Below are 72,089 nucleotides of genomic sequence, written 5' to 3'. Positions count from 1 at the left end.
TGATGTCCTGTACTCCTGGGTAGAACAGTAGGAAGCAGCCTTGTGATGTCCTGTACTCCTGGGTAGAACAGTAGGAAGCAGCCTTGTGATGTCCTGTACTCCTGGGTAGAACAGTAGGAAGCAGCCTTGTGATGTCCTGTACTCCCTGGGTAGAACAGTAGGAAGCAGCCTTGTGATGTCCTGTACTCCTGGGTAGAACAGTAGGAAGCAGCCTTGTGATGTCCTGTACTCCTGGGTAGAACAGTAGGAAGCAGCCTTGTGATGTCCTGTACTCCTGGGTAGAACAGTAGGAAGCAGCCTTGTGATGTCCTGTACTCCTGGGTAGAACAGTAGGAAGCAGCCTTGTGATGTCCTGTACTCCTGGGTAGAACAGTAGGAAGCAGCCTTGTGATGTCCTGTACTCCTGGGTAGAACAGTAGGAAGCAGCCTTGTGATGTCCTGTACTCCTGGGTAGAACAGTAGGAAGCAGCCTTGTGATGTCCTGTACTCCTGGGTAGAACAGTAGGAAGCAGCCTTGTGATGTCCTGTACTCCTGGGTAGAACAGTAGGAAGCAGCCTTGTGATGTCCTGTACTCCTGGGTAGAACAGTAGGAAGCAGCCTTGTGATGTCCTGTACTCCTGGGTAGAACAGTAGGAAGCAGCCTTGTGATGTCCTGTACTCCTGGGTAGAACAGTAGGAAGCAGCCTTGTGATGTCCTGTACTCCTGGGTAGAACAGTAGGAAGCAGCCTTGTGATGTCCTGTACTCCTGGGTAGAACAGTAGGAAGCAGCCTTGTGATGTCCTGTACTCCTGGGTAGAACAGTAGGAAGCAGCCTTGTGATGTCCTGTACTCCTGGGTAGAACAGTAGGAAGCAGCCTTGTGATGTCCTGTACTCCTGGGTAGAACAGTAGGAAGCAGCCTTGTGATGTCCTGTACTCCTGGGTAGAACAGTAGGAAGCAGCCTTGTGATGTCCTGTACTCCTGGGTAGAACAGTAGGAAGCAGCCTTGTGATGTCCTGTACTCCTGGGTAGAACAGTAGGAAGCAGCCTTGTGATGTCCTGTACTCCTGGGTAGAACAGTAGGAAGCAGCCTTGTGATGTCCTGTACTCCTGGGTAGAACAGTAGGAAGCAGCCTTGTGATGTCCTGTACTCCTGGGTAGAACAGTAGGAAGCAGCCTTGTGATGTCCTGTACTCCTGGGTAGAACAGTAGGAAGCAGCCTTGTGATGTCCTGTACTCCTGGGTAGAACAGTAGGAAGCAGCCTTGTGATGTCCTGTACTCCTGGGTAGAACAGTAGGAAGCAGCCTTGTGATGTCCTGTACTCCTGGGTAGAACAGTAGGAAGCAGCCTTGTGATGTCCTGTACTCCTGGGTAGAACAGTAGGAAGCAGCCTTGTGATGTCCTGTACTCCTGGGTAGAACAGTAGGAAGCAGCCTTGTGATGTCCTGTACTCCTGGGTAGAACAGTAGGAAGCAGCCTTGTGATGTCCTGTACTCCTGGGTAGAACAGTAGGAAGCAGCCTTGTGATGTCCTGTACTCCTGGGTAGAACAGTAGGAAGCAGCCTTGTGATGTCCTGTACTCCTGGGTAGAACAGTAGGAAGCAGCCTTGTGATGTCCTGTACTCGGCCTGGGTAGAACAGTAGGAAGCAGCCTTGTGATGTCCTGTACTCCTGGGTAGAACAGTAGGAAGCAGCCTTGTGATGTCCTGTACTCCTGGGTAGAACAGTAGGAAGCAGCCTTGTGATGTCCTGTACTCCTGGGTAGAACAGTAGGAAGCAGCCTTGTGATGTCCTGTACTCCTGGGTAGAACAGTAGGAAGCAGCCTTGTGATGTCCTGTACTCCTGGGTAGAACAGTAGGAAGCAGCCTTGTGATGTCCTGTACTCCTGGGTAGAACAGTAGGAAGCAGCCTTGTGATGTCCTGTACTCCTGGGTAGAACAGTAGGAAGCAGCCTTGTGATGTCCTGTACTCCTGGGTAGAACAGTAGGAAGCAGCCTTGTGATGTCCTGTACTCCTGGGTAGAACAGTAGGAAGCAGCCTTGTGATGTCCTGTACTCCTGGGTAGAACAGTAGGAAGCAGCCTTGTGATGTCCTGTACTCCTGGGTAGAACAGTAGGAAGCAGCCTTGTGATGTCCTGTACTCCTGGGTAGAACAGTAGGAAGCAGCCTTGTGATGTCCTGTACTCCTGGGTAGAACAGTAGGAAGCAGCCTTGTGATGTCCTGTACTCCTGGGTAGAACAGTAGGAAGCAGCCTTGTGATGTCCTGTACTCCTGGGTAGAACAGTAGGAAGCAGCCTTGTGATGTCCTGTACTCCTGGGTAGAACAGTAGGAAGCAGCCTTGTGATGTCCTGTACTCGTGCCTGGGTAGAACAGTAGGAAGCAGCCTTGTGATGTCCTGTACTCCTGGGTAGAACAGTAGGAAGCAGCCTTGTGATGTCCTGTACTCCTGGGTAGAACAGTAGGAAGCAGCCTTGTGATGTCCTGTACTCCTGGGTAGAACAGTAGGAAGCAGCCTTGTGATGTCCTGTACTCCTGGGTAGAACAGTAGGAAGCAGCCTTGTGATGTCCTGTACTCCTGGGTAGAACAGTAGGAAGCAGCCTTGTGATGTCCTGTACTCCTGGGTAGAACAGTAGGAAGCAGCCTTGTGATGTCCTGTACTCCTGGGTAGAACAGTAGGAAGCAGCCTTGTGATGTCCTGTACTCCTGGGTAGAACAGTAGGAAGCAGCCTTGTGATGTCCTGTACTCCTGGGTAGAACAGTAGGAAGCAGCCTTGTGATGTCCTGTACTCCTGGGTAGAACAGTAGGAAGCAGCCTTGTGATGTCCTGTACTCCTGGGTAGAACAGTAGGAAGCAGCCTTGTGATGTCCTGTACTCCTGGGTAGAACAGTAGGAAGCAGCCTTGTGATGTCCTGTACTCCTGGGTAGAACAGTAGGAAGCAGCCTTGTGATGTCCTGTACTCCTGGGTAGAACAGTAGGAAGCAGCCTTGTGATGTCCTGTACTCGGCTCCTGGGTAGAACAGTAGGAAGCAGCCTTGTGATGTCCTGTACTCCTGGGTAGAACAGTAGGAAGCAGCCTTGTGATGTCCTGTACTCCTGGGTAGAACAGTAGGAAGCAGCCTTGTGATGTCCTGTACTCCTGGGTAGAACAGTAGGAAGCAGCCTTGTGATGTCCTGTACTCCTGGGTAGAACAGTAGGAAGCAGCCTTGTGATGTCCTGTACTCCTGGGTAGAACAGTAGGAAGCAGCCTTGTGATGTCCTGTACTCCTGGGTAGAACAGTAGGAAGCAGCCTTGTGATGTCCTGTACTCCTGGGTAGAACAGTAGGAAGCAGCCTTGTGATGTCCTGTACTCCTGGGTAGAACAGTAGGAAGCAGCCTTGTGATGTCCTGTACTCCTGGGTAGAACAGTAGGAAGCAGCCTTGTGATGTCCTGTACTCCTGGGTAGAACAGTAGGAAGCAGCCTTGTGATGTCCTGTACTCCTGGGTAGAACAGTAGGAAGCAGCCTTGTGATGTCCTGTACTCCTGGGTAGAACAGTAGGAAGCAGCCTTGTGATGTCCTGTACTCGGCTCCTGGGTAGAACAGTAGGAAGCAGCCTTGTGATGTCCTGTACTCCTGGGTAGAACAGTAGGAAGCAGCCTTGTGATGTCCTGTACTCCTGGGTAGAACAGTAGGAAGCAGCCTTGTGATGTCCTGTACTCCTGGGTAGAACAGTAGGAAGCAGCCTTGTGATGTCCTGTACTCCTGGGTAGAACAGTAGGAAGCAGCCTTGTGATGTCCTGTACTCCTGGGTAGAACAGTAGGAAGCAGCCTTGTGATGTCCTGTACTCCTGGGTAGAACAGTAGGAAGCAGCCTTGTGATGTCCTGTACTCCTGGGTAGAACAGTAGGAAGCAGCCTTGTGATGTCCTGTACTCCTGGGTAGAACAGTAGGAAGCAGCCTTGTGATGTCCTGTACTCCTGGGTAGAACAGTAGGAAGCAGCCTTGTGATGTCCTGTACTCCTGGGTAGAACAGTAGGAAGCAGCCTTGTGATGTCCTGTACTCCTGGGTAGAACAGTAGGAAGCAGCCTTGTGATGTCCTGTACTCCTGGGTAGAACAGTAGGAAGCAGCCTTGTGATGTCCTGTACTCCTGGGTAGAACAGTAGGAAGCAGCCTTGTGATGTCCTGTACTCCTGGGTAGAACAGTAGGAAGCAGCCTTGTGATGTCCTGTACTCGTGCTCCTGGGTAGAACAGTAGGAAGCAGCCTTGTGATGTCCTGTACTCCTGGGTAGAACAGTAGGAAGCAGCCTTGTGATGTCCTGTACTCCTGGGTAGAACAGTAGGAAGCAGCCTTGTGATGTCCTGTACTCCTGGGTAGAACAGTAGGAAGCAGCCTTGTGATGTCCTGTACTCCTGGGTAGAACAGTAGGAAGCAGCCTTGTGATGTCCTGTACTCCTGGGTAGAACAGTAGGAAGCAGCCTTGTGATGTCCTGTACTCCTGGGTAGAACAGTAGGAAGCAGCCTTGTGATGTCCTGTACTCCTGGGTAGAACAGTAGGAAGCAGCCTTGTGATGTCCTGTACTCCTGGGTAGAACAGTAGGAAGCAGCCTTGTGATGTCCTGTACTCCTGGGTAGAACAGTAGGAAGCAGCCTTGTGATGTCCTGTACTCGCTCCTGGGTAGAACAGTAGGAAGCAGCCTTGTGATGTCCTGTACTCCTGGGTAGAACAGTAGGAAGCAGCCTTGTGATGTCCTGTACTCCTGGGTAGAACAGTAGGAAGCAGCCTTGTGATGTCCTGTACTCCTGGGTAGAACAGTAGGAAGCAGCCTTGTGATGTCCTGTACTCCTGGGTAGAACAGTAGGAAGCAGCCTTGTGATGTCCTGTACTCCTGGGTAGAACAGTAGGAAGCAGCCTTGTGATGTCCTGTACTCGTGCTCCTGGGTAGAACAGTAGGAAGCAGCCTTGTGATGTCCTGTACTCCTGGGTAGAACAGTAGGAAGCAGCCTTGTGATGTCCTGTACTCCTGGGTAGAACAGTAGGAAGCAGCCTTGTGATGTCCTGTACTCCTGGGTAGAACAGTAGGAAGCAGCCTTGTGATGTCCTGTACTCCTGGGTAGAACAGTAGGAAGCAGCCTTGTGATGTCCTGTACTCCTGGGTAGAACAGTAGGAAGCAGCCTTGTGATGTCCTGTACTCCTGGGTAGAACAGTAGGAAGCAGCCTTGTGATGTCCTGTACTCCTGGGTAGAACAGTAGGAAGCAGCCTTGTGATGTCCTGTACTCCTGGGTAGAACAGTAGGAAGCAGCCTTGTGATGTCCTGTACTCCTGGGTAGAACAGTAGGAAGCAGCCTTGTGATGTCCTGTACTCCTGGGTAGAACAGTAGGAAGCAGCCTTGTGATGTCCTGTACTCCTGGGTAGAACAGTAGGAAGCAGCCTTGTGATGTCCTGTACTCCTGGGTAGAACAGTAGGAAGCAGCCTTGTGATGTCCTGTACTCCTGGGTAGAACAGTAGGAAGCAGCCTTGTGATGTCCTGTACTCCTGGGTAGAACAGTAGGAAGCAGCCTTGTGATGTCCTGTACTCCTGGGTAGAACAGTAGGAAGCAGCCTTGTGATGTCCTGTACTCCTGGGTAGAACAGTAGGAAGCAGCCTTGTGATGTCCTGTACTCCTGGGTAGAACAGTAGGAAGCAGCCTTGTGATGTCCTGTACTCCTGGGTAGAACAGTAGGAAGCAGCCTTGTGATGTCCTGTACTCGTGCTCCTGGGTAGAACAGTAGGAAGCAGCCTTGTGATGTCCTGTACTCCTGGGTAGAACAGTAGGAAGCAGCCTTGTGATGTCCTGTACTCCTGGGTAGAACAGTAGGAAGCAGCCTTGTGATGTCCTGTACTCCTGGGTAGAACAGTAGGAAGCAGCCTTGTGATGTCCTGTACTCCTGGGTAGAACAGTAGGAAGCAGCCTTGTGATGTCCTGTACTCCTGGGTAGAACAGTAGGAAGCAGCCTTGTGATGTCCTGTACTCCTGGGTAGAACAGTAGGAAGCAGCCTTGTGATGTCCTGTACTCCTGGGTAGAACAGTAGGAAGCAGCCTTGTGATGTCCTGTACTCCTGGGTAGAACAGTAGGAAGCAGCCTTGTGATGTCCTGTACTCCTGGGTAGAACAGTAGGAAGCAGCCTTGTGATGTCCTGTACTCCTGGGTAGAACAGTAGGAAGCAGCCTTGTGATGTCCTGTACTCCTGGGTAGAACAGTAGGAAGCAGCCTTGTGATGTCCTGTACTCCTGGGTAGAACAGTAGGAAGCAGCCTTGTGATGTCCTGTACTCCTGGGTAGAACAGTAGGAAGCAGCCTTGTGATGTCCTGTACTCCTGGGTAGAACAGTAGGAAGCAGCCTTGTGATGTCCTGTACTCCTGGGTAGAACAGTAGGAAGCAGCCTTGTGATGTCCTGTACCGTGCTCCTGGGTAGAACAGTAGGAAGCAGCCTTGTGATGTCCTGTACTCCTGGGTAGAACAGTAGGAAGCAGCCTTGTGATGTCCTGTACTCCTGGGTAGAACAGTAGGAAGCAGCCTTGTGATGTCCTGTACTCCTGGGTAGAACAGTAGGAAGCAGCCTTGTGATGTCCTGTGCTCCTGGGTAGAACAGTAGGAAGCAGCCTTGTGATGTCCTGTACTCCTGGGTAGAACAGTAGGAAGCAGCCTTGTGATGTCCTGTACTCCTGGGTAGAACAGTAGGAAGCAGCCTTGTGATGTCCTGTACTCCTGGGTAGAACAGTAGGAAGCAGCCTTGTGATGTCCTGTACTCCTGGGTAGAACAGTAGGAAGCAGCCTTGTGATGTCCTGTATTCCTGGGTAGAACAGTAGGAAGCAGCCTTGTGATGTCCTGTACTCCTGGGTAGAACAGTAGGAAGCAGCCTTGTGATGTCCTGTACTCCTGGGTAGAACAGTAGGAAGCAGCCTTGTGATGTCCTGTACTCCTGGGTAGAACAGTAGGAAGCAGCCTTGTGATGTCCTGTACTCGTGCTCCTGGGTAGAACAGTAGGAAGCAGCCTTGTGATGTCCTGTACTCCTGGGTAGAACAGTAGGAAGCAGCCTTGTGATGTCCTGTACTCCTGGGTAGAACAGTAGGAAGTAGCCTTGTGATGTCCTGTACTCCTGGGTAGAACAGTAGGAAGCAGCCTTGTGATGTCCTGTACTCCTGGGTAGAACAGTAGGAAGCAGCCTTGTGATGTCCTGTACTCCTGGGTAGAACAGTAGGAAGCAGCCTTGTGATGTCCTGTACTCCTGGGTAGAACAGTAGGAAGCAGCCTTGTGATGTCCTGTGCTCCTGGGTAGAACAGTAGGAAGCAGCCTTGTGATGTCCTGTACTCCTGGGTAGAACAGTAGGAAGCAGCCTTGTGATGTCCTGTACTCCTGGGTAGAACAGTAGGAAGCAGCCTTGTGATGTCCTGTGCTCCTGGGTAGAACAGTAGGAAGCAGCCTTGTGATGTCCTGTACTCCTGGGTAGAACAGTAGGAAGCAGCCTTGTGATGTCCTGTACTCCTGGGTAGAACAGTAGGAAGCAGCCTTGTGATGTCCTGTACTCCTGGGTAGAACAGTAGGAAGCAGCCTTGTGATGTCCTGTACTCCTGGGTAGAACAGTAGGAAGCAGCCTTGTGATGTCCTGTACTCGTGCTCCTGGGTAGAACAGTAGGAAGCAGCCTTGTGATGTCCTGTACTCCTGGGTAGAACAGTAGGAAGCAGCCTTGTGATTTCCTGTACTCCTGGGTAGAACAGTAGGAAGCAGCCTTGTGATGTCCTGTACTCCTGGGTAGAACAGTAGGAAGCAGCCTTGTGATGTCCTGTACTCCTGGGTAGAACAGTAGGAAGCAGCCTTGTGATGTCCTGTACTCCTGGGTAGAACAGTAGGAAGCAGCCTTGTGATGTCCTGTATTCCTGGGTAGAACAGTAGGAAGCAGCCTTGTGATGTCCTGTACTCCTGGGTAGAACAGTAGGAAGCAGCCTTGTGATGTCCTGTACTCCTGGGTAGAACAGTAGGAAGCAGCCTTGTGATGTCCTGTACTCCTGGGTAGAACAGTAGGAAGCAGCCTTGTGATGTCCTGTACTCGTGCTCCTGGGTAGAACAGTAGGAAGCAGCCTTGTGATGTCCTGTACTCCTGGGTAGAACAGTAGGAAGCAGCCTTGTGATGTCCTGTGCTCCTGGGTAGAACAGTAGGAAGCAGCCTTGTGATGTCCTGTACTCCTGGGTAGAACAGTAGGAAGCAGCCTTGTGATGTCCTGTACTCCTGGGTAGAACAGTAGGAAGCAGCCTTGTGATGTCCTGTGCTCCTGGGTAGAACAGTAGGAAGCAGCCTTGTGATGTCCTGTACTCCTGGGTAGAACAGTAGGAAGCAGCCTTGTGATGTCCTGTACTCCTGGGTAGAACAGTAGGAAGCAGCCTTGTGATGTCCTGTACTCCTGGGTAGAACAGTAGGAAGCAGCCTTGTGATGTCCTGTACTCCTGGGTAGAACAGTAGGAAGCAGCCTTGTGATGTCCTGTACTCCTGGGTAGAACAGTAGGAAGCAGCCTTGTGATGTCCTGTACTCCTGGGTAGAACAGTAGGAAGCAGCCTTGTGATGTCCTGTATTCCTGGGTAGAACAGTAGGAAGCAGCCTTGTGATGTCCTGTACTCCTGGGTAGAACAGTAGGAAGCAGCCTTGTGATGTCCTGTACTCCTGGGTAGAACAGTAGGAAGCAGCCTTGTGATGTCCTGTACTCCTGGGTAGAACAGTAGGAAGCAGCCTTGTGATGTCCTGTACTCGTGCTCCTGGGTAGAACAGTAGGAAGCAGCCTTGTGATGTCCTGTACTCCTGGGTAGAACAGTAGGAAGCAGCCTTGTGATGTCCTGTACTCCTGGGTAGAACAGTAGGAAGTAGCCTTGTGATGTCCTGTACTCCTGGGTAGAACAGTAGGAAGCAGCCTTGTGATGTCCTGTACTCCTGGGTAGAACAGTAGGAAGCAGCCTTGTGATGTCCTGTACTCCTGGGTAGAACATTAGGAAGCAGCCTTGTGATGTCCTGTACTCCTGGGTAGAACAGTAGGAAGCAGCCTTGTGATGTCCTGTGCTCCTGGGTAGAACAGTAGGAAGCAGCCTTGTGATGTCCTGTACTCCTGGGTAGAACAGTAGGAAGCAGCCTTGTGATGTCCTGTACTCCTGGGTAGAACAGTAGGAAGCAGCCTTGTGATGTCCTGTGCTCCTGGGTAGAACAGTAGGAAGCAGCCTTGTGATGTCCTGTACTCCTGGGTAGAACAGTAGGAAACAGCCTTGTGATGTCCTGTACTCCTGGGTAGAACAGTAGGAAGCAGCCTTGTGATGTCCTGTACTCCTGGGTAGAACAGTAGGAAGCAGCCTTGTGATGTCCTGTACTCCTGGGTAGAACAGTAGGAAGCAGCCTTGTGATGTCCTGTACTCCTGGGTAGAACAGTAGGAAGCAGCCTTGTGATGTCCTGTGCTCCTGGGTAGAACAGTAGGAAGCAGTCTTGTGATGTCCTGTACTCGTGCTCCTGGGTAGAACAGTAGGAAGCAGCCTTGTGATGTCCTGTACTCCTGGGTAGAACAGTAGGAAGCAGCCTTGTGATGTCCTGTACTCCTGGGTAGAACAGTAGGAAGCAGCCTTGTGATGTCCTGTACTCCTGGGTAGAACAGTAGGAAGCAGCCTTGTGATGTCCTGTACTCCTGGGTAGAACAGTAGGAAGCAGCCTTGTGATGTCCTGTACTCCTGGGTAGAACAGTAGGAAGCAGCCTTGTGATGTCCTGTACTCCTGGGTAGAACAGTAGGAAGCAGCCTTGTGATGTCCTGTACTCCTGGGTAGAACAGTAGGAAGCAGCCTTGTGATGTCCTGTACTCCTGGGTAGAACAGTAGGAAGCAGCCTTGTGATGTCCTGTACTCCTGGGTAGAACAGTAGGAAGCAGCCTTGTGATGTCCTGTACTCCTGGGTAGAACAGTAGGAAGCAGCCTTGTGATGTCCTGTACTCCTGGGTAGAACAGTAGGAAGCAGCCTTGTGATGTCCTGTACTCCTGGGTAGAACAGTAGGAAGCAGCCTTGTGATGTCCTGTACTCCTGGGTAGAACAGTAGGAAGCAGCCTTGTGATGTCCTGTACTCCTGGGTAGAACAGTAGGAAGCAGCCTTGTGATGTCCTGTACTCCTGGGTAGAACAGTAGGAAGCAGCCTTGTGATGTCCTGTACTCCTGGGTAGAACAGTAGGAAGCAGCCTTGTGATGTCCTGTACTCCTGGGTAGAACAGTAGGAAGCAGCCTTGTGATGTCCTGTACTCCTGGGTAGAACAGTAGGAAGCAGCCTTGTGATGTCCTGTACTCCTGGGTAGAACAGTAGGAAGCAGCCTTGTGATGTCCTGTACTCCTGGGTAGAACAGTAGGAAGCAGCCTTGTGATGTCCTGTACTCCTGGGTAGAACAGTAGGAAGCAGCCTTGTGATGTCCTGTACTCCTGGGTAGAACAGTAGGAAGCAGCCTTGTGATGTCCTGTACTCCTGGGTAGAACAGTAGGAAGCAGCCTTGTGATGTCCTGTACTCCTGGGTAGAACAGTAGGAAGCAGCCTTGTGATGTCCTGTGCTCCTGGGTAGAACAGTAGGAAGCAGCCTTGTGATGTCCTGTACTCCTGGGTAGAACAGTAGGAAGCAGCCTTGTGATGTCCTGTACTCCTGGGTAGAACAGTAGGAAGCAGCCTTGTGATGTCCTGTACTCCTGGGTAGAACAGTAGGAAGCAGCCTTGTGATGTCCTGTACTCCTGGGTAGAACAGTAGGAAGCAGCCTTGTGATGTCCTGTACTCCTGGGTAGAACAGTAGGAAGCAGCCTTGTGATGTCCTGTACTCCTGGGTAGAACAGTAGGAAGCAGCCTTGTGATGTCCTGTACTCCTGGGTAGAACAGTAGGAAGCAGCCTTGTGATGTCCTGTACTCGTGCTCCTGGGTAGAACAGTAGGAAGCAGCCTTGTGATGTCCTGTACTCCTGGGTAGAACAGTAGGAAGCAGCCTTGTGATGTCCTGTACTCCTGGGTAGAACAGTAGGAAGCAGCCTTGTGATGTCCTGTACTCCTGGGTAGAACAGTAGGAAGCAGCCTTGTGATGTCCTGTACTCCTGGGTAGAACAGTAGGAAGCAGCCTTGTGATGTCCTGTACTCCTGGGTAGAACAGTAGGAAGCAGCCTTGTGATGTCCTGTACTCCTGGGTAGAACAGTAGGAAGCAGCCTTGTGATGTCCTGTACTCCTGGGTAGAACAGTAGGAAGCAGCCTTGTGATGTCCTGTACTCCTGGGTAGAACAGTAGGAAGCAGCCTTGTGATGTCCTGTACTCCTGGGTAGAACAGTAGGAAGCAGCCTTGTGATGTCCTGTACTCCTGGGTAGAACAGTAGGAAGCAGTCTTGTGATGTCCTGTACTCCTGGGTAGAACAGTAGGAAGCAGCCTTGTGATGTCCTGTACTCCTGGGTAGAACAGTAGGAAGCAGCCTTGTGATGTCCTGTACTCCTGGGTAGAACAGTAGGAAGCAGCCTTGTGATGTCCTGTACTCCTGGGTAGAACAGTAGGAAGCAGCCTTGTGATGTCCTGTACTCCTGGGTAGAACAGTAGGAATCAGCCTTGTGATGTCCTGTACTCCTGGGTAGAACAGTAGGAAGCAGCCTTGTGATGTCCTGTACTCCTGGGTAGAACAGTAGGAAGCAGCCTTGTGATGTCCTGTACTCCTGGGTAGAACAGTAGGAAGCAGCCTTGTGATGTCCTGTACTCCTGGGTAGAACAGTAGGAAGCAGCCTTGTGATGTCCTGTACTCCTGGGTAGAACAGTAGGAAGCAGCCTTGTGATGTCCTGTACTCCTGGGTAGAACAGTAGGAAGCAGCCTTGTGATGTCCTGTACTCGTGCTCCTGGGTAGAACAGTAGGAAGCAGCCTTGTGATGTCCTGTACTCCTGGGTAGAACAGTAGGAAGCAGCCTTGTGATGTCCTGTACTCCTGGGTAGAACAGTAGGAAGCAGCCTTGTGATGTCCTGTACTCCTGGGTAGAACAGTAGGAAGCAGCCTTGTGATGTCCTGTACTCCTGGGTAGAACAGTAGGAAGCAGCCTTGTGATGTCCTGTACTCCTGGGTAGAACAGTAGGAAGCAGCCTTGTGATGTCCTGTAATCGTGCTCCTGGGTAGCACAGGGTTTTTTCCTTGGGGACCGAGATGTTTCTCACCATAGAGCTGCCTATGATGACAGCTGGTGATGTTGAATGGGCCGGTCTCTCAGGAAACCTCAAGGTCTGGTGAGGGTGGGAGCTCCGAGGATCTGAACCCGAGGTTGAAGCCACCGGAGAGGAAGACAGAACCGAGGACAAAGACGCTTGACAACAGGTTCTAAGATAAAGATAGCCATTCTGCTTGATAGAGAATAATACATACATGTGGCTTGTATGCTTTATTAAGTCTTTATATAAGTACAAGGTACCTAAACCTAACCCTTTATTAAATCCTTATACAGAGACTGGTGCATTTCACGAAATAGATGGCTGCATGAGGTGGGAAGATTATGTGGATATATTGAAGCAACATCTCAAGATATCATTCAGGAAGTTAAAACTTCTTATGGCTGCAAGCCCGACGCCGGTACACTTATGACAACAGCCAGCTCAAAGTGCAGGGCGCGAAATTCAAAAGATATTTTTTTTAAATATTTAACTTTCACACATTAACAAGTCCAATACAGCATATGAAAGGTACACATCTTGTGAATCCAGCCAATATGTCCGATTTTTAAAATGTTTTACAGGGAAGACACAATATGTAAATCTATTAGCTAACCACGTTAGCAAAAGACACCACTTTTTTTACTCCACCAGTTTTTTACTCCATCAGTAGCTATCACAAATTCGACCAAATAAAGATACAAATAGCCACTAACCAAGAAACAACTTCATCAGATGATAGTCTGATAACATATTTATTGTATAGCATATGTTTTGTTCGAAAAATGTGCATATTTCAGGTATAAATCATAGTTTACATTGCAGCTACAATCAGAAATTGCACCGAAAGCAGCCATAATATTTACAGACACCAACGTCAAATAGCTAATTACTCATCATAAAACATTCTGAAAAATACATAGTGTACAGCAAATGAAAGACAGGCATCTTGTGATTCCAGACAATATTTCCGATTTATTAAGTGTTTTACAGCGAAAACAAAATGTAGCGTTATGTTAGCGTAGCCACAATAGCCAGAAACACTTGGGCGCCGACGACCAGTTCACATGCACGACAGATATATGAAATAGCATCATAAAATGTTTCTTACTTTTGGTGATCTTCCGTCAGAATGTTGGACAAGGGGTCCTTTGTCCAGAACAGTCGTTGTTTGGATCTGGAACGGCAAATTTCCCTCTTGATTTAGCATGGGCCCTTGCCAAGTGGCACGGATCTCTCCAACGTCAACAAAGTCAGAGAACGGAACACGGCAAAACTCCACGGCAAAAAATTTCAATAATCTGATGAAACTATATTGAAAAAACATACTTTACGATGATATGGTCACATGTATCAGATAAAATCAAAGCCGGAGATAGTAGTCGTCCATAACGGCAGCTAAACAGAAGGCAATCCCACTGTCCACCGCGCGCTCCTCAGAGTACCGGAAATGAGGGACACGTCATACAAAGAGCTTGTATTCCAATTCAGACCAAGATAAAGACAAAATTTCTTCTCTCACAGCCTCTTGACATCCAGGGGAAGGTCTATGAAGTGCACGTAGACTCTTACGTATCATGCCCATGTATAGGCAGGAAGAAGAACAGAGCCTCGATTTCAGACTTTCCACTTCCTGGTCAGGAAGTTTGTGCCAAATGAGTTCTGTTTGACTCACAGATATAATTCAAACGGTTTTAGAAACTAGAGAGTGTTTTCTATCCAATAGTAATAATAATATGCATATTGTACGAGCAAGAATTGAGTACGAGGCTGTTTGAAATGGGCACCTTTTATCTGGCTACTCAATACTCCCCCTGCAGCCCAAACAGGTTAAAGCTTGGTCGCAAATGGGTCGTCCAAATGGACAATGACCCCAAGCATACTTCCAAAGTTGTGACAAAATGGCTTAAGGACACCAAAGTCAAGGTATTGGAGTGGCCATCACGAAGCCCTGACCTCAATCCCATAGAAAATGTGTGGGCAGAACTGAAAAAGCGTGTGTGAACAAGGAGGCCTACAAACCTGACTCCGTTACACCAGCTCTGTCAGGAGGAATGGGCCAAAATTCACCCAACTTATTGTGGGAAGCTTGTGGAAGGCTACCGGAAATGTTTGACCCAAATTAAACAATTTAAAGGCAATGCTACCAAATACTAATTGAGTGTATGTAAACTGACCTACTGGGAATGTGATGAAAGAACAAAAAGCTTAAATAAATAATTCTCTCTACTATTATTCTGACATTTCACATTCTTAGTCGAAATCTAATCTAAACACTCTCCAGGAATAAACAGATTTTCATATTAGTGTTGAAAACTAGATGGAGTTGGGGACAGTTAAGGTGTTGTATTCAATATATGGGCTTTCATGTGCTAAATGGAATGTTATTCATATCTGAGTGCACATTGTTTTATTCTGCAGGAGTTGCTTCCTGTACCATGGGACCCCATTCCTTTTACCGAGAGCCGTTTGAGAAAATCTCAACAGACCTTGATACAATTACTGAACCTTCCAGTCTCCATCTTGTCTCTCGTGCCCCCCTCTCTCGCCCCCTCTGGCATCGCTACAGACCTCACGGGGGAATAGCAGTGACTATTCAGAAGAAGATTTGGTCAGTCAGGCATCAAATGTAGGCCTCTTCTCACACATTCGCTGCCGTGGCGGTAGCGCCGAGGGACCTGTATTGTGCCTTTTCACACACTCCTCTCAGCGGACTCAGAAACCCTCAGCCCGGGAAAGAGAGGAGGAGAGAGAGAGACAGAGAGAGAGAGAGAGAGACATGGAGAGGGAGAGAGAGAGACAGAGAGAGAGGGAGAGAGGGGGAGAGAGAGACAGAGGGGGAGACAGAGAGGGAGAGAGAGAGAGACATGAAGAGGGAGAGAGAGAGAGACAGAGAGGGAGAGAGGGGGAGAGAGACAGAGGGAGACAGAGAGAGAGAGAGACATAGAGAGACAGCTCCTGGGCTAAAGGAGTCTCTGTCTCTGCTTCAGGGGGTTTCAGCCTGATGCTTTTTGTCTAGCTCCTGGACCTGGCTCTACCTCGGAGAGATTTCTAGTGTTGACCCTCAATGGACACATGATGTTAATGGACAGGGGAAGTAGAGTGGGTCTGGGGTAGAGGTGGAGTGGAAGGGGACTGGCATAGAGGTGGAGAGGAGTGGTGTGGGGTTGGGAGAGAGGTGGGTTGGGGCTGGGATAGAGGTGTGGTGGAGGCAGACTGGGGTAGAGGTGGGGTGGAGTGGGGCTGGGATAGAGGTGGGTGGAGTGGGGCTGGGATAGAGGTGGGTGGAGTGGGGCTGGGATAGAGGTGGGTGGAGTGGGGCTGGGATAGAGGTGGGTGGAGTGGGGCTGGGGTAGAGGTGGGGTGGAGTGGGGCTGGGATAGAGGTGGAGTGGAGTGGGGCTGGGATAGAGGTGGGTGGAGTGGGGCTGGGATAGAGGTGGGTGGAGTGGGGCTGGGATAGAGGTGGGTGGAGTGGGGCTGGGATAGAGGTGGGGTGGAGTGGGGCTGGGATAGAGGTGGGGTGGAGTGGAGTGGGACTGGGATAGAGGTGGGTGGAGTGGGGCTGGGATAGAGGTGGGTGGAGTGGGACTGGGATAGAGGTGGGTGGAGTGGGACTGGGATAGAGGTGGGGTGGAGGGGAGTGGGATAGAGGTGGGGTGGAGTGGGGCTGGGATAGAGGTGGGTGGAGTGGGGCTGGGATAGAGGTGGGGTGGAGTGGGGCTGGGATAGAGGTGGGGTGGAGTGGGACTGGGATAGAGGTGGGTGGAGTGGGACTGGGATAGAGGTGGGGTGGAGTGGGGCTGGGATAGAGGTGGGGTGGAGTGGGGCTGGGATAGAGGTGGGGTGGAGTGGGACTGGGATAGAGGTGGGGTGGAGTGGGACTGGAATAGAGGTGGGGTGGAGTGGGACTGGGATAGAGGTGGGGTGGGTGGAGTGGGGCTGGGATAGAGGTGGGGTGGAGTGGGACTGGGATAGAGGTGGGGTGGAGTGGGACTGGGATAGAGGTGGGGTGGAGTGGGACTGGGATAGAGGTGGGTGGAGTGGGACTGGAATAGAGGTGGGGTGGAGTGGGGCTGGGATAGAGGTGGGGTGGAGTGGGGCTGGGATAGAGGTGGGTGGAGTGGGGCTGGGATAGAGGTGGGGTCGAGTGGGGCTGGGATAGAGGTGGGTGGAGTGGGGCTGGGATAGCGGTGGGGTGGAGTGGGACTGGGATAGAGGTGGGTGGAGTGGGACTGGGATAGAGGTGGGGTGGAGTGGAGTGGGACTGGGATAGAGGTGGGGTGGAGTGGGACTGGAATAGAGGTGGGGTGGAGTGGGACTGGGATAGAGGTGGGGTGGAGTGGGACTGGGATAGAGGTGGAGTGGAGTGGGACTGGGATAGAGGTGGGGTGGAGTGGGACTGGGATAGAGGTGGGGTGGAGTGGGACTGGGATAGAGGTGGGGTGGAGTGGGACTGGGACAGAGGTGGGGTGGAGTGGGACTGGGATATAGGTGGGTGGAGTGGGACTGGGATAGAGGTGGGTGGAGTGGGACAGGGATAGAGGTGGGGTGGAGTGGGACTGGGATAGAGGTGGGTGGAGTGGGACTGGGATAGAGGTGGGGTGGAGTGGGACTGGGATAGAGGTGGGGTGGAGTGGGGCTGGGATAGAGGTGGGGTGGAGTGGGACTGGGATAGAGGTGGGGTGGAGTGGGGCTGGGTTAGAGGTGGGGTGGAGTGGGACTGGGATAAATGTGGGGTGGAGTGGGACTGGGATAGAGGTGGGGTGGAGTGGGACTGGGATAGAGGTGGGGTGGAGTGGGACTGGGATAGAGGTGGGTTGGAGTGGGGCTGGGATAGAGGTGGCGTGGAATGGAGTGGGACTGGGATAGAGGTGGGTGGAGTGGGGCTGGGATAGAGGTGGGGTGGAGTGGGGCTGGGATAGAGGTGGGTGGAGTGGGGCTGGGATAGAGGTGGGGTGGAGTGGAGTGGGACTGGGATAGAGGTGGGTGGAGTGGGGCTGGGATAGAGGTGGGGTGGAGTGGGACTGGGATAGAGGTGGGGTGGAGTGGGGCTGGGATAGAGGTGGGGTGGAGTGGGGCTGGGATAGAGGTGGGGTGGGAATGGGATAGAGGTGGGGTGGAGTGGGACTGGGATAGAGGTGGGGTGGGACTGGGATAGAGGTGGGGTGGAGTGGGGCTGGGATAGAGGTGGGGTGGGACTGGAATAGAGGTGGGGTGGGGTGGGACTGGGATAGAGGTGGGGTGGAGTGGGACTGGGATAGAGGTGGGGTGGGACTGGGATAGAGGTGGGGTGGAGTGGGACTGGGATAGAGGTGGGGTGGGACTGGGATAGAGGTGGGGTGGGGTGGGACTGGGATAGAGGTGGGGTGGGAATGGGATAGAGGTGGGGTGGAGTGGGTCTGGGATAGAGGTGGGGTGGGACTGGGATAGAGGTGGGGTGGAGTGGGACTGGGATAGAGGTGGGGTGGGGTGGAACTGGGATAGAGGTGGGGTGGGACTGGGATAGAGGTGGGGTGGAGTGGGGCTGGGATAGAGGTGGGGTGGGGTGGAACTGGGATAGAGGTGGGGTGGGACTGGGATAGAGGTGGGGTGGAGTGGGGCTGGGATAGAGGTGGGGTGGAGTGGGACTGGGATAGAGGTGGGGTGGGAATGGGATAGAGGTGGGGTGGAGTGGGACTGGGAGAGAGGTGGGGTGGTCCTGGGATAGAGGTGTGGTGGAGTGGGACTGGGATAGAGGTGGGGTGGAGTGGGACTGGGATAGAGGTGGGGTGGGACTGGGATAGAGGTGGGGTGGGGTGGAGTGGGACTGGGATAGAGGTGTGGTGGAGTGGGACTGGGATAGAGGTGGGGAGGAGTGGGGCTGGGATAGAGGTGGGGTGGAGTGGAGTGGGACTGGGATAGAGGTGGAGTGGAGTGGGACTGGGATAGAGGTGGGGTGGAGTGAGGCTGGGATAGAGGTGGGGTGGAGTGGAGTGGGACTGGGATAGAGGTGGAGTGGAGTGGACTGGGATAGAGGTGGGGTGGAGTGGGACTGGGATAGAGGTGGGGAGGAGTGGGGCTGGGATAGAGGTGGGGTGGAGTGGAGTGGGACTGGGATAGAGGTGGGGTGGAGTGGGACTGGGATAGAGGTGGGGTGGAGTGAGGCTGGGATAGAGGTGGGGTGGAGTGGGACTGGAATAGAGGTGGGGTGGAGTGGGACTGGGATAGAGGTGGGTGGAGTGGGGCTGGGATAGAGGTGGGGTGGAGTGGGGCTGGGATAGAGGTGGGGTGGAGTGGGACTGGGATAGAGGTGGGGTGGAGTGGAGTTGGACTGGGATAGAGGTGGGTGGAGTGGGACTGGGATAGAGGTGGGGTGGAGTGGGGCTGGGATAGAGGTGGGGTGGAGTGGGGCTGGGATAGAGGTGGAGAGGAGTGGGACTGGGATAGAGGTGGGGTGGAGTGGGGGTGGAATAGAGGTGGGGTGGAGTGGGACTGGGATAGAGGTGGGTGGAGTGGAGTGGGGCTGGGATAGAGGTGGGGTGGAGTGGGGCTGGAATAGAGGTGGGGTGGAGTGGGACTGGGATAGAGGTGGGTGGAGTGGGACTGGTATAGAGGTGGGGTGGAGTGGGACTGGGATAGAGGTGGGGTGGAGTGGGGCTGGGATAGAGGTGGGGTGGAGTGGGGTTGGGATAGAGGTGGGGTGGAGTGGGGCTGGGATAGAGGTGGGGTGGAGTGGGACTGGGATAGAGGTTGGGTGGAGTGGGACTGGGATAGAGTTGGGGTGGAGTGGGATAGAGGTGGGGTGGGGTGGAGTGGGCCTGGGATAGAGGTGGGGTGGAGTGGGACTGGGATAGAGGTGGGTGGGTGGAGTGGGACTGGGCTAGAGGTGGGGTGGAGTGGGGCTGGGATAGAGTTGGGGTGGAGTGGGGCTGGGATAGAGGTGGAGAGGAGTGGGACTGGGATAGAGGTGGGGTGGAGTAGGGGTGGAATAGAGGTGGGGTGGAGTGGGACTGGGATAGAGGTGGGTGGAGTGGAGTGGGGCTGGGATAGAGGTGGGGTGGAGTCGGGCTGGAATAGAGGTGGGGTGGAGTGGGACTGGGATAGAGGTGGGTGGAGTGGGACTGGGATAGAGGTGTGGTGGAGTGGGACTGGGATAGAGGTGGGGTGGAGTGGGACTGGGATAGAGGTGGGGTGGAGTGGGGCTGGGATAGAGGTGGGGTGGAGTGGGGCTGGGATAGAGGTGGGGTGGAGTGGGGCTGGGATAGAGGTGGGGTGGAGTGGGACTGGGATAGAGGTGGGGTGGAGTGGGACTGGGATAGAGGTGGGGTGGAGTGGGACTGGGATAGAGGTGGGGTGGAGTGGGGCTGGGATAGAGGTGGGGTGGAGTGGGACTGGGATAGAGGTGGGGTGGAGTGGGAATGGGATAGAGGTGGGGTGGAGTGGGACTGGGATAGAGGTGGGTTGGAGTGGGACTGGGATAGAGGTGGGTGGAGTGGGGCTGGGATAGAGGTGGGGTGGAGTGGGAATGGGATAGAGGTGGGTGGAGTGGGGCTGGGATAGAGGTGGGTGGAGTGGGACTGGGATAGAGGTGGGGTGGAGTGGGACTGGGATAAAGGTTGGTGGAGTGGGGCTGGGATAGAGGTGGGGTGGAGTGGGACTGGGACAGAGGTGGGGTGGAGTGGGACTGGGATAGAGGTTGTTGGAGTGGGGCTGGGATAGAGGTGGGGTGGAGTGGAGTGGGATAGAGGTGGGTGGAGTGGAGTGGGATAGAGGTGGGGTGGAGTGGGACTGGGATAGAGGTGGGGTGGAGTGGGACTGGGATAGAGGTGGGGTGGAGTGGGACTGGGATAGAGGTGGGGTGGAGTGGGACTGGAATAGAGGTGGGTGGAGTGGGGCTGGGATAGAGGTGGGTGGAGAAAGTAAAGACATGTATTTTTTGACCCCCTTTTTCTCCCCAGTTTCTTGATGATGATCTTGTCTCATTGCTACAAGGCACCAACGGGCGGTGAAGGTCAAGTCCTGCGTCCACTGAAACATGACCTGCCAAACCGCTCTTCTTTAAATGGATTGGATCCCTTTTTTCAATTTTTTGCCTAAAACCCAGCCTGTCGCTCAGGACCTAAATCAAGGATATCTCCTGACCCCTCCTGTCTCAGCCTAAAGTATTTATGCTGCAGTAGTTCATGTGTCGGGGGGCTAGGGTCAGTTTGTTATATCTGGAGTACTTCTCCTGTCTTATCCAGTGTCCTGTGTGAATTTAAGTAGGCTCTCTCTAATTCTCTCTTTCTCTCTTTCTTTCTCTCTCTCGGAGGACCTGAGCCCTAGGACCATGCCTCAGGACTACCTGGCATTATGACTCCTTGCTGTCCCCAGTCCACCTGGCCGTGCTGCTGCTCCAGTTTCAACTGTTCTGCCTGCGGCTATGGAACCCTGACCTGTTCACCGGACGTGCTACCTGTCCCAGACCTGCTGTTTTCAACTCTCTAGAGACTGCAGGAGCGGTAGAAATACTCTGAATGATCGGCTATGAAAAGCCAACTGACATTTACTCCTGAGGTGCTGACTTGCTGCACCCTCGACAACTACTGTGATTATTATTATTTGACTCTGCTGGTAATTTATGAACATTTGAACATCTTGGCCATGTTCTGTTATAATCTCCACCCGACACAGCCAGAAGAGGACTGGCCACCCCTCATAGCCTGGTTCCTCTCTAGGTTTCTTCCTAGGTTTTGGCCTTTCTAGGGAGTTTTTCCTAGCCACCGTGCTTCTACACCTGCATTGCTTGCTGTTTGGGGTTTTAGGCTGGGTTTCTGTACAGCACTTTGAGATATCAGCTGTTGTACGAGGGCTATATACATTGATTTGATTTGATTTGATATGCATATTCTTGATACCATTTGAAACAAAACAATTTGAAGTTTGTGGAAATGTGAAATAAATGTAGGAGCGTATAACACTTTAGATCTGGTAAAAGGTAATACATTGAAAAACCATGCGGTTTGGAAGATCATCTTTGAAATATGAGAAAGGCCATAATGTATTATTCCAACCCAGGCGCAATTTAGATTTTGGCCACTAGATGGCATCAGTGTGTATGCAAAGTTTTAGACTGATCCAATTACCCATTGCATTTCTGTTCAAAATGTTATATCAAGACTGCACAAATGTGCCTAATTAATAAATGATCATGTTCATAACTGTCCACTCTCCTCAAACAATAACATGGTTTTCTTTCACTGTACTAGCTACTGTAAATTGGACAGTGCAGTTATATTAACAAGAACTTACGCTTGTTGCCAATCTCAGATATGTCTATGTCCTGAGAAATGTTCTTGTTACTTACAACCTCATCAGCCTATGTTAGCTCAAACATCCCACAGGGGACCCACCAATCCTGTAGAGGTTTTAACACCCACCCGATTAACCTGGCGCAATGAGCCAAGTACAGCCCCCCACAGCCAAACCCTCCCCTAACCCGGACGACTCTGGACCAATTGTGCGCCGCCCTATGGTACTCCTGGTCACGGCTGGTAATGACACAGCCTGGCATCAAACCCCAGGCTGGAGTGACGCTGCGATGCAGTGTTTTAGACTGCGTCACGCTGGAGGCCCTGGGATCGAAGCCCAGGCTGTAGTGACGCTGCGATGCAGTGCCTTAGACTGCGTCACGTTGGAGGCCCTGGGATCGAACCCCAGGCTGTATTGACGCTGCGATGCAGTGCCTTAGACTGCGTCACGTTGGAGGCCCTGGGATCGAACCCCAGGCTGTATTGACGCTGCGATGCAGTGCCTTAGACTGCGTCACGCTGGAGGCCCTGGGATCGAACCCCAGGCTGTAGTGATGCTGCGATGCAGTGCCTTAGACTGCGTCACGTTGGAGGCCCTGGGATCGAACCCCAGGCTGTAGTGACGCTGCGATGCAGTGCCTTAGACTGCGTCACGTTGGAGGCCCTGGGATCGAACCCCAGGCTGTAGTGACGCTGCGATGTAGTGCCTTAGACTGCGTCACGCTGGAGGCCCTGGGATCGAACCCCAGGCTGTAGTGACTGCATCACGCTGGAGGCCCTGGGATCGAACCCCAGGCTGTAGTGACTGCATCACGCTGGAGGCCCTGGGATCGAACCCCAGGCTGTATTGACGCTGCGATGTAGTGCCTTAGACTGCGTCACGCTGGAGGCCCTGGGATCGAACCCCAGGCTGTAGTGACGCTGTGATGCAGTGCCTTAGACTGCGTCACGCTGGAGGCCCTGGGATTGAACCCCAGGCTGTAGTGACGCTGCGATGCAGTGCCTTAGACTGCGTCACGCTGGAGGCCCTGGGATTGAACCCCAGGCTGTAGTGACGCTGCGATGCAGTGCCTTAGACTGCGTCACGCTGGAGGCCCTGGGATCGAACCCCAGGCTGTATTGACGCTGCGATGTAGTGCCTTAGACTGCGTCACGTTGGAGGCCCTGGGATCGAACCCCAGGCTGTATTGACGCTGCGATGTAGTACCTTAGACTGCGTCACGTTGGAGGCCCTGGGATCGAACCCCAGGCTGTAGTGACGCTGCGATGCAGTGCCTTAGACTGCGTCACGCTGGAGGCCCTGGGATCGAACCCCAGGCTGTATTGACGCTGCGATGTAGTGCCTTAGACTGCGTCACGTTGGAGGCCCTGGGATCGAACCCCAGGCTGTATTGACGCTGCGATGTAGTGCCTTAGACTGCGTCACGCTGGAGGCCCTGGGATCGAACCCCAGGCTGTAGTGACGCTGCGATGCAGTGCCTTAGACTGCGTCACGCTGGAGGCCCTGGGATCGAACCCCAGGCTGTAGTGATGCTGCGATGCAGTGCTTTAGACTGCGTCACGTTGGAGGCCCTGGGATTGAACCCCAGGCTGTAGTGACGCTGCGATGCAGTGCCTTAGACTGCGTCACGTTGGAGGCCCTGGGATCGAACCCCAGGCTGTAGTGACGCTGCGATGCAGTGCCTTAGACTGCGTCACGCTGGAGGCCCTGGGATCGAACCCCAGGCTGTAGTGACGCTGCGATGCAGTGCCTTAGACTGCGTCACGTTGGAGGCCCTGGGATCGAACCCCAGGCTGTAGTGACGCTGCGATGCAGTGCTTTAGACTGCGTCACGCTGGAGGCCCTGGGATCGAACCCCAGGCTGTATTGACGCTGCGATGCAGTGCTTTAGACTGCGTCACGCTGGAGGCCCTGGGATCGAACCCCAGGCTGTATTGACGCTGCGATGCAGTGCTTTAGACTGCGCCACGCTGGAGGCCCCACATGTATTTCTATTCATGGTTTTAGGGCAGGCAGTGTGTTGAAAGCTTTTTCTTCAGGATTGAAAGGTATAAAGGTGTAAAGCTCAGAGGATTTAACCTCCATCAGTATTTATCACAAACCCTCCTCTCCTTCCTTCTATCTGTCCTTCTTTCCTTCCTTCCTCTACTGCAGCAGTTTGTTGCCAGAGCCCCCAGACCCTAAGACCAGTCAATGCATTAACACATGTGGCTGTATTCAACTCACTTTAACCATTAATCAATACCGCTAGAGCCATGTTCAGTTGATTATCATTCTCAATGTCCCTAATTGAGATTCAAGGTGTAGAAACGACTGTCTATTTGACAGATTAAATAAACAATATAGTATATTCCAGACTGTTCCATGAAGGGAACATTTACCTGTAGTCTCCGTCTCTTCTAGATGAGTCAGATATCCACATCACCTCAGAACATTTACCTGTAGTCTCCTTCTAGATGAGTCAGATATCCACATCACCTCAGAACATTTACCTGTAGTCTCCTTCTAGTTGAGTCAGATATCCACATCACCTCAGAACATTTACCTGTAGTCTCCTTCTCTTCTAGATGAGTCAGATATCCACATCACCTCAGAACATTTACCTGTAGTCTCCTTCTCTTCTAGATGAGTCAGATATCCACATCACCTCAGAACATTTACCTGTAGTCTCCTTCTAGATGAGTCAGATATCCACATCACCTCAGAACATTTACCTGTAGTCTCCTTCTAGATGAGTCAGATATCCACATCACCTCAGAACATTTACCTGTAGTCTCCTTCTCTTCTAGTTGAGTCAGATATCCACATCCCCTCAGAACATTTACCTGTAGTCTCCTTCTCTTCTAGATGAGTCAGATATCCACATCACCTCAGAACATTTACCTGTAGTCTCCTTGTGGATGAGTCAGATATCCACATCACCTCAGAACATTTACCTGTAGTCTCCTTCTCTTCTAGTTGAGTCAGATATCCACATCACCTCAGAACATTTACCTGTAGTCTCCTTCTCTTCTAGATGAGTCAGATATCCACATCACCTCAGAACATTTACCTGTAGTCTCCTTGTGGATGAGTCAGATATCCACATCACCTCAGAACATTTACCTGTAGTCTCCTTCTAGATGAGTCAGATATCCACATCACCTCAGAACATTTACCTGTAGTCTCCTTCTAGATGAGTCAGATATCCACATCACCTCAGAACATTTACCTGTAGTCTCCTTCTAGATGAGTCAGATATCCACATCACCTCAGAACATTTACCTGTAGTCTCCTTCTCTTCTAGTTGAGTCAGATATCCACATCACCTCAGAACATTTACCTGTAGTCTCCTTCTAGATGAGTCAGATATCCACATCACCTCAGAACATTTACCTGTAGTCTCCTTCTAGATGAGTCAGATATCCACATCACCTCAGAACATTTACCTGTAGTCTCCTTCTAGATGAGTCAGATATCCACATCACCTCAGAACATTTACCTGTAGTCTCCTTCTCTTCTAGATGAGTCAGATATCCACATCACCTCAGAACATTTACCTGTAGTCTCCTTCTCTTCTAGATGAGTCAGATATCCACATCACCTCAGAACATTTACCTGTAGTCTCCTTCTCTTCTAGATGAGTCAGATATCCACATCACCTCAGAACATTTACCTGTAGTCTCCTTCTAGATGAGTCAGATATCCACATCACCTCAGAACATTTACCTGTAGTCTCCTTCTAGATGAGTCAGATATCCACATTACCTCAGAACATTTACCTGTAGTCTCCTTCTAGATGAGTCAGATATCCACATCACCTCAGAACATTTACCTGTAGTCTCCTTGTGGATGAGTCAGATATCCACATCACCTCAGAACATTTACCTGTAGTCTCCTTCTAGATGAGTCAGATATCCACATCACCTCAGAACATTTACCTGTAGTCTCCTTCTAGATGAGTCAGATATCCACATCACCTCAGAACATTTACCTGTAGTCTCCTTCTCTTCTAGATGAGTCAGATATCCACATCACCTCAGAACATTTACCTGTAGTCTCCTTCTCTTCTAGATGAGTCAGATATCCACATCACCTCAGAACATTTACCTGTAGTCTCCGTCTCTTCTAGATGAGTCAGATATCCACATCACCTCAGAACATTTACCTGTAGTCTCCGTCTCTTCTAGATGAGTCAGATATCCACATCACCTCAGAACATTTACCTGTAGTCTCCTTCTCTTCTAGATGAGTCAGATATCCACATCACCTCAGAACATTTACCTGTAGTCTCCTTCTCTTCTAGATGAGTCAGATATCCACATCACCTCAGAACATTTACCTGTAGTCTCCTACTTGCCGTCACTCCAGAAACAGTGTCATATGTCTGTGTGTGGTATATATAGGTATAGTGTGTATAGACAATAGGTAATTACCCTGTCTTTACATTGAGAGATGAACAAATTGAGTCTAGACAATAGTCTGGTAAATACCCTGTCTTTACACTGAGAGATGGACAGATTGAGTCTAGACAATAGTCTGGTAAATACCCTGTCTTTACACTGAGAGATGGACAGATTGAGTCTAGACAATAGGTAAATACCCTGTCTTTACACTGAGAGATGGACAGATTGAGTCTAGACAATAGTCTGGTAAATACCCTGTCTTTACACTGAGAGATGGACAGATTGAGTCTAGACAATAGGTAAATACCCTGTCTTTACACTGAGAGATGGACAGATTGAGTCTAGACAATAGTCTGGTAAATACGCTGTCTTTACACTGAGAGATGGACAGATTGAGTCTAGACAATAGTTTGGTAAATACCCTGTCTTTACACTGAGAGATGGACAGATTGAGTCTAGACAATAGGTAAATACCCTGTCTTTACACTGAGAGATGGACAGATTGAGTCTAGACAATAGTTTGGTAAATACCCTGTCTTTACACTGAGAGATGGACAGATTGAGTCTAGACAATAGGTAAATACCCTGTCTTTACACTGAGAGATGGACAGATTGAGTCTAGACAATAGTTTGGTAAATACCCTGTCTTTACACTGAGAGATGGACAGATTGAGTCTAGACAATAGTCTGGTAAATACCCTGTCTTTACACTGAGAGATGGACAGATTGAGTCTAGACAATAGTCTGGTAAATACCCTGTCTTTACACTGAGAGATGGACAGATTGAGTCTAGACAATAGTCTGGTAAATACACTGTCTTTACACTGAGAGATGGACAGATTGAGTCTAGACAATAGGTAAATACCCTGTCTTTACACTGAGAGATGGACAGATTGAGTCTAGACAATAGTCTGGTAATTACCCTGTCTTTACACTGAGAGATGGACAGATTGAGTCTAGACAATAGTTTGGTAAATACCCTGTCTTTACACTGAGAGATGGACAGATTGAGTCTAGACAATAGTCTGGTAAATACCCTGTCTTTACACTGAGAGATGGACAGATTGAGTCTAGACAATAGGTAAATACCCTGTCTTTACACTGAGAGATGGACAGATTGAGTCTAGGCAATAGGTAAATACCCTGTCTTTACACTGAGAGATGGACAGATTGAGTCTAGGCAATAGGTAAATACCCTGTCTTTACACTGAGAGATGGACAGATTGAGTCTAGACAATAGTCTGGTAAATACCCTGTCTTTACACTGAGAGATGGACAGATTGAGTCTAGACAATAGTCTGGTAAATACCCTGTCTTTACACTGAGAGATTGACAGATTGAGTCTAGACAATAGGTAAATACCCTGTCTTTACACTGAGAGATGGACAGATTGAGTCTAGACAATAGTTTGGTAAATACCCTGTCTTTACACTGAGAGATGGACAGATTGAGTCTAGACAATAGTCTGGTAAATACCCTGTCTTTACACTGAGAGATGGACAGATTGAGTCTAGACAATAGTCTGGTAAATACCCTGTCTTTACACTGAAAGATGGACAGATTGAGTCTAGACAATAGTCTGGTAAATACCCTGTCTTTACACTGAGAGATTGAGACCACACCTTGACACATTCTGAGAATAGATAGGAAAAACACATATAGACACGATCACTCCTGCATTGAGAAATGTCTCTGACATCTAAAGAACAGACAGTCTGAACAATACAACCCACTAAAATCATCTCCCAATATGCACATTTATAGAGGAATAATGAAGTCGAGCCAAAGTGTTTTCCCTCTGTGGAGTGAATATTATTTAGCTGTAGAATATAGTCTTGGCGGTGGTTATTACTGTGAGAAGGCCAGGCAGGTAATGTTTCAGAATAATGCATGATAATGTGTATTCAGCACTCCTGAGAAACAGCTTAATGTGGTCAGTCAGCTGGAAAATAAGGAGGAGAGGAGAGAGGGGCAACTTCTACTTCTCTATAGTATGATATAATAACATAATAGAGCTCATTCCTCTTGGCTTTGTTTTTCAAAGTAACCCTGAACTAAAGAATGGCCTTTTCAGTCAACCTACCATCACACATAATCACAATAAACCTGTCAACCGACCATCACACAGAATCACAACAAACCTGTCAACCTACCATCACACAGAACCACAATAAACCTGTCAACCTACCATCACACAGAATCACAACAAACCTCTTCAGTCAACCTACCATCACACAGAATCACAATAAACCTCCTCAGTCAACCTACCATCACACAGAATCACAATAAACCTCCTCAGTCAACCTACCATCACACAGAATCACAATAAACCTCCTCAGTCAACCTACCATCACACAGAATCACAATAAACCTGTCAACCTACCATCACACAGAATCACAACAAACCTGTCAACCTACCATCACACAGAACCACAATAAACCTCCTCAGTCAACCTACCATCACACAGAATCACAATAAACCTGTCAACCTACCATCACACAGAATCACAACAAACCTGTCAACCTACCATCACACAGAATCACAATAAACCTCCTCAGTCAACCTACCATCACACAGAATCACAATAAACCTCTTCAGTCAACCTACCATCACACAGAATCACAATAAACCTCCTCAGTCAACCTACCATCACACAGAATCACAATAAACCTCCTCAGTCAACCTACCATCACACAGAACCACAATAAACCTGTCAACCTACCATCACACAGAATCACAATAAACCTCCTCAGTCAACCTACCATCACACAGAATCACAATAAACCTGTCAACCTACCATCACACAGAAACACAATAAACCTCCTCAGTCAACCTACCATCACACAGAATCACAATAAACCTCCTCAGTCAACCTACCATCACACAGAATCACAATAAACCTCCTCAGTCAACCTACCATCACACAGAACCACAATAAACCTGTCAACCTACCATCACACAGAGTCACAATAAACCTCCTCAGTCAACCTACCATCACACAGAATCACAATAAACCTGTCAACCTACCATCACACAGAACCACAATAAACCTGTCAACCTACCATCACACAGAATCACAATAAACCTCCTCAGTCAACCTACCATCACACAGAATCACAATAAACCTCCTCAGTCAACCTACCATCACACAGAATCACAATAAACCTCCTCAGTCAACCTACCATCACACAGAATCACAATAAACCTCCTCAGTCAACCTACCATCACACAGAACCACAATAAACCAGTCAACCTACCATCACACAGAATCACAATAAACCTCCTCAGTCAACCTACCATCACACAGAACCACAATAAACCTGTCAACCTACCATCACACAGAATCACAACAAACCTGTCAACCTACCATCACACAGAATCACAATAAACCTGTCAACCTACCATCACACAGAATCACAATAAACCAGTCAACCTACCATCACACAGAACCACAATAAACCTCCTCAGTCAACCTACCATCACACAGAACCACAATAAACCTCCTCAGTCAACCTACCATCACACAGAATCACAACAAACCTGTCAACCTACCATCACACAGAACCACAATAAACCTCCTCAGTCAACCTACCATCACACAGAATCACAATAAACCTCCTCAGTCAACCTACCATCACACAGAATCACAATAAACCTCCTCAGTCAACCTACCATCACACAGAATCACAATAAACCTCCTCAGTCAACCTACCATCACACAGAACCACAATAAACCTCCTCAGTCAACCTACCATCACACAGAACCACAATAAACCTCTTCAGTCAACCTACCATCACACAGAATCACAATAAACCTCCTCAGTCAACCTACCATCACACAGAATCACAATAAACCTGTCAACCTACCAGCACACAGAATCACAATAAACCTGTCAACCTACCATCACACAGAATCACAATAAACCTGTCAACCTACCATCACACAGAACCACAATAAACCTCCTCAGTCAACCTACCATCACACAGAATCACAATAAACCTGTCAACCTACCATCACACAGAATCACAATAAACCTCCTCAGTCAACCTACCATCACACAGAATCACAATAAACCTCCTCAGTCAACCTACCATCACACAGAATCACAATAAACCAGTCAACCTACCATCACACAGAATCACAATAAACCTCCTCAGTCAACCTACCATCACACAGAATCACAATAAACCTCCTCAGTCAACCTACCATCACACAGAACCACAATAAACCTCCTCAGTCAACCTACCATCACACAGAATCACAATAAACCTGTCAACCTACCATCACACAGAATCACAATAAACCTGTCAACCTACCATCACATCTTCTTGTCCCACACCAGGCCCCCAGTAGTGTCCGCTAACTGCCATCACTAGACAGACCACAGCAGGGCCATTACTAGACAGACCACAGCAGGGCCATCACTAGACAGACCACAGCAGGGCCATCACTAGACAGACCACAGCAGGGCCATCACTAGACAGACCACAGCAGGGCCATCACTAGACAGACCACAGCAGGGCCATCCCTAGACAGACCAAAGCAGGGCCATCACTAGACAGACCACAGCAGGGCCATCACTAGACAGACCACAGCAGGGCCATCACTAGACAGACCACAGCAGGGCCATCACTAGACAGACCACAGCAGGGCCATCACTAGACAGACCACAGCAGGGCCATCACTAGACAGACCACAGCAGGGCCATCACTAGACAGACCACAGCAGGGCCATCACTAGACAGACCACAGCAGGGCCATCACTAGACAGACCACAGCAGGGCCATCACTAGACAGACCACAGCAGGGCCATCACTAGACAGACCACAGCAGGGCAATCACTAGACAGACCACAGCAGGGCCATCACTAGACAGACCACAGCAGGGCCATCACTAGACAGACCCCATCAGGGCCATCACTAGACAGACCACAGCATTGCCATCACTAGACAGACCACAGCAGGGCCATCACTAGACAGACCACAGCAGGGCCATCACTAGACAGACCACAGCATTACCATCACTAGACTGACCACAGCAGGGCCATCACTAGACTACCTTCCGGGTGGCGCAGTGGTCTAGGGCACTGCATCGCAGTGCTAGCTGCGCCACCAGAGTCTCTGGGTTCGCGCCCAGGCTGGGCTGGGTTCGCGCCCAGGCTCTGTCGCAGCCGGCCGCAACCGGGAGGTCCACGGGGCGACGCACAATTGGCATAGCGTCGTCCGGGTTAGGGAGGGTTTGGCCGGTAGGGATATCCTTGTCTCAGTATGTTAAATGTAATAAAATGTATGCACTCTACTGTAAGTCGCTCTGGATAAGAGCGTCTGCTAAATGACTAAAATGTAAAATGTAAATGTAGACTGACCACAGCAGGGCCATCACTAGACAGACCACAGCAGGGCCATCACTAGACAGACCACAGCAGGGCCATCACTAGACAGACCACAGCAGGGCCATCACTAGACAGACCACAGCAGGGCCCTCACTAGACAGACCACAGCAGGGCCATCACTAGACAGACCACAGCAGGGCCATCACTAGACAGACCACAGCAGGGCCATCACTAGACAGACCACAGCAGGGCCATCACTAGACAGACCACAGCAGGGCCATCACTAGACTGACCACAGCAGAGCCATCACTAGACAGACCACAGCAGGGCCATCACTAGACAGACCACAGCAGGGCCATCACTAGACAGACCACAGCATTACCATCACTAGACAGACCACAGCATGGCCATCATGTCAGACAGACCACAGGAGGGCCATCCTTAAAGACAGACCACAGGAGAACCATCATTAAAGACAGACCACAGGAGGGCCATCATTAAAGACAGACCAAAGGAGGGCCATCATTAAAGACAGACCACAGGAGGGCCATCATTAAAGACAGACCACAGGAGAACCATCATGTCAGACAGACCACAGGAGGGCCATCATTAAAGACAGACCACAGGAGAACCATCATTAAAGACAGACCACAGGAGAACCATCATGTCAGACAGACCACAGGAGGGCCATCATTAAAGACAGACCACAGGAGGGCCATCATTAAAGACAGACCACAGGAGAACCATCATGTCAGACAGACCACAACAGGGCCATGACAAGACCTAAAACCTTCCTATCTACAGTACAGGAGAGTACAGGACCGGACACGGCAGGAGAGTACAGGTCAAGACAGGACAGAACAGACCTTCCTATCTACAGTACAGTCCAACTTTAAACCCTGCCTCTCTGACTGAACACAAAGTCTCTGTCTCCCTCTCGTTCCTTTGTCTTGAAATAGAGCCTCAGACAGACAGCCTGTTTCTCCATTAGCAGCATGATGAAGGCCTGATTCCATGTTCAGCCCCATAATGCGGAGATACGCTGTGAGTGGCTGAGTTTGTGATTATCCAGGAGATGTAGCCCAGGCACTTACAATTATTTATTCATAATGCACCTACTGAACACAAATGTACTTTATTGTCTCATTCTGCATCTTATTTTAGCGCTAAACCAGGAGAAGGTCTGCTTTAATGACAGAGCCATGTTATTCTGACAGTGGATAGGCCTGAGCATGAGATGGAGGCATGATGTGGAAACCCAATCACAAGTTCCTTCAATCACAGAGACAGAGAACAACCAAGCAGTTGAATATTTTGACCTGAAAGTATCACAAATTTAAAATGTTAATATATTAACATGTAGTTTCTTTTTGTAGCTCTCTGTTTGGTCATTTCTGCATAAAAGCAGCCAGGGAACGAGTCAGTACCACGAGCAGTTAGAGGCAGAATATAATTCTTCAACCGGCCATCTCCCCTTACAGTCTGACAATAGAGGATACATGATACCTGCTTCTCTACCTCTTCTCCTCTACATTATACCTGCTTCTCTACCTCTTCTCCTCTACATTATACCTGCTTCTCTACCTCTTCTCCTCTACATTATACCTGCTTACCTATCTATTCTCCTCTACATTATGCCTGCTTCCCTATCTCTTCTCCTCAACATTATGCCTGCTTCCCTATCTCTTCTCCTCTACATTATGCATGCTTCCCTATCTCTTCTCCTCTACATTATGTCTGCTTCCCTATCTATTCTCCTCTACATTATGCCTGCTTCCCTATCTCTTCTCCTCTACATTATGCCTGCTTCCCTATCTCTTCTCCTCTACATTATACCTGCTTCCCTATCTATTCTCCTCTACATTATGTCTGCTTCCCTGTCTCTTATCCTCTACATTATACCTGCTTCCCTATCTATTCTCCTCTACATTATGCCTGCTTCACTACCTCTTCTCCTCTACATTATGCCTGCTTCCCTATCTCTTCTCCTCTACATTATGCCTGCTTCCCTATTTCTTCTCCTCTACATTATACCTGCTTCCCTATCTCTTCTCCTCTACATTATGCCTGCTTCCCTACCTCTTATCCTCTACATTATGCCTGCTTCCCTATCTCTTCTCCTCTACATTATGCCTGCTTCCCTATGTATTCTCCTCTATATTATGCCTGCTTCCCTACCTCTTCTCCTCTACATTATGCCTGCTTCCCTATCTCTTCTCCTCTACATGATGCCTGCTTCCCTATCTCTTATCCTCTACATTATGCCTGCTTCCCTACCTCTTATCCTCTACATTATGCCTGCTTCCCTATCTATTCTCCCCTACATGATGCCTGCTTCCCTAATCCCCCCCTCTTCCCCTCACTAGCTCTCACTATTCACCCCCCCCTCTTCCCCTCACTACCTCTCACTATTCAACCCCCCCTTCCATTCACTACCTCTCACTAATGCAATCCCCCTCCCTCTTCCCCTCACTAGCTCTCACTATTCACCCCCCCCCCTCTTCCCCTCACTAGCTCTCACTATTCAACCCCCCCCCTCTTCCCCTCACTAGCTCTCACTATTCAAACCCCCCTCTTCCCCTCACTAGCTCTCACTGTTCAACCCTCCCCCCCCCCCTCTTCCCCTCACTAGCTCTCACTATTCAACCCCCCCCCTTCCCCTCACTAGCTCTCACTATTCAACCCCCCCTTCCCCTCACTAGCTCTCACTATTCAACCCCCCCCTCTTCCCCTCTCTAGCTCTCACTATTCACCCCCCCCTCTTCCCCTCACTAGCTCTCACTATTCAACCCCCCCCTCTTCCCCTCTCTAGCTCTCACTATTCAACCCACCCTTCCCCTCACTAGCTCTCACTATTCATCCCCCCCCTCTTCCCCTCACTAGCTCTCACTATTCAACCCCCCCCCCCTCTTCCCCTCACTAGTTCTCACTATTCAATCCCCCCCCCTCTTCCCCTCACTAGCTCTCACTATTCAACCCCCCCTCCCTCTTCCCCTCACTAGCGCTCACTATTCAACCCCCCCTCCCTCTTCCCCTCACTAGCGCTCACTATTCAACCCCCCCTCCCTCTTCCCCTCACTAGCGCTCACTATTCAACCCCCCCTCCCTCTTCCCCTCACTAGCTCTCACTATTCAACCCCCCCTCCCTCTTCCCCTCACTAGCGCTCACTATTCAACCCCCCCTCTTCCCCTCACTAGCTCTCACTATTCACTCCCCCCTCTTCCCCTCACTAGCTCTCACTACTCAACCCCCCACCCCCCTCTTCCCCTCACTAGCTCTCACTATTCAACCCCCCCCCCCTCTTCCCCTCAGTACCTGGGGGGTTGAGGCTTGGGGCCAGTTTACCAGTCAGCCTGGGGGGTTGAGGCTTGGGGCCAGTTTACCAGTCAGCCTGGGGGGTTGAGGCTTGGGGCCAGTTTACCAGTCAGCCTGGGGGGCTGAGGCTTGGGGGGTTGAGGCTTGGGGACAGTTTACCAGTCAGCCTGGGGGGCTGAGGCTTGGGGACAGTTTACCAGTCAGCCTGGGGGTTGAGGCTTGGGGACAGTTTACCAGTCAGCCTGGGGGGCTGAGGCTTGGGGACAGTTTACCACTCAGCCTGGGGGGGCTGAGGCTTGGGGACAGTTTACCAGTCAGCCTGGGGGGCTGAGGCTTGGGGCCAGTTTACCAGTCAGCCTGGGGGGCTGAGGCTTGGGGACAGTTTACCAGTCAGCCTGGGGGGCTGAGGCTTGGGGCCAGTTTACCAGTCAGCCTGGGGGGCTGAGGCTTGGGGACAGTTTACCAGTCAGCCTGGGGGGCTGAGGCTTGGGGACAGTTTACCAGTCAGCCTGGGGGGGCTGAGGCTTGGGGACAGTTTACCAGTCAGCCTGGGGGGCTGAGGCTTGGGGACAGTTTACCAGTCAGCCTGGGGGGCTGAGGCTTGGGGACAGTTTACCAGTCAGCCTGGGGGGTTGAGGCTTGGGGCCAGTTTACCAGTCAGCCTGGGGGGCTGAGGCTTGGGGGGTTGAGGCTTGGGGACAGTTTACCAGTCAGCCTGGGGGGCTGAGGCTTGGGGACAGTTTACCAGTCAGCCTGGGGGGGCTGAGGCTTGGGGCCAGTTTACCAGTCAGCCTGGGGGGCTGAGTCTTGGGGCCAGTTTACCAGTCAGCCTGGGGGGGTTGAGGCTTGGGGACAGTTTACCAGTCAGCCTGGGGGGGCTGAGTCTTGGGGCCAGTTTACCAGTCAGCCTGGGGGGCTGAGGCTTGGGGCCAGTTTACCAGTCAGCCTGGGGGGCTGAGGCTTGGGGACAGTTTACCACTCAGCCTGGGGGGGCTGAGGCTTGGGGACAGTTTACCAGTCAGCCTGGGGGGCTGAGGGGTCCTATTCAGACAACATGCCTGCTGTGTGTGTGAAGAGGAGAAAGATCCATTGGTATATGTAGCTTTTGAAGAAGCTTCGTTGATGCATTAGCACATTGTATATACCTATACTGTATCTAGAGATTGAGTAGTTACATTTAATCCATCAGAAACTGCACCATCAAAACTGCATCAAACACCTGCACTGTGACAGTAAAATAAAATAGTAACATTTAGATCGATATTCCATCAATATTCCATTTGGTCATAGAGACTATACAGGCTAATGTTTTACCAGACAAGCAGAATGCCTAACCTTGGATAGCCTGTTAGACCTGTTAGGCCTGTTAGACCTGAGACCATGAGACAACAGTGAGGCAGCACTGAGACAGCAGAGAGACAGCCCCACCATAGGCCAGCCTGGGACCAGCTGCAGGGTGTTAGTACTAGCACTGTCAGAGTACAAGCCTTCCACTGCACCTGTCCTCTAACATTCAGCTCTGCATCGTCATAAATATAGTCATATGTTCGAGTTAGGTCTCAGAACAGTCATTTAGCTTTACATTTGGATTAGGTCTCAGAATAGTCATTTAGCTTTACATTAGAATTAGGTCTCAGAATAGTCATTTAGCTTTACATTAGAGTTAGGTCTCAGAATAGTCATTTAGCTTTACATTAGAGTTAGGTCTCAGAATAGTCATTTAGCTTTACATTAGAGTTAGGTCTCAGAATAGTCATTTAGCTTTACATTAGAGTTAGGTCTCAGAATAGTCATTTAGCTTTACATTAGAGTTAGGTCTCAGAATAGTCATTTAGCTTTACATTGGAGTTAGGTCTCAAGCCACTGAAACTGACTAAATGAATGTGTATGAAGTCCCTCAACACCTCTTGCTACTTCAGTAAGGCACAGGCAGCTCAGCTCCAAACTCAATAGGACTGCTGTGAAATTAGACACCAAATATCTTATTCATTACAGTTAAATACAGTTGTTTCTACACCAAAGCAGAGTCATAACATACCCTTGTTCAAACGTGTATGCATGTACAAATCAAATCAAGTTTATTTTATATAGCCCTTCGTACATCAGCTAATATCTCGAAGTGCTGTACAGAAACCCAGCCTAAAACCCCAAACAGCAAGCAATGCAGGTGTAGAAGCACCTGCATTGCAAGACCAATACAAGTGAAGACTTTGTGTTGCATACATGTATTGCATTACAATGCATGATTAATTCAACAAGCTCTCAGTCTCACATCAGAATTAGATGTTAATAAAATGTCGAAGTTGTTCCAAACATCACATTTCGAAGTGTTTGGTTACTTCTCTGTGTCAATCCAATGATACGTTTAGGCATTTACTCCCAATTCTTAAGGTTAGGCATTAACTCAAAGGATAAAGTAAGATTTAAGGTTTGAGATAGGCTTAAAACAAAAATATACAAAATAACGTTCAATCGCTGGATTAAAATATAACGTTCTATCGCTGGATTAAAATATAACGTTCTATCGCTGGATTAAAATATAACGTTCTATCGCTGGATTAAAATATAACGTTCTATCGCTGGATTAAAATATAACGTTCTATCGCTGGATTAAAATATAACGTTCTATCGCTGGATTAAAATATAACGTTCTATCGCTGGATTAAAATATAACGCTCTATCGCTGGATTAAAATATAACGTTCTATCGCTGGATTAAAATATAACGTTCTATCGCTGGATTAAAATAAAACGTTCTATCGCTGGATTAAAAATAACGTTCTATCGCTGGATTAAAAATAACGTTCTATCGCTGGATTAAAATATAACGTTCTATCGCTGGATTAAAAAATAACGTTCTATCGCTGGATTAAAATATAACGTTCTATCGCTGGATTAAAATATAACGTTCTATCGCTGGATTAAAATATAACGTTCTATCGCTGGATTAAAATATAACGTTCTATCGCTGGATTAAAAATAACGTTCTATCGCTGGATTAAAATATAACGTTCTATCGCTGGATTAAAATATAACGTTCTATCGCTGGATTAAAATATAACGTTCTATCGCTGGATTAAAAAATAACGTTCTATAGCTGGATTCGAACACGCAACCTTCAGCTGGAACCAGATGCTTACACACATCTGCTTCTGCATCCGCAAACCAATTTTTAGAGGAACAGCACTAACTGTTGCCCCAAATGACCGGTTTTCCGCGTCATCTCCCGAAGTCTCCAGAACATGGATGGCTAACGAATCCTGACTTGTACCACCGGTGGCCTGTCTGGATTAATTGACATATTGAGATCCAATTAAATATTTAACCTTTATTGGTCCGAAGAATATACGAATGTTAAATTGCAATCTATCCTCATAAAAGGAGCATCTTGGTATATTTTGTTGAATATGTATAATAACTCCATGATACAGACACGGCCATGGCGAGACGAACATTGTGTAAATTGTTTCCCAGTCTCAGTAGTGGGAAGTGATGTTGAAGCGAGGTTGTCCTGTACTGCTCTCCCAGTGTTCTGGCTGCGTCATTAATCAACCAGAGAAATTATGAAGTGACAGCTTAATGAATTGAATGTTAAAGAAACTGGAAACTCAAGTTAACGATGCATTTAACAAGACTCAACAATTATTACAGTAGCGCAACGATAGGTCCACTCTCTCGGGATATACAGACCTATCCACTCAAATGCATACATTTATAAGAGCATGAGTTCAAGTTGACAAAAAATAAACGTTTCCCCCCCTCAGAAACATCGCAAACTTGCAGATAAATATTCTGACATGTTATTTCTATGCATTGTTTTATTTTAAAGTGAAACAGATATGACACGCAGTATAAACGCTAATCCATTACTTCCAGGGCAGTTCAGGTGATTAATGCGAGTCATGAGTGATGCTGTCTGAATAAGATACGTGCATTTGTCTTCATTTATATAGTAAGATTAAAGCCATTATTCACTTTATGATAAGACGGATAGATAATGATCTATTATCATTTACATTTAAACTCCAATGAACTACTGCCAACCAACCTCACATCCAATAGGCCTGTTACCATATTGTTGTACGTTAAAGTCCACTTCATAACAATCACATACCGCTCTACATTAAATGGACGCCGTCTGTCACAGAAGAGGGCTCTCTTTTTTTAAACGCTAAACCAGAATGAACCTTTGAGCAGCCTTCGTTTCGATCTAAAAGCATTACACTGGGTCATCTAAATATTTCATAGGGACGTGATAACACAAGCAGAATAATGAAAATGGATACGGAGAGGCCACCTGGACAATACAGTTTACTGCACACGTCCATCAAACGGCCCTGTCTTTTCCATTGTGCAACACATGAGTACTGCAAAGCCCAAGTTTTAGATGATCTAAAGTGGTTAAATAGATTTTACATTAATAACCAGACAAACAGTATGGGTTATGAAATCAAAAACACGAGGTCAGTTTTAGATGTCATTATTCGTAATAAAAAATTGGAAAACTAAAATATCAATGAGGGCAAAGGTAGATTAATTTGAAAGAACCCCCAGGTGTGTGTGTGTGTGTGTGTGTGTGTGTGTGTGTGTGTGTGTGTGTGTGTGTGTGTGTGTGTGTGTGTGTGTGTGTGTGTGTGTGTGTGTGTGTGTGTGTGTGTGTGTGTGTGTGTGTGTGTGTGTGTGTGTGTGTGTGTGTGTGTGTGTGTGAGTGTGTGCGTGCGTGCGTGAATACCTCCAGTTTCTCAAATCAAAGGAAACATCTTGTCAAAACCAAGTGATGTATAATTTGCCCCAAAACAAGAACGACCTACAGCTCAATATTTAGTTTAAAATGGATTTAGCCTTGGCTTGTTTTATCCAGTTGATTTCGTTGAGATTAAAATGGATTTAGCCTTGGCTTGTTTTATCCAGTTGATTTCGTTGAGATTAAAATCTATTTTGCAATATATTTGAACAATGTCTTTGTTTTTTTATTAAACGCACACAAAAAGTTTGAATAATGATAATTGAATAATTAAGTTTGAATAATTAAGTCTGGCTTCTGGTGTCATTTCCAGTTTAATGCAAATGAAAAGTCCTGTCAGGTCGGTATCGTCCTCTGACCTGGCGCTCATGTTCCCGGTAAATGTTAAATGTGACTGTTTTGGTCTGAGGTGTCACACTAATTCAATTGATCGACAGAACACTCTGTTTATAAACTCTACAAGAAACTTGCCTCATACAGTTTTAACTTAATTTGAGCACAGGTTCTTTCATCTGTAGATGTGCGGTAATTATGCTGTGGGAGCCTGTGATATTGTGTTGGTGGGTCTCGAGGTAGCCATCCATCACCCTCCTCGAGCTGTCACCCAGGGCTTGGCGTTCCAGCTGGGAACAGAGGAGAACATCATCATTAATTTGTGTGTGACCCCCGGGCTATTCATGAACCCAGGCTTCTCTAAGCAAGTCAGCACACCGTGGAACCCGTCTCTGCCCCACCCAGCTGAGACCCAGACCCACCCCGGCCCCAGAGAAGACCCACCCCGGTCCCAGAGAAGACCCACCCCGGCCCCAGAGAAGACCCACCCCGGCCCCAGAGAAGACCCACCCCGGCCCCAGAGAAGACCCACCCCGGCCCCAGAGAAGACCCACCCCGGTCCCAGAGAAGACCCACCCCGGCCCCAGAGAAGACCCACCCCGGCCCCAGAGAAGACCTTAAAGTAGGCCCAGACCCACATCACACCCCCAGCCCTCTGACACTCCACACATTAAAGTTATTGAAGAAACGACTTCCAGCTTTAAACTGGGAAATTAACGGAGAGCAAACTCGGACTCTGTCATTTTGCCAAGAGGAGAAAAACACGAGAGGGAAATTCTGAAACTGTGATACAACATAATTTTTATCTTCAGAAATGTAATCGTTTTATGAAGATGAAGTTGAACGTAATTGCAGTGGCATTTATCGAAATCAATGTTAATTGGTGTTGACCAAATAATGACCAAATCTCAAGGGAACCAAGTGAAGATGGGGCCATGATGAGATCAAATAACACTTTAAAGTTCAGCATATGTGTATTATTGGCAAAGCTGTTAAAATACTACAAATCTCCCGTGTTTGTTTTATGAACTATCCACATTGAAATAGTCTCCATATGTATATGTTCATTAACGGACTATATAAGTACTAACGGGAGTAATTATAATTACAATCTAACGTGTTCCTCCTGTTTCACATGTTAAATTGCTCCTATTAGATCGACATCGAGATAAGGAACGGCATATTCATATCATGGCTTCATTGATTCATTGAATTGCAATCCGATGAAATCGCAAAGTCTTTGTCCCGCTCCCTGTTCGATGTTTATCCCCAGAAATGCATCTTGAAGTTACAGTCTAGACACCGAGTGGGTTTCTGCTGACGTCAGAGGCACTGCTGTTTAAAACAACCGGCGTCAGGGCTGAGGTGTTTTATACTACTGCTTTTAACAAAGCAAAAATATGTATTTCTGACATCAAAGTCATCCGTCTGGACAAATATATTTCACTGTCTTAATTCATTTGCAGATTGTAAGAGTTAAAAAGACCAGGGGAAAAGAGAGGGCGCATTTTGGAGAGTCGTTTTGGGGGCATTTGAACAAATGAAACATGGTAGTGTGGCTCGCCCTATAAGCCTCCTGCCTACTGCCTGTACTTACCTATCAATTGGTACATTGAAACAGTGCAAGGCTACGTTACTATAGCGAGGAGACCGGCAGGCTCGCTTTATCTCCGGATAGTGGGACCTCTCTACAATGTCATATCCACAATTCGGATATCCCTACTCCTCTGCACCACAAGTAAGTTACCTTCTCGCGTATCAACTGAATATTCGGTCAGATTTCATCACTATTGATTCTTATTTTGATTAAATGTTGATCATGTGATTCACTTTCAACAAGAAAGGAGACAGCATTGTATCTTAATGCACTGTATCGGAATTGTATTATGTTACCGTAAATGGCTCGTGATACCTGCTCTTTGAACGGTAAAGGTAAGGAGGGTAACCCGAACCACACGCAGTCCGACCTATGGTGAACTGATTTCTACCAGATAATAGCCTCGGAACGTCTGTTTTCCATCTGATATCCCGCATGCCGACGTGTTTTGTGGACGTGCGGTGCTGTTGTGTCCGGGACTGGATAGATTATCCAACTGGTGGCTTTTTGGCAATCATCCATAACACGTCTTTTGGGAAAACGCATTTGGGGATTCTGGAAAAATGTTACATAATTATAAAGTGTTGTTTTACAATTAGCCTAATCAATACTACTAATTCACGGTATTCTATTTTTTTTTTTTAAATCCCACTGTGCGTTGTAAATAAATTGTTATTTTCTTGCTTTTCAGTTCCTCATGACATCCAACTCTTTGACAACTTGCTGCGAGTCAAGCGGCAGAAGCATCGCTGACTCCAGGGTGACAGCCTCCGCTCAGACGCCGGTCTACTGCCCAGTGTACGAGAGCCGGTTGTTGGCCACCGCCAGGCACGAGTTGAGCTCCGCAGCTGCTCTGGGGGTGTATGGGAACCCGTACCCCGGGAGTCAAGGCTATGGAAATTACATTACTTATGGAACCGACGCGTCCGCTTTCTACTCGCTGGTATGGTTCCTATAATATAGTATCATAATAATACTACTCATCTCTCTATGGCAGTGACGCTGTATGTATAGCATGTAGCCTACAGTCACAGAGCTGCATCTATATAGCATGTAGCCTACAGTCACAGAGCTGTGTCTATATAGCCTATAGCCTACAGTCACAGAGCTGCATCTATATAGCATGTAGCCTACAGTCACAGAGCTGTGTCTATATAGCCTATAGCCTACAGTCACAGAGCTGCATCTATATAGAATGTAGCCTACAGTCACAGAGCTGTATCTATATAGCATGTAGCCTACAGTCACAGAGCTGTGGTTATATAGCCTTTAGCCTACAGTCACAGAGCTGTATCTATATAGCCTATAGCCTACAGTCACAGCTCTGTATCTATATAGCCTGTAGCCTACAGTCACAGAGCTGCATCTATATAGCCTATAGCCTACAGTCACAGAGCTGCATCTATATAGCCTATAGCCTATAGTCACAGAGCTGTATCTACTGTATATAGCCTATAGCCTACAGTCACAGAGCTGTGTCTATATAGCCTTTAGCCTACAGTCACAGAGCTGTATCTATATAGCCTATAGCCTACAGTCACAGAGCTGTGTCTATATAGCCTATAGCCTACAGTCACAGAGCTGTATCTATAGCATGTAGCCTACAGTCACAGAGCTGCATCTATATAGCATGTAGCCTACAGTCACAGAGCTGTATCTTTATAGCCTATAGCCTACAGTCACAGAGCTGCATCTATATAGCATGTAGCCTACAGTCACAGAGCTGTGTCTATATAGCATGTAGCCTACAGTCACAGAGCTGCATCTATATAGCATGTAGCCTACAGTCACAGAGCTGCATCTATATAGCATGTAGCCTACAGTCACAGAGCTGCATCTATATAGCATGTAGCCTACAGTCACAGAGCTGTGTCTATATAGCATGTAGCCTACAGTCACAGAGCTGCATCTATATAGCATTTAGCCTATAGTCACAGAGCTGTGTCTACTGTATATAGCATATAGCCTACAGTCACAGAGCTGTATCTATATAGCCTATAGCCTACAGTCACAGAGCTGTATCTATATAGCCTGTAGCCTACAGTCACAGAGCTGTATCTATATAGCCTTTAGCCTACAGTCACAGAGCTGTATCTATATAGCCTATATCTTCCAGTCACAGAGCTGTGTCTATATAGCCTATATCTTCCAGTCACAGAGCTGTATCTATATAGCCTTTAGCCTACAGTCACAGAGCTGTGTCTAGATAGCCTTTAGCCTACAGTCACAGAGCTGTATCTATATAGCCTATATCTTCCAGTCACAGCTCTGTGTCTATATAGCCTTTAGCCTACAGTCACAGAGCTGTGTCTAGATAGCCTTTAGCCTACAGTCACAGAGCTGTATCTATATAGCCTTTAGCCTACAGTCACAGAGCTGTGTCTATATAGCCTTTAGCCTACAGTCACAGAGCTGTATCTATATAGCCTTTAGCCTACAGTCACAGAGCTGTATCTATATAGCCTATATCTTCCAGTCACAGCTCTGTATCTATATAGCCTATAGCCTACAGTCACAGCTCTGTATCTATATAGCCTATATCTTCCAGTCACAGCTCTGTATCTATATAGCCTTTAGCCTACAGTCACAGAGCTGTATCTATATAGCCTTTAGCCTACAGTCACAGAGCTGTATCTACTGTACATAGCCTATAGCCTACAGTCACAGAGCTGTATCTACTGTATATAGCCTATAGCCTACAGTCACAGAGCTGTATCTACTGTATATAGCCTATAGCCTACAGTCACAGAGCTGTATCTACTGTATATAGCCTATAGCCTACAGTCACAGAGCTGTATCTACTGTATATAGCCTATAGCCTACAGTCACAGAGCTGTATCTATATAGCCTTTAGCCTACAGTCACAGAGCTGTATCTATATAGCCTATATCTTCCAGTCACAGCTCTGTATCTATATAGCCTTTAGCCTACAGTCACAGAGCTGTATCTATATAGCCTTTAGCCTACAGTCACAGAGCTGTATCTACTGTATATAGCCTATAGCCTACAGTCACAGAGCTGTATCTACTGTATATAGCCTTTAGCCTACAGTCACAGAGCTGTATCTACTGTATATAGCCTATAGCCTACAGTCACAGAGCTGTATCTATATAGCATTTAGCCTACAGTCACAGAGCTGTATCTATATAGCCTATATCTTCCAGTCACAGCTCTGTGTCTATATAGCCTTTAGCCTACAGTCACAGAGCTGTATCTATATAGCCTTTAGCCTACAGTCACAGAGCTGTATCTACTGTATATAGCCTATAGCCTACAGTCACAGAGCTGTATCTATATAGCCTTTAGCCTACAGTCACAGAGCTGTGTCTACTGTATATAGCCTATAGCCTACAGTCACAGAGCTGTATCTATATAGCCTTTAGCCTACAGTCACAGAGCTGTATCTATATAGCCTATATCTTCCAGTCACAGCTCTGTATCTATATAGCCTTTAGCCTACAGTCACAGAGCTGTATCTATAGCATGTAGCCTACAGTCACAGAGCTGTGTCTATATAGCCTTTAGCCTACAGTCACAGCTCTGTATCTATATAACATATAGTCTCAAGTCACAGGACGCCGCTTTACGCACACGGTCTGACTTTTCTTGATGCACAAAACCTGTCTTCACGGTGAAACAACTGCAGACAATGACTGAATAGCCAAGTGCAACTTTTAATGACAAAGTTGAGTTTGGCAAGTGATAGTGTCAGGTGAAAATATGCACTGTAACCTGCAATATGCCACCTATGTTAAGAATGGATTTGTTTAATGTTTCTGCAACTTCTACTGCAGTGTGCTCGATTATGTCTCTGTCATTGTTTCCCTGTATTCATTAGTTAGAATGCCTAGAATAACACAGATATAACTTGACTTTGTTATTTACCAACATGTTTAGTTACTGTTATTGTGTTTGTATTGAAATGGGAACACAAGACTTTATGAGTGAAATTATTAAAAAACAGTATACATGTTATTAAGAAAAAGTATACATGTTAATAAGAAACAGTATACATGTTATTAAGAAACAGTATACATGTTATTAAGAAACAGTATACATGTTAATAAGAAACAGTATACATGTTAATAAGAAACAGTATACATGTTAATGAGAAACAGTATACATGTTATTAAGAAACAGTATACATGTTAATAAGAAACAGTATACATGTTATTAAGAAACAGTATACATGTTATTAAGAAACAGTATACATGTTATTAAGAAACAGTATACATGTTAATAAGAAACAGTATACATGTTATTAAGAAACAGTATACATGTTATTAAGAAACAGTACACATGTTATTAAGAAACAGTATACACGTTATTAAGAAACAGTATACATGTTAATAAGAAACAGTATACATGTTGTTATATATATATGTTATATATATAAGTATAACAGTCCATTAATGTCAATAGTGTCACGTTTTCCTGACTGACAGTCTGTCTTGTTGCAGGGGACATTCGATACCAAAGATGCAACAGCGCCCGCGCATGCAGGGATTACCCAGGCTGCAGCTTACTACCCCATTGACCCCACTCTGGGACATTATCAATACGACAGGTATGGTTACTATCATAATAATAATAGTGGACAACCCATTGACCCCACTCTGGGACATTATCAATACGACAGGTATGGTTACTATGATAATAATAATAGTGGACTACCCCTATGACCGTCCTCTGCACAGTACTAATATGACAGGTATGGTTAACATATTAATATTATAATCATAAGATTCACCATAATAGTCATAATCATAATAATAACAATAATGATAACAGTAATAATAATAACAATGATAATAATAATAATCCAATTATTAATAATAATAATAATAATAATGATGATAGTAATAACATTCATAATAATAACATTCATAATAATAATGATGATAGTAATAACATTCATAATAATAACATTCATAATAATAACATTCATAATAATAATGATGATAGTAATAACATTCATAATAATAACATTCATAATAATAACATTCATAGTAATAATGATGATAGTAATAACATTCATAATAATAACATTCATAATAATAATGATGATAGTAATAACATTCATAATAATAACATTCATAGTAATAACATTCATAATAATAACATTCATAATAATAACATTCATAATAATAACATTCATAATAATAACATTCATAATAATAATGATGATAGTAATAACATTCATAATAATAACATTCATAATAATAACATTCATAATAATAACATTCATAATAATAACATTCATAATAATAACATTCATAATAATAATGATCATAATAATAATGATGATAGTAATAACATTCATAATAATAATATTAATAATAATAACATTCATATTAATAACATTCATAATAATAACATTCATAGTAATAACATTCATAATAATAATGATGATAATAATAACATTCATAATAATAATGATGATAATAATAACATTCATAATAATAACATTCATAATAATAACATTCATAATAATAACATTCATAATAATAATGATGATAGTAATAACATTCATAGTAATAATATAGGGGTAATGTAATATGTTGTATTATCTGTGTGATCCTACTCTGCACAGTACCAATATGAATTAGCAACAATACACACATAATTATATTCTGTCAAATGGTAGCCCATTTCCCAATCCTTCATATGTGTGTTCACTGACATAAGTCACCTTACCTCTAAGTTAACAACTATTAGAAAACGCTCTGTCTGTTACAGTACTGGCTTCCAAATGGTCTGGGAATAACATGCCTGGTCAAATTCATAGGATTAGTTGATGAGTTGCCAAACTTGAAACTGTTCTTATTGAAGTGTATAATAGGCTTCCATGAACTCCACTAGAGGAGTCGGACATGGTTATATCCCTGGGCTTAGCCTCCAGGAGGACACAGAGTGCTGAATATTACACTAATGCTTAAGGCCCTTTCACCAGGGGCTGCATCATTACACTCAATCAGACAATTCTCCAGTCTGCTTGCCCCAGTCTTCTGGATGGAGAGACAGCTAGCTTAGCAGCACTCTGTGTTTACTCACCTAGCAGTCAGTCTTCTGGATGGAGAGACAGCTAGCTTAGTGGTGCTCTGTGTTTACTCACCTAGCAGTCAGTCTTCTGGATGGAGAGACAGCTAGCTTAGTGGTGCTCTGTGTTTACTCACCTAGCAGTCAGTCTTCTGGATGGAGAGACAGCTAGCTTAGTGGTGCTCTGTGTTTACTCACCTAGCAGTCAGTCTTCTGGATGGAGAGACAGCTAGCCTAGCGGTGCTCTGTGTTTATTCACCTAGCAGTCAGTCTTCTGGATGGAGAGACAGCTAGCCTAGCGGTGCTCTGTGTTTACTCACCTAACAGTCAGTCTTCTGGATGGAGAGACAGCTAGCCTAGCGGTGCTCTGTGTTTACTCACCTAGCAGTCAGTCTTCTGGATGGAGAGACAGCTAGCCTAGCACTGTCCTGTGTTTACTCACCTAACAGTCAGTCTTCTGGATGGAGAGACAGCTAGCCTAGCGGTGCTCTGTGTTTACTCACCTAACAGTCAGTCTTCTGGATGGAGAGACAGCTAGCCTAGCGCTGTCCTGTGTTTACTCACCTAGCAGTCAGTCTTCTGGATGAAGAGACAGCTAGCCTAGCGGTGCTCTGTGTTTATTCACCTAGCAGTCAGTATTCTGGATGGAGAGACAGCTAGCCTAGCGGTGCTCTGTGTTTATTCACCTAGCAGTCAGTATTCTGGATGGAGAGACAGCTAGCCTAGCGGTGCTCTGTGTTTACTCACCTAGCAGTCAGTCTTCTGGATGGAGAGACAGCTAGCCTAGCGGTGCTCTGTGTTTACTCACCTAGCAGTCAGTCTTCTGGATGGAGAGACAGCTAGCCTAGCGGTGCTCTGTGTTTACTCACCTAGCAGTCAGTCTTCTGGATGGAGAGACAGCTAGCCTAGCGCTGTCCTGTGTTTACTCACCTAGCAGGGCTGGAGCTCACTCATATAGGGACATTATTCATTTGTAAAAGCTCCCCTTAGGTGTGTTGGGCTGCAGTGTACTGCTGGATGAATCAACACTATGCATTTCTAATGGACGGGACACAAGGAGTGGTTATCTTACCTCTCTTCTGCTACAGGACCCTGTATATAGATATATAGGCCTACTGTTACAAAGAGACACTGTTATAACTCTACATCTTCACTACTAGATATGGCTGTATGGACGGAGGGACCAGGAGGAAGAACGCCACCCGGGAGACGACCAGCACGCTGAAGGCCTGGCTACAGGAGCACAGGAAGAACCCCTACCCCACCAAGGGAGAGAAGATCATGTTGGCCATCATTACTAAGATGACCCTGACGCAGGTGTCCACCTGGTTCGCCAACGCCAGGAGGAGGCTGAAGAAGGAGAACAAGATGACGTGGCCTCCGAGGAACAAGTGTTCTGATGAGAAGAGATATGATGAGGATGATGAGGCGTCTCAGGAGGAGAACGATGATGGTCAGTCCAGGTTCTTTATGTAACAAATTAACAGTGTTCTAGTCCTGGTTCTTTATATAACACACTAACAGGTGAATAGTCCTGGTTCTTTATATAACACACTAACAGGTGAATAGTCCTGGTTCTTTATATAACACATTAACAGGTTAACAGTTCTGGTTCTTTAATTTTATTTTTAACTAGGCAAGTCAGTGAGGAACAAATTCTTATTTACAATGACGGCCTAGGATCAGTGGGTTAACTGCCTTGTTCAGGGGCAGAATGACAGATATTTACCTTGTCAGCTCGGGGATTCAATCTAGCAACCTTTCGGTTACTGGCCCAACGCTCTAACCACTAGGCTACCTGCTGCAGTTTATGCAACACATTACCAGTGGAATAGTCCTTTACCAGAGTTTATGCAACACATTACCAGTGGAATAGTCCTTTACCAGAGTTTATGCAACACATTACCAGTGGAATAGTCCTTTACCAGAGTTTATGCAACACATTACCAGTGGAATAGTCCTTTACCAGAGTTTATGCAACACATTACCAGTGGAATAGTCCTTTACCAGAGTTTATGCAACACATTACCAGTGGAATAGTCCTTTACCAGAGTTTATGCAACACATTACCAGTGGAATAGTCCTTTACCAGAGGAAGTATGAACCTAAATGCATCATGGAAATGGCCTAATGGCCTAATGGAAATGAAACAACTTCGGGCTGCTTTAGGATGTTTTTTTTAGATACATCAAAAAGTGAACTCAAAAGCTTGTATGCACAAGATACACATACATCTAGTTACCACAATGTTACAATGTTATTCCCCATTTATTCTGCTGTGATGTAAAGTGCTATGAAAGTGCATGGACATCTACCTCAACGTCTTTGACTAGGCACATCTGATAGGCCTAAGCCCGTTGCAATAATGTGATGCTAAATGCTTCAATGATATTTGACAGTGATACTTTCATTACAGTTTGTATTCCCGTCTTATCGCTGATGTCTCGTGTCTGTTCATTTCCAGAGAAAGATAAGGATCTCGCGCTGAGTGACCTGGACGACTTCGACATGATAGAATCAGAGAGCTCGGAGTGCGAGCTCAAACACCGGTACCTCATGAACACTCACATGACGACCACTGACTGTCCCAACGACCATCTGAAGGACACATCTTTAAAGATCAGCATACCCGTGTCCCTGGGCGGGGAGCAGCAGCTCAGTAAAACCTCACCAGAGGGCTGCGACAGGCGGCAGGGGAAAGCTTGCTACCAACAACAGATACTGGACGGCAAACCACGGATTTGGTCGTTGGCTCAGACGGCCACGTCTCTGAACCAGGCGGAGTACCCGTCCTGTATGTTGAGGTGTCAGCCTCAGCCGGGCCTGCCCGCCTCTCCGGCCGCCCCCTCCCCTATCACGGTTCTAGACAGACGGCAGGACTCTCCCGTTACAACTCTCAGAAACTGGGTGGATGGGGTTTTCCACGACCCGTTGTTCAGGCACAGTACTTTGAACCAGGCCCTGACCAACACCACGGTGTCGTGGACTACGACCACCAAGGGTTCGATACTAGAGACCGGCGCTCTGGAACGTCCTGTTGGGAGCGTCAAAGGACTTCCGTCTCTGCAGCACCAAGACTCCACGAAGGACAATATGACTTTCTCTAAAACTGTCAACAAACACTTCTGCTCTTAACACACCAAACCTGCTTTAGTTTATTCTTCTGTGGGGGCGACTTTTTTTTTGGTTGCAAGGATATATTTCTGTAATAATATTGGCATTTCACTGGTGAAACTTCCAAACGGGATTCTTTTGAGCGTATTGCTATTTCGTTAAAAAAGCACGTAGGCCTGCCTCCAATCTAATGTATCTAAATGTATAACTGACACTTAACATTAGAAATATGTTTTTTTTTTACATTATTCTTTTTCTTATAGCATGCAGATGTTAATCATTTCTATTAAACATTCTTTAAAAAGCAGCCGTCATTAATCGATGGTTTGTGAGTATCACTGATGAAAGGAAAAAAGTCACAAATCACCAGTTCTCCTAAAATTGAAGGAGTGTGTTTCAAGTTTGTTCCCAAATAAAACGTCGGTTTCTGATGAGATTGTGTTCAGATTGCGTCAATGCTGGTCGCTGTCCAATGAGCTGAAATTATAGCCTATAACGTTTTAGAATTTGTGATAACAAAATTATCTTTGTCTTCATTGCCTTGTCTTTAGCTTATCCTATATTTTTATTTGCTTTTGTCGCCGTTGAGATCGCCCGAATTAGAGAAATACAATGTTTACCATATCTTTCTGGCAAGAGTTGCTTTATAGGCCTATTCACAAGGACCTATTTCTTCAAACACGCAGAATTCAAGCCAATAATGACTGACAGTACATAAAACGTTATGTTTTTTAAAGCTGTTAAATCTATAATCATAAATATAGTTTTTGAGTCAGTCAACGTCTCCTCTCTCACAGTGACAGGGGGTTGAGAGAGAGAGAGAGACTTCAACATTAATTCCAGCTGGCGGGAGATATTGCTTATTACTCCGCCATAAATAGCCTATAATTGGGATATATTCCTTCATAGCTCGGTCAGACTATCGATCTCCACTCCTCCTGATAATATGATGGAGACATCTAAACCTGATCTTTGATCTCTGATCCAGCTGGAAGAGGGCTCACTTATTCCACGTGGCCGCTAATATTGGCAACAGCCGAGATCATCTGGAGTCAGGTTTTCCTCCAGACACGAACCCCTCAGTGCTCTCCAGCCGCCTGCTGAAGGGCTTCACCACAACACACGTCTTGGAGTGAAAAGGGCAACGGAACCTGAATTAGTTGTTCTAGATAAAAGGGCAGAAATAAAGAGTGGAGGGTACTTGACAGTAATGGCCTGTGTGAGCTCCTGGGGGACAGCGGGCCTGAGAGGGAAAGAGAGCTCCTCCGAGAGAAAGCTGCTCTGAGAGAGATGAGGCGTTTTAATGTGAAGCCAAACGATTGAGATCTTCCCTGGAACCAGTAGAACAGAGCTGCCGGCTGGACAAAGTCTTTATCCTGTCTGGATGTTTTTATTTGTTCTGCCAGACCACTTTCACCTTCAGCGCCATATTGATATTGTAGCAGGATAGAGAAGTTGACGTTATACCGAAACACAACAGGCATTTACAATTCAATAGCAACTGAAATACAAGAGACGGTCATATGACTTGGTGGCAACATTTAATAAGCATGTTATTCCTTTTATTGTAGGGCCTAAAACAGGTGTGACGTCTTCATTTCGACGAGCACATGGGAAACAAGATGCTGTCGAGATTTGGGTCAAATATAAACATACAAAAATAGGCTACAGATTTTACCATTGGTCACCGATAAACTGAAAAGATCAATTTATATTTGTAAGAGAATAATATTGAGAACAATTCTAGTGAACTTTTTCCACCAAAGGGGCTATTTCCCTTTTCTATTTGAGCAGAAAGAGAGAGCGAGAGAAGTGTTTTTTTAACAGGCAGACCAAATCATTCATCCGTAGCGAATTCAAACACACAGAGGAGCGAAGGGTAAATTAGCAGCGCTGCTTTCTACATAGAGACCAACTAAAAGTGTAATCAGCGACGCGTTGCTTTTCATTAAGCGGGTTTGACAGGAGCATATTCCCGCTTCGACAGGGGAGCAGGACCCAGGAAATAAACTACTGTCAGACTCAGAGTCATAAGATAATTCCTTCAGCTCCATTAACAACTCTTAGCCGCAGGAAACGGGCTCCCAGAAAACATCTCCAAATCTAAAAGCTTTATCGACCTGCAGCCCTCTGCTGATGCTTCCGAGAGGCCTTTTTCAACTTAAGGGACGTCGCCGTCCAGCAGAGCTAATACACTTTGACACAACACATTAACTGGGAAATAAGACGGAGGAGAAGAGCAGCCGCAGTTAAACGACACTTAAACGTTACCTATTAGAGGTTTAAAACTTAAATAAGATGTAAGACCAAGTTGCCTCCAGACACACATTATAATCAAATAGCTTATCATCGAATTTAGAAATGATTAGGGACGAATAAGAGCAGACATACATCCGTAGGTCTATCTAACGTCTGAGCTACACAAGTAACGGTCCTTTTAGAAATAGTATATTGTGCATGTTTGAAATAATGTATTTCTTATCTATTGTGTAATTGCAGTTGAGACCACAATGTCAAGGATAATTTGTAGACAACATAAATGACTGACCAGGAGATGTATTCACTTAATTTGAGGATCAACTGATTCTCTGCCTCTGTGGTGTATAACTGAAACAGATCTGGACCCGTCTGTTCCTTACAGCTGTATAACATGCTGTATGAATAGAGTCAACATTAGAACAGATCTGGACCCGTCTGTTCCTTACAGCTGTATAACATGCTGTATGTGTATGAATAGAGTCAACATTAGAACAGATCTGGACCCGTCTGTTCCTTACAGCTGTATAACATGCTGTATGTGTATGAATAGAGTCAACATTAAAACAGATCTGGACCCGTCTGTTCCTTACAGCTGTATAACATGCTGTATGAATAGAGTCAACATTAAAACAGATCTGGACCCGTCTGTTCCTTACAGCTGTATAACATGCTGTATGAATAGAGTCAACATTAAAACAGATCTGGACCCGTCTGTTCCTTACAGCTGTATAACATGCTGTATGAATAGAGTCAACATTAGAACAGATCTGGACCCGTCTGTTCCTTACAGCTGTATAACATGCTGTATGTGTATGAATAGAGTCAACATTAAAACAGATCTGGACCCGTCTGTTCCTTACAGCTGTATAACATGCTGTATGAATAGAGTCAACATTAGAACAGATCTGGACCCGTCTGTTCCTTACAGCTGTATAACATGCTGTATGTGTATGAATAGAGCCAACCTTAAAACAGATCTGGACCCGTCTGTTCCTTACAGCTGTATAACATGCTGTATGTGTATGAATAGAGACACAATTAAAACAGATCGGACGATGTATTCATGAAAAAAATGTTTCAAAATATTCTCAGGATTCAGGACATTTTGACCAGAAGTGTTTGCGCTAACACACTGTCTCCCCAGAGAACACAGATCACATGAATACGACAGTCATAAATATATTTACACATCATTAAACTCGCAATAATGAGTGGGTTTCTGTACAGCACTTTGTGACATCGGCTGAAGTAAAAAGGCTTTATAAATACATTTGATTGATTGATTGATTGATTGCTACTTTAATTGACCTTTTAATCTATTAATTCGATTTTCTGGAATTAAATGTACAAAAAGGGGTTTGAGAAAATATTTAATGAAGAGGAAGACTGCGAGACTTTTTTGTTCAATGTATGTTGACCTGAAACGTGTCTTTTTTCCAACTGCTCCAAAAAACACACACAGATAATCACAATAAACACCTTCCAAAGGCCCAAAGGTATATAATCAGAGCCCCCAAATACTTAGTCCACTTCCACTGTCCTCCATGAGTTGGTCAATATTTTCCTGTCACGACTTCTACCGAAGGTGGCTCCTCTCCCTGTTCGGTCGGCGTCGCCGGTCTACTAGCCATCACCGATCCCTTTTCTGTTTGTTTTGTCTTTGGTTCTTTTTCACACCTGGTTTCATTTGCCTTCGTTTCTGTATATATTTACCCCGTTGCCTGCCTAGGTTTGTGAGGGATTGTTCTTTCATTGTGATGTGCTCGGTGAGGTTATGCAATTCTTTGTTTTCACGGATTCATAAGAGTGTTATTGTCGGAACTCCGTGCGTTTGTACGGGTTATCTGTTGTCGAGGGCGTTGTACTTTCTTTAAGGTGCCATACCTGTGTTGGTGGACTGGCCAATTAAAGTACGCTTCTCAGACATCTCTGCTCTCATTGCGCCTGACTCCTTCACCTACCTCCTAAATGCAACATTATCACATTTCCTTATTTAGAGATAGATTTCAAGATGGCTACAGAGTGAACTGGAAAGAGATATGAGTTAGTTATAGGGTTAGATATGAGATGGTTATAGGGTTAGATATGAGATGGTTAGATATGAGATGGTTAGATATGAGATGGTTACAGGGTTAGATATGAGATGGTTACAGGGTTAGATATGAGATGGTTAGATATGAGATGGTTAGATATGAGATGGTTATAGGGTTAGATATGAGATGGTTATAGGGTTAGATATAAGATGGTTATAGGGTTAGATATGAGATGGTTAGATATGAGATGGTTAGATATGAGATGGTTATAGGGTTAGATATGAGATGGTTAGATATGAGATGGTTAGATATGAGATGGTTACAGGGTTAGATATGAGATGGTTACAGGGTTAGATATGAGATGGTTAGATATGAGATGGTTAGATATGAGATGGTTATAGGGTTAGATATGAGATGGTTATAGGGTTAGATATAAGATGGTTATAGGGTTAGATATGAGATGGTTAGATATGAGATGGTTAGATATGAGATGGTTACAGGGTTAGATATGAGATGGTTACAGGGTTAGATATGAGATGGTTAGATGTGAGATGGTTATAGGGTTAGATATGAGATGGTTACAGGGTTAGATATGAGATGGTTAGATATGAGATGGTTATATATGAGATGGTTAGATATGAGATGGTTAGATATGAGATGGTTGCAGGGTTAGATATGAGATGGTTACAGGGTTAGATATGAGATGGTTAGATATGAGATGGTTAGATATGAGATGGTTAGATATGAGATGGTTAGATATGAGATGGTTACAGGGTTAGATATGAGATGGTTACAGGGTTAGATATGAGATGGTTAGATATGAGATGGTTAGATATGAGATGGGTATAGGGTTAGATATGAGAGGGTTAGATATGAGATGGTTAGATATGAGATGGTTATAGGGTTAGATATGAGATGGTTAGAGGGTTAGATATGAGATGGTTAGAGGGTTAGATATGAGATGGTTAGATATGAGATGGTTAGATATGAGATGGTTAGATATGAGATGGTTAGAGGGTTAGATATGAGATGGTTACAGGGTTAGATATGAGATGGTTAGATATTAGATGGTTAGATATGAGATGGTTAGATATGAGATGGTTAGAGGGTTAGATATGAGATGGTTAGATATGAGATGGTTAGATATGAGATGGTTAGATATGAGATGGTTAGATATGAGATGGTTAGATATGAGATGGTTATAGGGTTAGATATGAGATGGTTACAGGGTTAGATATGAGATGGTTACAGGGTTAGATATGAGATGGTTAGATATGAGATGGTTAGATATGAGATGGTTAGAGGGTTAGATATGAGATGGTTAGATATGAAATGATTAGATATGAGATGGTTTAAGGGTTAGATTTGAGATGGTTAGATATGAGATGGTTACAGGGTTAGATATGAGATGGTTAGATATGAGATGGTTAGATATGAGATGGTTATAGGGTTAGATATGAGATTGTTAGATATGAGATGGTTAGATATGAGATGGTTAGATATGAGATGGTTATAGGGTTAGATATGAGATGGTTAGATATGAGATGGTTAGATATGAGATGGTTAGATATGAGATGGTTATAGGGTTAGATATGAGATAGTTATAGGGTTAGATATGAGATGGTTAGATATGAGATGGTTAGAGGGTTTGATATGAGATGGTTAGATATGAGATGGTTACAGGGTTAGATATGAGATGGTAATAGGGTTAGATATGAGATGGTTAGATATGAGATGGTTACAGGGTTAGATATTGTAACGGTCCTGACCTGTTTTATGTTGTTTTGGTATGTGTTTACGGGTCAGGGCGTGTGTTTTGGGTGGGCAGTCTATGTTTTGTATTTCTAGGTTGGTTTTTGTGTTCGGCCTGGTATGATTCTCAATTAGAGACAGGTGTGTATCGTTTGTCTCTAATTGAGAGTCATACTAAGTCAGCCAGGGTTTCACTGGGGTTTTGGTGGGTGTTTGTTCCTGTGTCCTCACAGGACAGTTGAAGGTTAGTCACATTTGTTGTTTTGTAGTTTTGTAGTGTCTTGTTTGCTGTTGTCATTAAAAGATGGCTTATTTCCCTCAATCCGCATCTTGGTCCTATCCATGCTCCTTCTCGTCTAAGGGGGAGAACAACATTGACTGCCTTTACAGAAACACCCACCATAACAGGACCAAGCGGATTGAGGAGAGAGAAAAGGAACTAAGGCACTGGACACAGGAGGAATGGTCTTGGGAGATCATGGACGGAAAGGGACCCTGGGGAAGGGCTGGAGAGAATCGCCGCTCTCGGGAGGAGAGGAAGGCAGCCACAGCCCAGGAGCGCTGGTATGAGGAGGCAGCACGTATGAGAGGCTGGAAGCCCGAGAGGCTCACCCAAAAATTTCTTGGGGGGGGGCTAAAGGGGAGTGTGGCGAAGCCGGGTTGGATACCTGAGCCAACTCCCCGGGCTTGCCGTGGAGTAAGAGGGCGTCGTACTGGTCAGACACCGTGTTATGCGGTAAAGCGCACGGTGTCCCCAGTACGCGTGCTTAGCCCAGTGCGGGCTATTCCACCTTGCCGCACTGGGAGGGCTAGGTTGGGCATCGAGCCGAGTGCCATGAAGCCGGCCCAACGTATCTGGTCTCCAGTACGTCTCCTCGGGCCGGCGTACATGGCACCAGCCTTACAGGTGGTGTCCCCGGTTCGCCTGCATAGCCCAGTGCGGGCTATTCCACCTCGCCGCACTGGCAGGGCTACGGGGACCATTCAACCTGGTAAGGTTTGGGAGGCTCGGTGCTCAAGAGCACGTGTCCTCCTTCACGGTCCGGTATATCCGGCGCCACCTTCCCACCCCAGCTCAGTACCACCAGTGCCTACACCACGCACCAGGCTTCCAGTGCATCTCCAGAGCCCTGTTCCTCTTCCACGCACTCTCCCTATGGTGCGTGTCTCCAGCCCGGTACCTCCAGTTCCGGTACCACGCACCAGGCCTAGAGTGCGCCACGAGAGTCCAGTGTGCCCAGTTCCTGTTCCCCGCACTCGCCCTGAGGTGCGTGCCCTCAGCCCGGTACCTCCAGTTCCGGTACCACGCACCAGGCCTATAGTGCGTCTCAGCCGGCCAGAGTCTGCCGTCTGCCTAGCGCCAGAGCCGTCCTGCCATGACCAGCCAGAGCCGTCCTGCCATGACCAGCCAGAGCCGTCCTGCCATGACCAGCCAGAGCCGTCCTGCCATGACCAGCCAGAGCCGTCCTGCCATGACCAGCCAGAGCCGTCCTGCCATGACCAGCCAGAGCCGTCCTGCCATGACCTGCCAGAGCCGTCCAGCCAGGACCTGCCAGAGCCGTCCAGCCAGGACCTGCCAGAGCCGTCCAGCCAGGACCTGCCAGAGCCGTCCAGCCAGGACCTGCCAGAGCCGTCCAGCCAGGACCTGCCAGAGCCGTCCAGCCAGGACCTGCCAGAGCCGTCCAGCCAGGACCTGCCAGAGCCATCCAGCCAGGACCTGCCAGAGCCGTCCAGCCAGGACCTGCCGGAGTCCCTAAACCAGGACCTGCCTGAGTCCCTCAGCCAGGACCTGCCGGAGTCCCTCAGCCAGGACCTGCCGGAGTCCCTCAGCCTGGACCTGCCGGAGTCCCTCAGCCAGGACCTGCCGGAGTCCCTCAGCCAGGACCTGCCGCCCCTTGTCCCGGTGCTGCCCCTTGTCCCGGTGCTGGTCCTTATCCCGGTGCTGGTCCTTGTCCCGGTGCTGCCCCTTGTCCCGGTGCTGCCCCTTGTCCCGGTGCTGCCCCTTGTCCCGGTGCTGCCCCTTGTCCCGGTGCTGCCCCTTGTCCCGGTGCTGCCCCTTGTCCCGGTGCTGCCCCTTGTCCCGGTGCTGCCCCTTCTCCCGGTGCTGGCCGCTCATTTAGGGGATGTTAGTGTTAGGGTGGTCATTGGGAGGGGAAGACAGAAGCGGGGAGTGACTATGGTGGTGTGGGGACAGCGTCCAGAGCCTGAGCCACCACCGTGGTCAACTGCCCACCCAGACCCTCCCCTGGACTTTGTGCTGGTGCGCCCGGCGTTCGCACCTTGAGGGGGGGGTTCTGTAACGGTCCTGACCTGTTTTATGTTGTTTTGGTATGTGTTTATGGTCAGGGCGTGTGTTTTGGGTGGGCAGTCTATGTTTTGTATTTCTAGGTTGGTTTTTGTGTTCGGCCTGGTATGATTCTCAATTAGAGACAGGTGTGTATCGTTTGTCTCTAATTGAGAGTCATACTAAGGCAGCCAGGGTTTCACTGGGGTTTTGGTGGGTGTTTGTTCCTGTGTCCTCACAGGACGGTTGAAGGTTAGTCACATTTGTTGTTTTGTAGTTTTGTAGTGTCTTGTTTGCTGTTGTCATTAAAAGATGGCTTATTTCCCTCAATCCGCATCTTGGTCCTATCCATGCTCCTTCTCGTCTAAGGGGGAGAACAACATTGACTGCCTTTACAGATATGAGATGGTTAGATATGAGATGGTTAGATATGAGATGGTTAGATATGAGTTGGTTAGATATGAGATGGTTATAGGGTTAGATATGAGATGGTTACAGGATTAGATATGAGATGGTTACAGGGTTAGATATGAGATGGTTAGATATGAGATGGTTATAGGGTTAGATATGAGATGGTTAGATATGAGATGGTTATAGGGTTAGATATGAGATGGTTAGAGGGTTAGATATGAGATGGTTAGAGGGTTAGATATGAGATGGTTAGATATGAGATGGTTAGATATGAGATGGTTTAAGGGTTAGATATGAGATGGTTAGATATGAGATGGTTAGATATGAGATGGTTATAGGGTTAGATATGAGATGGTTAGATATGAGATGGTTATAGGGTTAGATATGAGATGGTTATAGGGTTAGATATGAGATGGTTAGATATGAGATGGTTAGATATGAGATGGTTATAGGGTTAGATATGAGATGGTTAGATATGAGATGGTTAGATATGAGATGGTTTTAGGGTTAGATATGAGATGGTTAGATATGAGATGGTTAGATATGAGATGGTTATAGGGTTAGATATGAGATGGTTACAGGGTTAGATATGAGATGGTTACAGGGTTAGATATGAGATGGTTTAAGGGTTAGATATGAGATGGTTAGATATGAGATGGTTAGATATGAGATGGTTATAGGGTTAGATATGAGATGGTTAGATATGAGATGGTTACAGGGTTAGATATGAGATGGTTAGATATGAGATGGTTACAGGTTTAGATATGAGATGGTTTAAGGGTTAGGTATGAGATGGTTAGATATGAGATGGTTATAGGGTTAGATATGAGATGGTTAGATATGAGATGGTTACAGGGTTAGATATGAGATGGTTAGATATGAGATGGTTACAGGGTTAGATATAAGATGGTTTAAGGGTTAGATATGAGATGGTTAGGTATGAGATGGTTAGATATGAGATGGTTAGATATGAGATGGTTAGATATGAGATGGTTATAGGGTTAGATATGAGATGGTTATAGGGTTAGATATGAGATGGTTATAGTGTTAGATAAGAGATGGTTAGATATGAGATGGTTAGATATGAGATGGTTATAGGGTTAGATATGAGATGGTTAGATATGAGATGGTTAGATATGAGATGGTTAGATATGAGATGGTTAGATATGAGATGGTTACAGGGTTAGATATGATATGGTTATAGGGTTAGATATGAGATTGTTACAGGGTTAGATATGAGATGGTTAGATATGAGATGGTTACAGGGTTAGATATGAGATGGTTACAGGGTTAGATATGAGATGGTTAGATATGAGATGGTTAGATATGAGATGGTTAGATATGAGATGGTTATAGGGTTAGATATGAGATGGTTAGATATGAGATGGTTACAGGGTTAGATATGAGATGGTTACAGGGTTAGATATGAGATGGTTATAGGGTTAGATATGAGATGGTTAGATATGAGATGGTTACAGGGTAAGATTTGAGATGGTTAGATATGAGATGGTTACAGGGTTAGATATGAGATGGTTATAGGGTTAGATATGAGATGGTTAGATATGAGATGGTTACAGGGTTAGATATGAGATGGTTACAGGGTTAGATATGAGATGGTTATAGGGTTAGATATGAGATGGTTAGATATGAGACTGTTACAGGGTTAGATATGAGATGGTTAGATATGAGATGGTTACAGGGTTAGATATGAGATGGTTAGATATGAGATGGTTAGATATGAGATGGTTATAGGGTTAGATATGAGATGGTTAGATATGAGATGGTTAGATATGAGATGGTTAGATATGAGATGGTTATAGGGTTAGATATGAGATGGTTACAGGGTTAGATATGAGAGGGTTAGATATGAGATGGTTAGATATGAGATGGTTACAGGGTTAGATATGAGAGGGTTAGATATGAGATGGTTAGATATGAGATGGTTAGATATGAGATGGTTAGATATAAGATGGTTACAGGGTTAGATATGAGATGGTTACAGGGTTAGATATGAGATGGTTAGATATGAGATGGTTATACGGTTAGATATGAGATGGTTATAGGGTTATATATGAGATGGTTAGACATGAGATGGTTAGATATGAGATGGTTAGATATGAGATGGTTACAGGGTTAGATATGAGATGGTTAGATATGAGATGGTTAGATATGAGATGGTTACAGGGTTAGATATGAGAGGGTTAGATATGAGATGGTTAGATATGAGATGGTTACAGGGTTAGATATGAGATGGTTAGATATGAGATGGTTAGATATGAGATGGTTAGATATGAGATGGTTAGATATGAGATGGTTACAGGGTTAGATATGAGATGGTTACAGGGTTAGATATGAGATGGTTAGATATGAGATGGTTATACGGTTAGATATGAGATGGTTATAGGGTTAGATATGAGATGGTTAGATATGAGATGGTTAGATATGAGATGGTTAGATATGAGATGGTTAGATATGAGATGGTTACAGGGTTAGATATGAGATGGTTAGATATGAGATGGTTAGATATGAGATGGTTATAGGGTTAGAAATGAGATGGTTACAGGGTTAGATATGAGATGGTTAGATATGAGATGGTTATAGGGTTAGATATGAGATAGTTATAGGGTTAGATATGAGATGGTTAGATATGAGATGGTTAGATATGAGATGGTTATAGGGTTAGATATGAGATGGTTACAGGGTTAGATATGAGATGGTTACAGGGTTAGATATGAGATGGTTATAGGGTTAGATATGAGATGGTTAGATATGAGATGGTTATAGTTAGATATGAGATGGTTATAGGGTTAGATATGAGATGGTTAGATATGAGATGGTTACAGGGTTAGATATGAGATGGTTAGATATGAGATGGTTATAGGGATTTAGATATGAGATGGTTAGATATGAGATGGTAATAGGGTTAGATATGAGATGGTTAGACATGAGATGGTTAGATATGAGATGGTTATAGGGTTAGATATGAGATGGTTATAGGGTTAGATATGAGATGGTTAGATATGAGATGGTTAGATATGAGATGGTTATAGGGTTAGATATGAGATGGTTAGATATGAGATGGTTAGATATGAGATGGTTACAGGGTTAGATATGAGATGGTTATAGGGTTAGATATGAGATGGTTAGATATGAGATGGTTAGATATGAGATGGTTAGATATGAGATGGTTAGATATGAGATGGTTAGATATGAGATGGTTATAGGGTTAGATATGAGATGGTTAGATATGAGATGGTTAGATATGAGATGGTTACAGGGTTAGATATGAGATGGTTAAAGGGTTAGATATGAGATGGTTAGATATGAGATGGTTAGATATGAGATGGTTATAGGGTTAGATATGAGATGGTTAGATATGAGATGGTTATAGGGTTAGATACGAGATGGTTAGATATGAGATGGTTACAGGGTTAGATATGAGATGGTTACAGGGTTAGATATGAGATGGTTAGATATGAGATGGTTAGATATGAGATGGTTATAGGGTTAGATATGAGATGGTTATAGGGTTAGGACCAAACGTAGGTCCATAGGACCATACGTCAGGACTACCGGGCATGATGACTCCTTGCTGTCCCCAGTCCACCTGGCCTTGCTGCTGTTCCAGTTTCAACTGTTCTGCCTGGGGTTATGGAACCCCTACCTGTCCCAGACCTGCTGTTTTCAACTCTTAATGATTGGCTATGAAAAGCCAACTGACATTTATTCCTGATTATTATTTGACCATGCTTGTCACTTATGAAAATTTTGAACATCTTATAATCATCTGTTATAATCTCCACCCGGCACAGCCAGAAGAGGACTGGCCACCCCTCATAGCCTGGTTCCTCTCTAGGTTTCTTCCTAGGTTCCAGCCTTTCTAGGGAGTTTTTCCTAGCCACCGTGCTTCTACACCTGCATTGCTTGCTGTTTGGGGTTTTAGGCTGGGTTTCTGTACAGCACTTCGAGATATTAGCTGATGTACGAAGGGCTATATAAAATAAATAAACTTGATTGAATGAAACTATAATATTTCATACGGAAAGCAGTATGTTCAATAGGAAAGCGATATTAGCAGGAGCGCGTCCTCTTCATCGCGCGCGCACAGACTGATTTCCAACTCTGAGTCCAAGTACTAAAACACATCATTCTTCCTCGTTTTGGAAGAAACAAGCCTGAAACCTTGAACAGTGACTGTTGACATCTAGTGGAAGTCATAGGAATTGCAATCTGGGAGCTGTATTTGGATATGCCCCTATACTTCCATTGTAAGAGTATGAGCTCTCAAAAAAAAAAAAAAAAAAAAAAAAAAAAAAATCGGTTGGTCTTCTCCTACTATATCTATTGTGTCACAGTCTCCTACATTATTTTAACATTTCTACAAACTTCAAAGTGTCTTCTTTCCAATGGTACCAATTATATGCATATCCTGGCATATCAGGGCCTGAGCAACAGGCAGTTTACCCTGGAGTACATCAGTCAGACAGGAAATGGAGAAAAATAGACCCTAGCCTGAAGAAGTTTAATGTGCTGGTCCATTTACCCCCCCCCTGTAATGGCCTCTATATTGTAATGGACACTTTATGATGTCAGAAACACTTCTGTGTTCCGCGGCCATCAGACTGGATTAATATTCTGGACAGGCTGTCACACAGAGAGCCAGGGCCATCAGACTGGATTAATATTCTGGACAGGCTGTCACACAGAGAGCCAGGGCCATCAGACTGGATTAATATTCTGGACAGGCTGTCACACAGAGAGCCAGGGCCATCAAGCAGGATTAATATTCTGGACAGGCTGTCACACAGAGAGCCAGGGCCATCAGGCAGGATTAATATTCTGGACAGGCTGTCACACAGAGAGCCAGGGCCATCAGACTGGATTAATATTCTGGACAGGCTGTCAGACAGAGAGCCAGGGCCCTTAAAACTGGATTAATATTCTGGACAGGCTGTCACACAGAGAGCCAGGGCCATCAGACTGGATTAATATTCTGGACAGGCTGTCACACAGAGAGCCAGGGCCATCAGACTGGATTAATATTCTGGACAGGCTGTCACACAGAGAGCCAGGGCCATCAAGCAGGATTAATATTCTGGACAGGCTGTCACACAGAGAGCCAGGGCCATCAGGCAGGATTAATATTCTGGACAGGCTGTCACACAGAGAGCCAGGGCCATCAGACTGGATTAATATTCTGGACAGGCTGTCAGACAGAGAGCCAGGGCCCTTAAAACTGGATTAATATTCTGGACAGGCTGTCACACAGAGAGCCAGGGCCATCAGGCAGGATTAATATTCTGGACAGGCTGTCACACAGAGAGCCAGGGCCACCAGACTGGATTAATATTCTGGACAGGCTGTCACACAGAGAGCCAGGGCCATCAGGCAGGATTAATATTCTGGACAGGCTGTCACACAGAGAGCCAGGGCCATCAGGCAGGATTAATATTCTGGACAGGCTGTCACACAGAGAGCCAGGGCCACCAGACTGGATTAATATTCTGGACAGGCTGTCACACAGAGAGCCAGGGCCATCAGGCAGGATTAATATTCTGGACAGGCTGTCAGACAGAGAGAGCCAGGGTGTGGGATTCACCCACCTCCACACACTTTCTCTTACACACACACACACACACACACACACACACACACACACACACACACACACACACACACACACACACACACACACACACACAGGGTGAGGGCCTCACAGACACACAGATACATACCTCCCTGTGGAAGCACTCTGCGGGAAACAGGCAATCAGCTCCTAAGTAAAGGTCACATTTGCAATGCAGGTGACTGCAGGGAGAGAGAAGCAGGTAATTGGTAGCTGGTAGCAGGGAGCACTAAGGCACTAACTCCGTGGTAGGGTAGAGGGAGATAATGTGATGGATGGGAAACGTTTGGCGGGTAATTAAATGTTTTACTCTGTGATCTAGAGAGAGGGAGAGAGAATTTGAAGAGGGAGAGGGTTGGAGAGAAAGAGGCAGGAGAAAGAAGAGTGAAAAAGGTAGGTGGAATTGTAAGAGGGAAATTTGGAGAAGGGATGGGAGAACAGAGGAGGAACAGGAGGAGTGCAGAGGACAGAAGAAGAGGAGGAGAGAAGAAGAAGAGGAGGAGAGAGGAGGACAGAAGAAGAGGAGGAGAGAGGAGGGCAGAGGACAGAAGAAGAGGAGGAGAGAGGAGGGCAGATGAAGACAAAAAGAGAGAGGAGGGCAGAGGACAGAAGAAGAGGAGGAGGGCAGATGAAGACAGGAGGAAAGAGGAGGGCAGATGAAGACAGGAGGAAAGAGGAGGGCAGATGAAGACAGGAGGAGAGAGGAGGGCAGATGAAGACAGGAGGAGAGAGGAGGGCAGATGAAGACAGGAGGAAAGAGGAGGGCAGACCATAGAGTAAGACAGAAGGAGAGAGGACAGAGAAAGTCACGAGGAGAGGGGAGGGCAGAGGACAGAGGAAGAGGAGGAGAGAAGAGGGCTGAGGACAGGGGAAGACAGGGGAAGACTGGAGGACAGAGGAAGAGGTACAGAAAGACAGGAGATAGAGGATGAAAGGAAGTGAGATTAGGAAAGAGGAGGAATGATAGGATGCTTGCTAACATAGAGCAGAGTGCCTTAATTAAAGTGGGTCAGCTGTGACTGAGTGGCAGCCAGGAGTAATGGGGGCAGGGTGAGAGTGCGGGGAGGGGCGGGGCGAGGTGAGGGGTGGAACTGATAGGGTGAAACGCTTTAAGACCCATGCATTATTTACCAGGGCTCATCATGTGGGTTCCTGCCTGTATCAAACCTTATTTAGAAAGAGAAGACATTGTATCACAGAGCGGTCAAGCAGAAACACAGGCTCTGTCTCGGCTCGCCCCACAGGACATGTAATTGAATGAATATATGGTGTTCATTCATACTTAGAACCATAGTAACTAACACAGCTCTTAACTTGAATCTCTTACAGGATAGTTGCCTGTGACAAGGTTTATCGTCCACAGAGTTACTCACAGACAGACGTGACAAACAATGAATACATCGATCAGAGGCTGTGGGGAACAGCAGGACTATACCTATAGTTGAGTCAGATGTGTTAATGCTAGTCTGGAACAAAAGCCTGCACCAACTGTAGCTCTCCAGGTCCAGGTTTGGTGACCACCACTTTACCCCCCCCCCCCCCCCCCCCTCCTCTCACTCTCTACCCCCCTCTATCTCTCTCTCTCTACCCCCTCTCTCTCTCACTCTCTACCCCCCTCTCTCTCTCACTCTCTACCCCCCTCTCTCTCTCACTCTCTACCCCCCTCTATCTCAATTCAATTGAAGGGCTTTATTGGCGTGGGAAACATAAACTCAGCAAAAATAGAAACGTCCCTTTTTCAGGACCCTGTCTTCCAAAGATAATTCGTAAAAATCCAAATAACTTCACAGATCTTCATTGTAAAGGGTTTAAACACTGTTTCCCATGCTTGTTCAATGAACCAGAAACAATTAATGAACATGCACCTGTGGAACGGTCGTTAAGACACTAACAGCTTACAGACGGTGGGCAATTAAGGTCACAGTTATGAAAACTTAGGACACTAAAGAGGCCTTTCTACTGACTCTGAAAAACACCAAAAGAAAGATGCCCAGGGTCCCTGCTCATCTGCTTGAAAGTGCCTTAGGCATGCTGCAAGGTGGCATGAGGACTGCAAATGTGACCATGGCAAAAAATTGAAATGTCTGTACTGTGAGACGCTTAAGACGGCGCTACAGGGAGACAGGAGGGACAGCTGATCGTCCTCGCAGGGACAGACCACGTGTAACAACAGCTGCACACATCTGAACATTACACCTGTGGGACAGGTACAGCATGGCAACAACTGCCCGAGTTACACCAGGAACGCACAATCCCTCCATCAGTGCTCAGACTGTCCGCAATTGGCTGAGAAAGGCTGGACTGAGGGCTTGTAGGCCTGTTGTAAGGCAGGTCCTCACCAGACATTACTGGCAACAACGTCGCCTATGGGCACAAACCCACCATCCCTGGACCAGACAGGACTGGCAAAAAGTGCTCATCACTGACGAGTCACGTTTTTGTCTCACCAGGGGTGATGGTCGGATTCGTGTTAATCGTCGAAGGAATGAGCGTTACACCGAGGCCTGTACTCTGGAGGGGGATCGATTTGGAGGTGGAGGGTCCGTCATGGTCTGGGGCGGTGTGTCACAGCATCATCGGACTGAGCTTGTTGTCATTGCAGGCAATCTCAACGCTGTGCGTTACAGGGAAGACATCCTCCTCCCTCATGTGGTACCCTTCCTGCAGGTTTATCCCGACATGACCTTCCAGTATGACAATGCCACCAGCCATACTGCTCGTTCTGTGCATGATTTCCTGCAAGACAGGAATGTCAGTGTTCTGCCATGGCCAGCGAAGAGCCCGGATCTCAATCCCATTGAGCATGTCTGGGACTTGTTGGATTGGAGGGTGAGGGCTAGGGCCATTCCCCTCAGAAATGTCCGGGAACTTGCAGGTGCCTTGGTGGAAGAGTGGGGTAACATCTCACAGCAAGAACTGGCACATCTGGTGCAGTCCATGAGATGCAGTATCTAGTGTGGCCACCAGCTGCATTGACTGTTACATTTGATTTTGACCCCTCCTTTGTTCAGGGACACATTGTTCCATTTATGTTAGTCCCATGTCTGTGGAACTTGTTCAGTTTATGTCTCAGTTGTTGAATCTTATGTTCATACAAATATTTACACATGTTAAGTTTGCTGAAAATAAACGCCGTTGACAGTGAGAGGACGTTTCTTTGAGTTTATGTTAACATTGCCAAAGCAAGTCAACTAGATAATAAACAAAAGTGAAATAAACTCTCCCCATCTCTCTCTCCTTTGCTTTCTCACTCTCTCTCTCTCTTTTGCTTTCTCACTCTCTCTCTCTCCTTTGCTTTCTCACTCTCTCTCTCTCTCCTTTGCTTTTTTCCTCTCTCTCTCTCCTTTGCTTTCTCTCTCTTCTTTGCTTTCTCACTCTCCCTCTCTCCCTTGCTTTCTCACTCTCTTCCTCTCCCTTGCTTTCTCACTCTCCCTCTCCCCTTTCTCTCTTTCTCTCTCCCTTGCTTTCTCTCTCTCCCTCTCCCTCTCCCCTTTATCTCTTTCTCTCTCACTTGCTTTCTCCCTCTCTCCTTTCTCTCTCCCTATCTCCTTTGGTTTCTCACTCTCTCTCTCCTTTGCTTTCTCACTCTCCCTCTCTCCCTTGCTTTCTCACTTTCTCTCTCTCCCTCTCCCTCCTCTCTCCCCCTCCCCTCTCTCTCAGGCAGGTCAGAGCTTTGTGTGCACACAAGATTAGCTGGCTGTATTTTCCCAGGGCCTGTGATGAAACAGTCAGGCCTGCTGTGCATATAATTAGTGTTAGAATGTGGTGCTGAACCAGCCAAAGACCACAGGAAGTTCACACACAGTAGCAGGTTGATATTTGAGCTACAGATTAACTTAGCATGCAGGTCAATGATGATGTCCACAGCAAAACCACTCGCGGCTCACAATATTCCAGTGGTCTAAATAGAACTATAAACATCAGAGTGTACAGGGCCTTCAGAAAGTATTCACCCCCCTTGACGTTTTCCACATTGTGTTACAGCCTGGATTTAAACTGCGATGTGTCACGGACCTACACACAATACCCCATCATGTCAAAGTGGAACTATGTTTAGACATTAACAATGAATAAAACATGAAACACTGAAATGTTGTGAGTCAATAAGTATTCAACCCCCTTCGTTATGGCAACGCCTAAATAAGGTCAGGAGTAGAAATGTGCTTAACTCACATAAGTTGCATGGAATCACTGTGTGCAATAATACTGTTTAATGGCTACCTCCTCTCTGTAGCCCACACATACAATTATCTGAAAGCTCCCTCAGTCAAGCTATTGAGGCACCAGGCGAGACCCAGATGCAGACACAGGAGGCAGACGGTTGGAGTCGTACGATGTTTATTAACACAAAAGGAGTAGACAAGAGAGTGGTCGTGGTCAGGCAAAAGGTCAAAACCAGATCAGAGTCCAGGAGGTACAGAGTGTCAGACAGGCTCGTGGTCAAGGCAGGCAGAATGGGCAGGCAGAATGGTCAGGCAGGCGGGTACAGAGTGGCAGACAGGCTCGTGGTCAAGGCAGGCAGAATGGTCAGGTAGAATGGTCAGGCAGGCGGGTACAGAGTGGCAGACAGGCTCGTGGTCAAGGCAGGCAGAATGGTCAGGCAGGCGGGTACAGAGTGGCAGACAGGCTCGTGGTCAAGGCAGGCAGAATGGGCAGGCAGAATGGTCAGGCAGGCGGGTACAGAGTGGCAGACAGGCTCGTGGTCAAGGCAGGCAGAATGGGCAGGCAGAATGGTCAGGCAGGCGGGTACAGAGTGGCAGACAGGCTCGTGGTCAAGGCAGGTAGAATGGTCAGGCAGGCTGGTACAAAGTCCAGAACAGGCAAGGGTCAAAACCGGGAGCACTAGAAAAGGAGAATAGCAAAGGCAGGAGAACGGGATAACAATAATAACAATAACAATAGCAAGGACAGATGAAACAGATCAGGGTGTGACGAATACAGATTTAACCACAGAGACCAGGGAGGTTTCCCAATGCCTCGCAAAGAAGATGACCTGTTGGTGATGGGTAAAAATAAAAATAAAGCAAACATTGAATATCCCTTTGAGCACGGTGAAGATATGAATTACACTATGGATGTTGTGTCAATACACCCAGTCACTACAAATATAAAGGGGTCCTTCCTAACTCAGTTGCCGGGGAGGAAGGAAACAGCTCAATTCCAGTGGTGACTTTAAAATACTGAAGTTAGAGTTTAATGGCTGTGAGAAAACTAAGGATGGAGTTACTCCACAGTACGAACCTAAATGACAGAGTGAAAAGACGGAAGCAGAATAAAACATATTCCAAAACATCCTGTTTCCAAAAAGGCACTAAAGTGAAACTGCAAAAAATGTGGAAAGACATTAACTTTATGTCCTGAATACAAAGCGTTCTGTTTGGGTCAAATCCCACACATCACCACTGAATACAAAGCGTTCTGTTTGGGTCAAATCCCACACATCACCACTAAATACAAAGCATTATGTTTGGGTCAAATCCCACACATCACCACTGAATACAAAGCGTTCTGTTTGGGTCAAATCCCACACATCACCACTGAATACAAAGCATTATGTTTGGGGCAAATCCCACACATCACCACTGAATACAAAGCGTTCTGTTTGGGGCAAATCCCACACATCACCACTGAATACAAAGCGTTCTGTTTGGGTCAAATCCCACACATCACCACTGAATACAAAGCATTATGTTTGGGGCAAATCCCACACATCACCACTGAATACAAAGCGTTCTGTTTGGGTCAAATCCCACACATCACCACTGAATACAAAGCATTATGTTTGGGTCAAATCCCACACATCACCACTGAATACAAAGCATTATGTTTGGGTCAAATCCCACACATCACCACTGAATACAAAGCGTTCTGTTTGGGTCAAATCCCACACATCACCACTGAATACAAAGCATTATGTTTGGGTCAAATCCCACACATCACCACTGAATACAAAGCATTATGTTTGGGTCAAATCCCACACATCACCACTGAATACAAAGCATTATGTTTGGGTCAAATCCCACACATCACCACTGAATACAAAGCATTATGTTTGGGTCAAATCCCACACATCACCACTGAATACAAAGCATTATGTTTGGGTCAAATCCCACACATCACCACTGAATACAAAGCATTATGTTTGGGTCAAATCCAACACATCACCACTGAATACAAAAGCATTATGTTTGGGTCAAATCCCACACATCACCACTGAATACAAAAGCATTATGTTTGCGGCAAATCCCACAAAACACATCACCGAGTACCACTCTTCATATTTTCAAATTCACCGTTCAGCAGGACAATAACCTAAAACACAAGGCCAAATATACAGTGGAGTTGCTTACCAAGACGACATTGAATGTTCCTGAGTGGCGTACTTACAGTGTTGTCTTAAATCGGCTTGAAAATATATGACAAGACGTGAAAATGGCTGTATAGCAATGATCAACAACCAACTTGACAGAGCTTGAAGAATTTAAACAGAATAATGTGCAAATATTGTACAATCCAGGTTTGCAAAGCTCTTTGAGACTTTCCCAGAAAGACGTACAGCTGTAATCGCTGTTAGAGACTTACCCAGAAAGACGTACAGCTGTAATCGCTGTTAGAGACTTTCCCAGAAAGACGTACAGCTGTAATCGCTGTTAGAGACTTACCCAGAAAGACGTACAGCTGTAATCGCTGTTAGAGACTTACCCAGAAAGACGTACAGCTGTAATCGCTGTTAGAGACTTACCCAGAAAGACGTACAGCTGTAATCGCTGTTAGAGACTTACCCAGAAAGACGTACAGCTGTAATCGCTGCCAAAAGGGTTTGGATACTTATCTAAACTAGATATTTCTGCATTTAATTTTCAATAAAGTTGTCAACATTTCTAAAAACATGTTTTCACTTTGTCATTATTAGAAAATATATATGTTTAATCTATTTGGAATTTAGGCTGTAATACAACAACATGTGGAATAAGTCAAGGGGTATGAATACTTAGATACTGTAGGTACTGTACCAAGATTATGTGTTTGTCAGTCATGGGCCAAAAATTTATACAAAATGATCATTGATAAATTAAAACTGCTAATTTTCAGGTAGATATGTTGTGTATTTCAACATTAGGACCTAGGACTAACTCTGCTAATATTCAGGTAGATATGTTGTGTATTTCAACATTAGGACCTAGGACTAACTCTGCTAATATTCAGGTAGATATGTTGTGTATTTCAACATTAGGACCTAGGACTAACTCTGCTAATATTCAGGTAGATATGTTGTGTATTTCAACATTAGGAACTAGGACTAACTCTGCTAATATTCAGGTAGATATGTTGTGTATTTCAACATTAGGACCTAGGACTAACTCTGCTAACATTCAGGTAGATATGTTGTGTATTTCAACATTAGGACCT

General features: G+C 46.5%; 1 protein-coding gene across 1 annotated transcript; it reads left to right on the top strand.

Annotated features, from left to right (window-relative positions):
• The first annotated feature begins 40,937 nt into the window (after window positions 1-40,937).
• On the top strand, window positions 40,938-50,727 carry LOC129846253 (iroquois-class homeodomain protein irx-4-like). The gene is given in 5 exon segments (XM_055914262.1): window positions 40,938-41,302; window positions 41,853-42,104; window positions 45,622-45,728; window positions 48,361-48,686; window positions 49,665-50,727. Coding segments are annotated over 5 exon segments (1,401 nt in total). The 5' UTR covers window positions 40,938-41,257; the 3' UTR covers window positions 50,336-50,727.
• Window positions 50,728-72,089: the final 21,362 nt, after the last annotated feature.

This window comes from Salvelinus fontinalis, unplaced genomic scaffold (genome assembly GCF_029448725.1).
Source record: "Salvelinus fontinalis isolate EN_2023a unplaced genomic scaffold, ASM2944872v1 scaffold_0491, whole genome shotgun sequence".
NCBI classification, from domain to species: Eukaryota; Metazoa; Chordata; class Actinopteri; order Salmoniformes; family Salmonidae; genus Salvelinus; species Salvelinus fontinalis.
The sequence above is the reverse complement of the archived record's forward strand: the minus strand, read 5'-3'. Positions and strand labels throughout refer to the sequence as shown.